The sequence below is a fragment of the Artibeus jamaicensis genome, unplaced genomic scaffold (genome assembly GCF_021234435.1).
Source record: "Artibeus jamaicensis isolate MK-2021 breed Jamaican fruit bat unplaced genomic scaffold, CSHL_Jam_final contig_64, whole genome shotgun sequence".
Lineage (NCBI taxonomy): Eukaryota > Metazoa > Chordata > Mammalia > Chiroptera > Phyllostomidae > Artibeus > Artibeus jamaicensis.
In genome coordinates, this window is record NW_026521911.1 from 16,392,549 (window position 1) to 16,464,637 (window position 72,089).

The 72,089-nt window shown below is 36.8% G+C and overlaps 1 protein-coding gene and 1 pseudogene across 1 annotated transcript; one reads left to right on the forward strand and one right to left on the reverse strand.

Moving 5' to 3' along the window:
- Positions 1-4,459: 4,459 nt before the first annotated feature.
- Positions 4,460-29,565, reverse strand: CHORDC1 (cysteine and histidine rich domain containing 1). The gene is made up of 11 exons (XM_037162004.2): positions 29,351-29,565; positions 25,842-25,891; positions 21,137-21,193; positions 19,801-19,958; positions 15,759-15,859; positions 15,098-15,156; positions 11,207-11,277; positions 9,945-10,050; positions 7,800-7,919; positions 7,295-7,357; positions 4,460-6,812 (listed from the first exon to the last, which is right to left on the reverse strand). Exons 1-11 carry the CDS (start codon positions 29,412-29,414, stop codon positions 6,666-6,668), a joined length of 996 nt encoding a protein of 331 aa, XP_037017899.1. The 5' UTR covers positions 29,415-29,565; the 3' UTR covers positions 4,460-6,665.
- A 10,823-nt stretch (positions 29,566-40,388) lies between these two features.
- LOC119061454 (ribonuclease P protein subunit p20-like) lies at positions 40,389-40,817 on the forward strand (annotated as a pseudogene).
- The last annotated feature ends 31,272 nt before the right edge of the window (positions 40,818-72,089 follow it).

The window sequence follows — 72,089 nt, forward strand, 5'->3', positions numbered from 1 at the left end:
TTTCCTCCTTGCAAAAGTCCCTTTCACCACCATAGGGATGTACCAAGTGAGATGGAACAGGGGGAGAATGGTGACCAGTACAGTGATTACTAGCTGTTGCCCATTTGCTAGAGAACTAAGGTGGAAGAGTATTAAACCTCTATACTTCTCCATGGCCCACTCCCTGGTGGACGTGCAATGGCCATGCCCGCTCCCACAGTGGATGGTCCACAGTAGCCTGAAATCAAAATTCAGATGTTTGCTTAAGGGCAAGAGAAAGAATGCTTGGGGGGCTGAGCAAACTAACACTTTTCTCCACAGGGCATTTCTCAGCTCCAGGCCTCCTGACACCCTAGTCTTTTTCTCCATGGACCTCTCCCCTATCCGGTATACTCCTACCCATTCTTTTTTCAGGACTCTTGTATCTATTCCTCTAGAAATCCACCCATGATACCTACCAAATAAGCTACCAAACTCTTCACAGTTTTATTTTTAGCATAGTTTTTTAATGGCCCATTGTATTCCTTGTTGAAAACTTTCTTAGAGGCAGAGGTCTGTGTGTTTGGTCAACTGAGCGCTGCAGAAGCAAAGACGCCTCAGTAACAATGGGTACACCTGACATCTGGATACTCGTTTCTAATACCATTTCCAATAAAACAGACCAGGGATCCTTGAAGAAGGGGCTAACTTCAGCCTTTTGAAAAAAAAAAAAAAAGTAACACTCCCCTCCCCCCAAAAAACACACCCCTCCCAACAAAATGGGTATGGCAAAGGAACACAGGAACCGAATGAAAGGCCACAGTAGACAAAACAGAAACAATTTGAGGCAAAATAAAGTAATACTGAATTATGACTTAAAAAGTAAAATATAGCCCATATTGATATAAATGATTAAAAAAATGGGGAAGTGAAATCTCCCAAGCACAGACATTTTAAATAATACCCTGCTCTCAAGAGGTGAACTGTAACTTCCCATTCTTTCTTTTAACTCACCTGAGGTTTTTTCATTGCCTCGCCACCTTTTTTAAAGAGACACATATACACACAGACATTGATCAGTTGCCTCTTGTACGCACCCCAATCAGAGGAATCAAACCTGCAGCCTACGCATGTGCCGACTGGAGATCAAACCCACAACCTTTCAGTCTATGGGATGACATTCCAATCAACTGAGCCACAGCAGCCAAGGTCCCACTCCTTTTTAGTGTGAGCTGCACATAGTGACTTCCTTCTATGGAAGGATGGAAAGAGGAGGACAAAGTAACTACAGCTATAAAACTGGTAAATACTACCTTATTAGCCAAGTAATCAAAATAAGTTGACAGTATGTATCCTTGATACTACCAATCAGAGTAACATTTTAGTTTGCTTTATTAAAACACCTAAGTTTAATCATAAGAAAACAACAGACAAATCCCATTTCAAGGACAGTCCACAAAACACGTGACATTCTTCAAAACTGTTTTGGTTTTGAAGAAAGGCTAAGAAACTGAAAACCAAGAAGAGCTCAACATAACCAAATGCAATATGGTACCCTAGAGCAGAAAAAAGACACCAGGTAAAAACTAAGAAAATCTGAATGAAGTATGGACTTTAGTTAATAGTATACCAATATTTGTTCATTAATTCTAACAAATGTATCATACTAATGTTAAGATGTTAATAGTAAGGGAAATTAAGTATGAAGTATATGGACACTGCTCTATCTTTATAGTTTTTCTTTAAATTCAAAAACTGTTCTAAAACACAGAGTTAATTTAAAGGAGATTAAGTTGATAAAAGTAAAAAAATGCAAGCCTAATTATAATTAGACTTTCATTCTGCTAATGTTTTTCAAACTTTATTGTATGTCACAATAAAACAAAATACTCTGCCCATTTTTGGCCCCCTCTCCCAGGTTCTGATTCAATAGATCTCATATTGGGGAAAAAATGAGCATTTCTAACAAATTCTGAGATACTGATACTGCTGATCCAGAAATGATTATTTTGATAATCACTGACCCGGCCCGGAAGATAAAAGCAAAAAATTCAAATGATCCTTTGCCACCTGCCCCTATGCTTACAGTCTCTCATTTTTCCTATGCAAGTATCTCTTATGTTGCAGACACTCTAAATTAACTCCTATTAATGACAAGAACAAAAAGTTTAATGCTACTTCATTACACATTTTATCTAACATGCAGATACGAATTCCTATCTATGAGTTATATACAAAATACACATCGCTATCAAAAACGGCAGCAGGGTCCGCCAGCGTGGCTCACTTGGTTGGCGTGTTGTCCTGAAAACGGAAAGCCTGCAGGTTCAATTCCTGGTCGGAGCACATGCCTAAGGTTATGAGTTCAATCTCTTTCTCTAAGAGAAAAAAAAAGTCTCAATTAAAAAAATTAGCAATGGGAACTTTTTTTAAACTGATGATTCTGAAACTTACTTCGAGAATGTTTAGATAGAGACTCTAAGAGTTGTCAAATAAAAAATGATGAATTTTTAATCCAGCTATTATAACTAAAACAATCCAGGCAAAAGGACTTCATACTTTATTTTACAGATTTATCTTCTAAAAAAAATGAGAAACTAAAAAATGTGTTCCTGGTGACCAGTGTTTTTCATGTCATGTACCAATTTTTATGGAACTTAATTCAACTGACGGACATCAGCAGCACAGAACAGAGGAGCACAGAGCACAAAGCCCAGATGCCCAAGTCTTAATTCTCTCCTCCACAACCCACCTGTTTTGACTCAGGTCCAGTTACTTACTAACCTGTGCCACATAAATCAGTTTCCTCTCCTGTTATGTGAATAATACAACCTACCTCACACGGATCAAGTTCATATTCACTGAAGTCCTTAGAATAGTAACTGGCCCATAACAAGTCCTGCATTTCTTGATATTTACAAAAAACAACCAATATGGCAAGTACTATATTAGAAAATGAGACTAAAATGACCAGAAACATAAAAGTTATATGCAGTGTGTAAGACACATTGACAAATTAATCACAGAGTAAACAAAATGTAAAGTATGAAACTGCAAACTGAAATAAGTGTTATGAAGGAATGAGTGTTTTAAAAAGCATTAATATACCTACCTAGCATCATTTTTGGAGGAGGAGTGGGGAAAGGTATACCTATTCCACGTTTAACCAGTACTTTTACATAAATTACCAGTCTTTGAAAAGATAATAGTCCTATCATCTAGAAATTATCACAGTCAACAATTAATGTCAAGTTAAATTATTTTGATACAATCTTTAAGCACCATAAAAATGTTTAAGGCTGTATGTTTTATTTCATTTGAGCAGACATTAAAGGTGGCCTAGTAACCTGGAAAACTAAAGTCATCAATAAAAAACATGCTGTTCTTGCAGAAATTCTTCACAACCAAGAACTATATAAAAACTTAACAGCAAACAATGAGTACACAGAGGGAAACTTTACAAGCCCAGTATGTTAGGGACCGTGCCACACATACAAAGCCCCAGGTACCTACCCTTACACAACGAGGCAATCCATGCCACAATTCCAGAGGAGTTGAACTTGTAAGATACCTGAACAGTACAAACCAATCAGGTTAAAAACCAACTTCCCAGCTACCCAACAAACCAATAATTAAATAAAGTAAACACTAAATAACAAAACCCGAATACAAGATGGACTTAGCTTACATTTTAAAACTGAGGACAAGGAATTATGATATAAGCAAAAAAAATCAATACAAGTACCAAGTGTGAGTGCTAGAGCAAAATAATTTGTAATGAAGCAAAAAAAAAAAAAAAAAAAGCCCTGTTGATGTTCTAAGAGGTAACTTGAAAATACCTAGCTGTTAATAAAAAAAAGTTAGATTATATACCCAAATGCCCTAAAACTGATACCAGACCTCATTGATGAGCTTTTAAAAATTTTATTGTGTATGCATGAAAAACACTTTCATGAAGAGAATGACTGATTTTGTTTAAAAGAAGCAAGAGGTGGCAGAGTAATAATCCAGAGTCACTTAAAATATTTGCAAGAACTTTTTAAGGTTCTCTTTAACCTTAGACAGTTGAAGAATTATCTAAAGAAAAAACAACAAAAATATGCATAATAAAATTAAAATCTATGGCATATAATACAAGTTCTAATAAAATAGATTACTATAGTTCTTTGCTAATATATGGTCAGAACAAGCAGCATTCTTTACCTATAAACATTTGTGACTGACAGACTGATTTCAATTTATATTTTTAACAGTTTATAAATTCCTGGCTTAAATTATGACCAAAACTAGGATAAGTCAAGAACTAACTACCCTTGAATAGTGTTCCTCTAAAGCCAGATGGTCAAAATTAATGTTCTTTTTTAGTTACTAGTATTATACCAACACTAACCTCTTAGGTTTTGTTAATGTTCTGTGATTATGTAAGATTTTAACTTAAGAGGAAGATTTGGATATAGAGGACTCTTGTACATTTTTTTTGCAACTCTTCCGTAAACTTACCTTAAAAAAAAAAAAAAAAAGAGGTTGAAAAGAAATAAAAGCTTAACTTCTTAGGACCTTACTTTATACTAGCAAATGTGCTACACCAGAAAACTAATGTTTCCCATGGTTAGTTTAGCTGTTAGATTAGCTACTAAGTATCTATAATAAACCTATCTTTGACTGTTTTGCTATAGTAATTACTCTGAATGCTGAGAACAAGTATCTTTGTAGAGAAACAGTAAGGTTAACTGGTTTTAAATTTTTGACAGGCTGATAAAAGTAAAAGTAAAATATATTTTGTCTAACTATAAAAGTGTCTCTTTATGTATGAGGTAAAAGAATAATTTAGATTTTTATTTGAGCAACAAATTCAGAGATTCATGGGAATAAGAAACAGAGAAGGATCACCAACATAACAAAACTAAATACAGTAAGTTGTATCCAAACACAGTAAAAAAAGTCAGAGTTTTGTAACTAACTCATAGATATATAATCTACTTGCTTTAAATAATAGTTCAATCGTACATAACATATTAAGGTACTGTTTGGGGGAAAATACCCTCAAAGAAGGAAACATTTAAAAAGGGTATATTAATCATTATCTCAAATCAAAACAAGTAGCAACCTCTCCCTATACAATAAAGACTGCATGTGTCCTAATGAACCCAGGCTTCTAAATTACAAAAGATAAATTTAAACACTTTAAATACAATTCACTATAAACTTACACACTCTGTTTGGTTCCAATTTTTACTGCCCCAAATTTCTTGCCATGGTATTTTGTGTCATGAAAGCCTGGTTGCCAGATTTTTTTACAACTTTATTTGTAACAGAGCTAATAAACCATTTAATAACTACATAACTACACCTAACAGTTATTTGCTAAGGGTAGTTTAGTAAGACATACTAATTCTTTAACTAAAATTGTACTTTTGCAAATTTTCCTTTATAAGAAGTCCATTAATCCCGAGGGGAAAATAAAAACACTCAAGGGGCTTGGGAAATAATCATTTTAATCTATGTAAGCATAATTCATGCCCAAATTTATTAAATTCTGCCAGTTTTTGCCTTCATAACATTTTTCATTGTTTTCATGAGCTCTGCACTACCTCAAAAAGTAACCTATCATTAAATGGTTTCAATTAGCATAAACAATTTAATTCTGTGATACCTGTTTAATACAGTACAATATATAATCAACATTGTATCACCTAGAATTGTCAAATTGTTCATGAAAGCCTAAAAAACCTATAAAACAATTAAGCTATTTTACTTAACATGTAATAGATAGTTGTCATAAAGCAAAGCTTAAATATTTAGCTTTCTGGATGTAATGTATTTCCGTAAGTCTTTTAATCTATAATTTTACAGATACAGTTTACCAAGGGAAACCAGATATCGATTTAGTTTCTCTTTATATTTAATTAAAGTTTTTAAGAGGGTGTAAGCTGTAATTCAGATACAATTTAGCCATAACACCATATCAAGACCTTGTAAATAATTAAAGAAGAGATACTTATTATTGCTTAGTCTTACAAAATGGTGAATTTTAACCAAATTGCTACCTCTACACTTTTATTTATAATGTTTCCTATACTATTAAATGGTACTGCTTGGCAAGTAATACAGGTGTTGATAAAATTTTCTTCAATTAGTTGCAAATTCTGATTTGTTAATTGATGCATATATTCCCATTTAAGTATTTATTACACTACCTCAGAAATAATCCTCTTATGGAAAGTAACTGTCCCAAGTGGAAAAAACATTGCAAAGCTTTATCTTTTCCTTCAAGATTTTCAAGTATTATAGGAACAAAAACACATGAAAAAATTAATTAAAAATTTGACATTTCATCTTGTTTTACTAATTATGAAATAATAGAAAGAGATGTGAACAAATGTTAATTTACATTTTGCTGCTTAACATAATATTTACTAAGAACTACTCTGTTTATGAGCTATTTTCTAGCTTCTTCAAGTATGGGACAGAACTACAGTTCTAATAGTGAGGAGAAATGAATAATCAATCTTAGGTAACTCAAGAGAAAAATGGGAAGTGCAAGATAAACTGACTTTGGCTTTTAAGAACCTACACTGTTGACCCTGAAATGCCAGATTCAACAACAGCAAAACCAAAGATTAAACCAAAGATTACAGCAGCAAGCCATCACTTCACCACATATTAAGAATTTTGAACAAGGCGGTAACTAGTTATTTCCTCTCAATTCATTCTGTTTTATCTTCTTTTTGTTTTTCCTGTTTTTTTGTTGCAGGCAGTTCAAGGCTTGCCCATTGCATAGGTTCAGCTTTTCTCATGGTGATCTCAATCTTTGTTGCAGTCATTGTCACATAACTTCGCTTTACATCAATCACCTGCAATATCAAAGAGAATTAAAGTAAACCACAGGGGTGGTTTAATTAGTCTTAGGGGAAAATACTGGTCTTATCTATGTTAATAATCAAAAATCTAAGACTCTACTGCTATTTTTTTAAAGATTTTATTTATTTACTTTTAGAAAGAGGTGGAGGGAGGGAGGAGAGAAACAGCAATGTATGGGAGACGTATCAGTTGGTTGCCTCTCACATGCCCCCAACCGGGGACTTGGCCAGCAACCCAGGCACGTGCCCTGACTGGGAGTCCAAATGGTCACCTTTTGCTTTGCAGGCCGGTGCTCAATCCACTGAACCACACCAGCCAGGGCTCTAATGTGATTTCTATTCCTGGATTCCAAGTTTTTGGTTAGAATAACCAGGTTATACACTTACCTTGCATCAACTACTACGGTACTACCCTTTATTATATGAATGGTATTTTAGATTATACAAAAAAATTCTGCAGGATCCATAATACTTACTCCCCACAATTTCACATTTTGATGAAATTCCTTTTCTCCTTCAAATACGATGTGCACATTTAACTGAAAAAAAATATATATAGAAAATTGGGTGACCAAATCCAAACTAAAGGTTTATTATATAAAATAATGAGTATAAAAATAAGAAGATATTCATTAAAAACCTTTTAAGCTATTTTAACAAAGTGCCAATATTGTATTTTTTTGAGAAAAACGGTAATAGAAAAAAAATAACGAAGTTTTACACTGAGAAAACTAAGTACCACATTATTTGATAAATCTTCTAAACTACCACAGTACCTGCAGAATGCTTCACATATAACTCTATATGTAGAAATTTCCATTTAAGATAGTTTATGTGAAAATAATTTCAAACTATTTTTTCACATAGGAAAGATTATAAGATTTTACCTTAAAATTAGCTCAAGTAAGAACAGTATTACATCGACATAAACAAAAAATGTAAAAAAGACAGTTTTTACTCAGGGCTACTCAGTGTACTTACCAACGTACTGTTTGCAGCTACCTGACTAAGTTCTGGACGTGAATTTTTAGCATACACTGAGATGGTGACTTCACCCCCAGTTTGATGCCAGTCATGTCTACATGGAACAACCTTTTTCCCCTGGAACATAAGACAAACTTTAGGAATTTATAAAGTGCTACATAACCTCTTATGAAGGAGAATCTGACCCATCTAAATGAGAAAAAATTACCACGTGCAACAGAGCCCTTAATTTTTATAAGGGCAAACTTCAAAAATTTAAATATGTCATGATACAAAAAAACATAATTTTATGATTTGAGAACATGAGAATACACTTATTCCTTCTATTTTTTTCCGTTTAGGGCCACAGTATTAATATACATTTAAAAAGGTAATTTAAGAACTCCTACAGTATTTGACTTGTATTCTACAAACTGGAATTTGGGGAAAAAATAATCAACTGCTTACAACTATTTGTTATTGAATAATTATTTTCTCATAACAACATACAGAAAAAGTAAGAATTTGTGGAAGTAGTCTCTTGATTACTAACTATTATGGAAATAATTACTATCTACCAGTAGTATATTACCATATCAGCAACTATTTTTTAAAAAGACAAACTGTTATTTGTTTTATATATGAGGGTAAATTAGTCATATAATGCAGGAAACTGTGAGGCACTATTATTGTAAAAAGTATTATTTACATTTTGGTACCATTATACTATCTGAATTTAAATTGCTTTTATCACTTACATTTTATTTTGTCCTTAGGCTACTGGCTTAGACACAATACTTGACAAATGCATGCATTAAAAAAATAAAAACATTTCACTGAAGGTTATATTCTAAAAACTTTTCCATAGAAAACAAATTTACTTTTTCAAACTAAACCTTTCAAACTTTTCGACTCTGAAGAAAATACTGGGAGATGGCACTTTTTGATAATTAAACATTCCTAGTTTTGAGGTAGATGAATAATTGTGAGTGATATACAGCTTGAGGCAAAGGTAGGTTTACAGTTGTTAGTACAGAAAACAATACAATAATAAATAACACAAGAATAAATCCTGTGTTTCATGTACTCACAACTGTAAAACTACTTCTGCCCCACACTGTATTTATAATTTCCAACCATAAGTTACTAAAAAGCAAAAACTATAGAATACTCAAATGTAGAAGAAATCAATCCCTACAGCAACTTGAAAACTTATAATTACCTTCTAAGTTCAGATACATGTACTAAAGAGGTTCATTATCTTGGGTTTAATTTGTGTGCCAAGGGAGCACACAAATCTGATTTCATATATTATAAAACACATCAGTAATAGCTACCAAACACTTATTTAGTGATAAACTGCTTGTCTTCCTACAATTTAATGGGATTATTTGCAGGACCCAAGTCTTTTTAAAAAGCTGTCCAGGGAAGGAGGAACTGATGCTTTCTTTTTTCTTTTCTTTTTTTCTTTTTGTTGATAAAATTCCCTGTAGCAAGCAGAGGCATTCAAAACAATTCCAACAAGTCTGCCATATTCCTCTCTGGCCACCAGATGAAGTGTTTGTGCATCTGTAAATAGTTGAATGAACTGCTAAGAGGCCAAGAGAGAATCAGAGATCTAAACGATCAATAATTCAAATGAGTAGAAAAGTGATTTCTGTTACACAAAAAGTGGGAAAAAACCACAGAATTACAGAAAAACATGCTCTAATTTCTGCAGGCCTAAGTATTTAGTAAAAATCCATATACTTGTATCAGTATACACAATGGCTATTTTTTTTTTAAGATTTTAGAGACGGGGGAAGGGAAGGAGAAAGAGAAGGAGACAAACATCAATGTGTGGTTGCCCTTTGCACGTCCCCCATACTGGGGACCCTGCCTGTAATCCAGGCACGTGCCCTGACTGGGAATTGAACCGGCGACCCTTTGGTTCACAGGCCAGTGCTTAACCCACTGAGCCATGCCAGCCAAGGCACAATAACTATTTTGATCAAAGGCTTGCTCTGGGAGCTTGAGTGAGATTAAGTGTAGTTTTTAGGCCCATCGAGACTCTACTGTGAGGGAGAGACTTTTTTTTTTTAATCTAAAGACAGCATAATCTTAAAATTTTAAAACAACTCAGATAAAAACACATGAAAGCATAATTTTGAAAAGGTTACTTACAGCATCCTTTGCAGTCCACATGTGTTTTCCTGTTGTACAACCCTCTTGGGCTAAGAATGTATTAAAGTCAGAAGTTTTTCTTCTACAACAGCTCCAGTATTTCATCCTTTAAATTATTACAGAAAAATTTCAGAAATAAAATCTCACAACCAATCAAGTCCACAAGTATCATAGTGACAAGTGTGATTTAAAAAAAATCAATAAATAACTTTTAATATCTTACAAATGTCTAAGTTACCTAACAGCTAAAATTATCAAAAGACTAATAATTTAAAAACCAGGATGCTTGGATTCCCAGTCAGGGCACATGCCTGGGTTGCAGGCCAGTTCCCAGCAGGGGCCAGTTCCCAGCAGGAGTCACATGAAAAGCAACCACGCATTGATATTTCTTTCCATCTCTCCTTCCCTTCCCTTCTAAAGATAAATAAATAAAATCTAAAATAAATAAAATAAATAAAAAATAAATAAAAACCAGGATTCCATTTATTATAGCAATTTTGGAGCTCCTGAATAAAGATGCTTAAAACCACCACAAAATTCCAAATCAGCTTTTCACTGAAAGCTCACATTCTCATGTCCTCATGAAGCTACCAAAAAAGTGGTATAACCAAAAATTTTCTATCCTTACATTTTAATAACCCAAATGTGAGAATATGCAAGCAAACTGAAAAATGTGTCTGCTCAACTGTGAAGGTCAATCCCAAAGTAGGTGAAACCCACCATTATATACTTTTAAAAAATTTAACACTGGTAGACAAAAATTACAGAACTTTGGGTTTGAATCCTGAAGATTACTGGAAACAGAACGGAAGATTTTAACACAGTACTGTGTTTCTATAAACTACAGGGTAATACAGAAGAGAGGCTCTCAACTGAGGGCTATAGAAAATTTGTATGGGTTTTCTTGGGTGCCACACAATGCTGCTGTCCTTTCTGCCCCAGTGTTAAAAATAGTGAGTGTCCTGCAATGCACAGACAGTCCTTCAAGCAAAAAAACCTATTCAGCCCAAATAAGAGTATCACACTGAAACACAACAAAGTAAGGAGAAACATGAGGTCTGAATCACAATGGCCACCTAACTGTGACACTGTTTCAGTTTCTCATGTGTAAAAAGGCAAAAATCACATTTCTAGGTTATTGTAAAAACTACACAACAATCTAAATAAAATCTCTAATTACAGTGCATGGCAAATAATATTTAAAAGCATATTAACTTTTCTAACCTCTACCAGACAGTTTGAATTAGTCATGTATAAGTTACCCTTCATGGAAAATAGGTACTCCAGAATGGTATACACAGACTTCTTCTAGGCTCTGCAGACCCTGGTATGTCTAAAAGAAAGATAAGAAAAAAACATTACTTTCCTATGTCAATGTCACATTTCACACATACTGGTAGTACTGGTGATCTCTATGAACTATGAAAATGCTCAAGAAATAACATTACCTAGAACAGTCATAAATTCACCCCAGGCCATTCCAATAAGAAATAAAAAATGGTTCCTTTTGGAATATGCTTAAGTTTCAGTTCCCTATGAAAAAGGCAAATAGAAAAGTAGGCAATAGGATGTATTAAGATGCTTTCAGACTTTTGGGTATGAGGTCACATCTAAGCATATTCAGGTATTTAAATTTACAGAACAATATTAAAACCAAGAGATCAGTAATCTCAACAGAAATACAGTTACAGTATGATTTATGTGCATAGAAAACTCTGTGTGGGCATTATGAATTAATATGGAAACTCTAATAAGCAATTCTGGAATTTCTAGAGTGATGAGTTCTTATCCCCACGAAGGGTAAAATGAGCTGCCGACCTATATATATATCCAGGATTTGTCTGGAAGATCCGGGCCCCATTGCTGCTGTAGGTGAAGGCTCTACAGATGAATTCACAAAAAGTTATATTAATAAAACATAGATGCAGCCAGTAGTATATTTTCTCTTTTTTTGGTGTTTATTGCAACCACCTACAGTACAGAAAATAAAAATTCTGTATATTTACTTTTTTTTGTAAATCCAAAGTATCGTGTGTGTGTATCTCCTAAAATATACCATAAGTACATGAAACTCAGTATGTTAGATTCTGAATTTATCACTGTTGCCCCCCAAACTTCCTACTTGTCTTTCCACCTTATTTGATGACACCACATCTACTCAATCTCCCTGTCTGTGCTCTACAATTTCTCCTCTTCCTCTGCCTATACCTTGTATATCACAAAACTGTCAGTTTGACTTAAAAATGTCTATCAGTTTAATCTGCTAACATTCCTCATGATCACCAGCAGATTTCAGGCAATAAAACTATACTAACAGATTCTGATTTATGACCTTGAAGTAAGCAAATTTCTTAAATAGGACTCAGAAAACAATGGAAAAGATGGACAAACTGGATATTACTAAAGAGCCTCTGTTTATCAAAAGCCATTATTAAAACAGTGAAAATGTATAGTGTCTCTAACAAAGAACTTCAGCCAAAAAAATATACATACACACACACACACACACACACACACACACACACACACATATATATAAATAAAGAATTCCAAAATTCAGTAAGAAAAAGCAAACTTAATAAATGAGTAGGTAGAAGATTTTGGACATTTTACAAAAGATGATATCCAAATGGCCAATAAAAATACAGAAGAGTATTCAATTTCACCATCTGGAAAGTTAAAACCACAGTGGGAACACTACACATCCACCAGAATGATTAAAATATAAAAGACTGATCTACCAAGTGTTACCCAGCTGTAGAACAAATGAAATCAGTAATAAATTGCTGGCAGGAGTGTAAATATAACCACTCTGAAAACCTATGTGGAAGTATCTGTTAAAACTGAACACATGCACACTCTCTATATAATCCAGCCATTCTACTTCTAGTCATATCTCTAACAGAAATGTATTCATCTGTCATGCCCAAAAGTCATGCCCAAAAATGTTCAGGTAGCATTAATACAAAAAATTTAAAGGGCAGTAGAAAGGGTAAATTGATTGTACATTCAAACAATGGCATATTTTAAAACAATAAAGATGAACAAGCTACAGCTACGTGTAACAAAGATAACTCTAATAAACATTTTCTTCAGCAAGGGTAACTACCCTATAAATCTATTTACACGAAGCTCAAAAACAGGCAAAACTAATCTATGCTGATAGAAAAAATGTGGTTACCTTTGTGACTGGGAATAATGAGAGGAGGCATGAGGAGGACATTACTTTGTGAAAATCCCTTGAGCTATAACTTATCTTTGTATGTTTTTAAACATTATAGTTCAGTGAAAAAGATTAAAAGTTGTCTTTAATGGCCTCCATAAGCTAAAGTCTAATTTAAAAATTTTTTTTTTTACTTAGTTATAGAGAGAGGGAAAGGGAGGCAGAAAGAGAGGGAAAGAATCACCAATCTGTTGGATCGGTTGGTTGCTTCCTGTATGCAGACCAAACCTGCACCCTAGGTATGTGTCCTGCTGGGTATTGAACCGGCCACCAAACTGTTGACCTTTCGTTTTTTGAGATGATGACCAACTGAGGCACACTGGTCATAATGGGCTAAAGTTTAACTTTTGAGCATTGTAAGAGCCTTTTAGGATCTGGCTCCTATTCACCTCTTTTAATCTTAACTTCACACTAACAAATTCTGTGCCATTATTAATTATTGTTTTCTGTATGCTACTTGTATCACATACCTCTGCTTGGGCTATCCTTTCCCTTTTTGTCCATTTACAGAATTGTCATATGGTTTCAAAATTCATCTGGGATACCTTCTCTCTGTGGATCTTCCTCCACTAACCTATCACTTGCACTGTCTCCCCTACCCCAAGAATTAATCATTCTCTTTTATCTACCTTTGTGAATACATTTATATTTCCATCCTTGAGTAAGGTGATCTCAAACTTAACCTGAAGGCAAGCTACAAACCTATTCCCCCCAACCCTATCTTTTTTCTCCCTTACTGTCACCAGTCACCTGATGTTGGAGTCACAACCCCCTTCCTTCACCTCCAGTTCATTAGCAAGTCCTACTAATACTCCAAATTATCATTCATTCTAGAACATATCTGCAATGTGCCAGGTACTGTTCTAAGCATTCAAAATACAGCAAAGAACAAAACAAAATCATTTCCTTATAAATCTTACATGAGGGAAGAAGAGAAAGTTAGATGGGATAATTATTAAAGTAAATATGCAAAATTAGTCATGTGTTATAAGATGCTAAGTGCTATGGAGAAAAAGGGAAGGAGTGGGTATTTTGGAAGATATGCAATTTTACATAGAGTAGGCAGGAAAAAGCCTCACTGAGATATTTGATTACATCCCACATTTAACCACTTCTCAAAAACATACCCTCCAATCTCAGTGCCTGGTCATTCACAATAGCATCCTAACTGGTTTTCCTTTTTCAAATTCTACTCCTGCTTCATTATATTTGCCACTTAGTAGCCAAAGACAATTTTAAAACCCTTCCTTAAAACAGATAATAGCTCCCCATTATAGTGAGAATAAAGCCCAAACACCTCATTGTTGCCTGTAAGGACCTCCATAATCTTGCCTACGTCTCCTTTTGCACTACTTAGGTAAACACTTCTGACCAAGCCTCACTGACCTCTTACATAATTCTTTGAAGAGATAAGCTCTAAAACCTCTACACACACTTCTCCCAAGTCTACTCCAAGGGCTATGTAGCTCACCCACTACTGTATTCAGATTTTTGATTTAGTGTCATCACGAAACATTTCCCTGACATTGTGACTTAAAGCTTCACTCTATTTCCTTGTCTTCATAACTACCTGAATTCATTTAAATTACCTGTTTGTTGTTTTTCTCCCCCAACTGTATCAGCTTCACAAGAATAGAGATTTCTGTTTTATTTAATACTATGTCCCTAGCCCCTAAAACAATGTCTCACACATCGTTAAGTTCTCAGTGAATGCTGACTATATTAGCATTATTTAACCCCAGGATTCTATGACGTATATTGCTCCTCAGAGACAGTCTCTTATCCATGTTCATAAGCCCTAGCTCATAGCACAGTGCCCAACACGTAATAGGCACAAAATGCATGTTAAATTGATTCACTAAATTGCACTCACTTTTTTCAAATTAAAATTTTACTTCTATGACTCAACACAGACTTTTACAACATATACCTTTGAACACCCTCCATTTTTACATGAAGTCCCAATTTTAATTTCATCACTGTCTTCATCTGAAACAAAAAATCAAATGAGAAACATTAAAATACAATATTTTAGTAGTGCCACTCTTAAAAAGTAACCTTTTCCATAAAACAAGTATTTACAAAGTAATTTAAATATAAAAAGCACTAACATTTTAAAATTAAATAATTTAAAGTTAAAATCATTTTAAGTAAGTTTTTTGTAACCTTTCAGGTAATGTATTTAGAAAGCTAGTAAGTCAATTATTGTGATTAGATTTTACCAATACCCCAAAAATGGCATGACACATTTCTATTCTAGAATACAATTTTATATCCAATATCTTAATCTTGTGAAAGGAAAATCAAGAAAGGGTAGTTTTTCCCCATGGTATCTAGAATAGGTCAGAGAATACTGAATAAATTTTATCTTGTGTACAATGAAACATTTATAATTATCAAAGAAAGCTAACTCACTGTTAAACCACATATCCATTCTGGTATTGCTAGCATTTAAAGAACAGAAATAAGTTCTTTCCTACAATATGCTACTTTTTCATTATAGATTTGGTCACATATACGGCTCTCATCTTTGTTAGATAAATGATTAATTGTACAGAAAAAAATTACAGCATAGAAAACAAAAATCTTACCTCTATTTTTTTCATTCCCCGATGACAGTTTAAGTTTATCAAGTGCTTGTTTAAGGGAAGCAGATACTTTTAATTCCAAATTTGTCATTGGTTCATCTGGGCTGGAGAATTTTGAAAGTTTATTACCATCACTGATGTACCAAAATATTTCTTTGTACTAAAAATAAATATACTTAAGAGTCTATTTATAGAAAGAAACCAAATGGTTTTGAATCAAGTTTTTCCTACTAAAAATATTTAACCTATCTAAAGTTTTAACATAAAAAGCTCTGATATTAAAATATTAAGTCTCAAATAATCATGCTATCACCAACATATTAAATTAATCAGTAAGGCTAATGGGAAGGAAATAAAGACTAGCAATCCAAGTTTGTCAAGATGAGTTAGCTCAAAGGGACCATGATGTACTTTTACAATCCATGCCTAAACAAAATGCTGAGCTTATAATAAACAAGCAATACATATCTACTAAGTGAATATATATTCCTGGTGAAGGTAATTAACTTTGTATGGACAATGGTATATGCATCTATAATAAAGTCAGATACAATTATATCACAAGGCAATTTCAGTAGAGTTAAGAAAAACAATTAACAGCATCCCCTAACATTTCACAATGCTACCAGTATGTATTGTATAATATGTTTAAGGCCATTTAATAAATAAGAATATTAATACAATAAGTATAGAAATCCCGGGGCATTTCCGGCCAAGATGGAGGTGTAGGCAGACACACTTTGCCCCCTTGCACAACCAAAAGGATAGTAACAAATTTAAAAACAAAAACAACCAGAACTGACAGAAAATTGAACTGCATGGAAATCCAACAACCAAGGAATTAAAGGAAAAAACATTCATCCAGACTGGTAGGAGGGGCGGAGACAGGCAGCCAGGACATCTTTAAACATTCTAACATCGAAATCATAGGGGTGCCGGAAGAAGAGGAGCAAGAAATGAAAAACTTATTTGAACAAAAAAATAAAGGAAAACTTCCCCAATCTGGTAAAGGAAATGGACTTCCAGGAAGTCCAGGAAGCTCAGAGAGTCCCAAAGAAGGGGGACCCAAGGAGGAATGTTGTAGACCACTCTGCCTAGTTTTAGGAATTGTATCTCTACCCCTTGTTGAGAGACGACCTCTGGAATGCCAGCTGCAGGAGACAAAGCCTGTCTCTGGTAGCAAACGCTGCCTCAGTTCCTCTCCCTGCCCCCAAAGCTTGGTCGGAAGTCAATGACGGGTGAGACCCCTCACAGTGGGGGGCAACCTAAGCCAGACTCCATCACTTGGGAGGCCTTCATGGAAGGACTCGGGGGGGCTGCAACGAACAGGGAGCAATGGACTCTCACCCCCGGGCTTTGACACAGCCCGAGTCCCCATGTTCTCTGGAAGAAGTGCTTCCTGGCTCTAATCCCCTTAAGCCTGAATACCTGATGGGAAGAGGTGCAGCTCCTTGCCTGGCCAGAGCGTGCCCTGGGGAAAAATCTGGCACCACAAAGACTTGCTGATAAACCTGTGAAATGTGCTCTGCTAAGAGTGCTTTCATTCATATGATAAGGGTCCGAGAGGAAATGAGTATGTCTCCCAAAGTTTCTGCAACTCTTCCTGACAAACACTCACTCAGACTGAAACGCTCAGACCTCTTTGAAATGTTATCTACTGTTTGATCCTTACCGCCCTGTATTCCTGTGTATTACAACCCAATAAAAGGCTATGGAAGAGGGCGCTTGGGGCCTTCTTCTCCTTGGAGAAACTGGCCGCTGTTGGCCTCTTTCTTGCCAGAGAAACTGGCCACAGCCCACTCCTCCATCCCCAAACAGATCCAGCATGTCTTGGCCATATTTACTCATTCACGCATGTCTGTGGCACCGAGGGGAACTTGAGAAAGAAGTTGCCCCCACAGAGGAACACATCAAGGCACACCATAATTACATTACCCAAGATTAAAGGTAAGGAGAGAATCTTAGAAGCAGCAAGAGAAAAGGAGAGAGTTATCTACAAAGGCATTCCCGTAACACTGTCAGCTGATTTCTCCAAAGAAACCTTACAAGCAAGAAGGGGCTGGAAAGAAATATTCCAAGTCATGAAAGGCAAGGACCTATACCCAAGATTGCTCTATCCAGCAAAACTTTCATTTAGAATGGAAGGGCAGATAAAGCACTTCTCAGATAAGGCCAAATTAAAGGAGTTCATCATCACCAAGCCCTTATTATATGAAATATTAGAAAAAGAAGATAAAAAATATGAAAATATGAACAGTAAAATGACAACAAACTCGTAGTTATTAACAACCACACCTAAAACAAAAAACAAAGACAAAACCAAGCAAACAACTAGAACAGAAATAGAATCACAGAAATAGAGATCACATGGAGGGTCATCAGCAGGGGAGGGGGAGAGGGGGGAAAAGGTGGAAAAGGTACAGAGAATAAGTAGCATAAATGGTAGGTAGAAAATAGACAGGGGGAGTGCAAGAACAGTATAGGAAATGTAGAAGCCCAAGAACTTATAGGTATGACCCATGGACATGAACTAAAGGGAGGGAATGGGGGTGGGAGGGGGTGTGCAGGGTGGAGAAGAATGAAGGGAGGAAAAATGGAACAACTGCAATAGCATAATCAGTAAAATATATTAAAAATAGAAATCCTAGGTTATTCATTCTACATCATTAAGGAAATAAAACTTCTGTCTGATACAGGAGGCCATTAACAAAGGACATAAAAAACCTATATCCTCATAATCTCTACAATACCACCAAATGAATTCAGGATATTTAATTTCTCTTACTTCCTCTTAAGTAAAACTAGTAGCAGTCTATTGTTTAAAGAAAACAGTACCTCATATCACCAATTATAGTATTAGAACTACACTGTAATACTCAGGAAGGAGTCATACCAGAATTCCTGTCTTTTTCTGATAATGATTTTTTGACTGGCAAATCAACCAGCAAGGCATTTGATAAAATCTCTCATGATTATTAATAATTTGAACATGGAATAAAATCATTCTAAGTAGTTTATTTATATAAACAAACATTAAAAATTCTCTTAGGATTCTTATCTTGGTCTGGAATTATTCAATATGCTGTAAATTAAGTAAGATCAATAAAGAAAAAAGTCTGGAAAACGGTAAGTCCACAGTATGAATAAAATATCTATAGGAGCCTTATTTGAGGCCCAAACACTGTTTTCTGGTTCCTGTATTTTGGTTCTAAAACAATTCCACACTCACATGTAATATGAAGACCTAATATAACGGTGGTACCCAATATGCATGTGTGGGAATGCCAAATTAAGAGTCTAGATGACCAAAATGTGAGTATGAAGAATCTGTATAATTTTATTGCAAACTGAACAAAAGGTATTTTAAAAGTATTTTAACAGATATACTATCTAAATTAAATACATAAAAAACCTGTCAGTAATAATAAGACTAATAGTCTTCAGTATCAGAAAGTAAAAGATGAATCACTGGGCTTGTTCTAAGTGGCAAAATATGAACAAGTAAAAAAGAGAATTTAGCTCAATACAAGGGAAAATTATATACTGATTTAGTAACAATATAATGGACCATTCTGAAATAAAAGGAAATTCTTTTTTTTACTAGATTTGAAAAGGAACTAAATATTCTGCCATCAAGAATGCCCTGGGAAATACTTAAGAAACAGCAGACAGAAACAAAGACTTCTAAGATTTTTTAACCCACACTGATTCCCTGACAAGGACAATTTCATTACAGAATTTCAATACGCCACAAAGAAAGACAAAAGCCAAGGCACAGGACTTATGTGTGGTTCCCCAACCCTTTGACAATTATGCAGACCTGCTCATTTGCACAGTGAGCAAGTCTGCAACGAAGTTTATTGTGTGCATGGCTTCAAGTTGAGGGGAAATAAAAATAAAAGATATATTTAAAGGAAAACCAAATAATAAAAAAGTTGGTGACCTGAACAATTGTTACAAACAGAATTATGCAACATCATAAAATACCAAGGACAAATGTTATTATTCAAATGTACCAAAAACATGCCAACTGTAAAAAGTGTACCTTGGCCTCTTTATTGCTTCTACTGGTTTAGGGGCTTGAATGATGTGCTCCTGAAATTTGGGCTTCAATTCAGATAGTTCTTTCTTCTCAGTAGTCTTGACTTCAGGTTTGACTGGCTCAGGCGGCTTTTCACTGTTATGTTTTCCTTTTGTACAGCCCTGTTAGTGAAAGGTATTAAGAGTTGTCCTCTCATCTATTTCACATGCTATGATAGAAATATAATCTTTAATTCTTTATTAATAAATCTTATTTTCTTCACTTTTATCTCATAGACTTATTTTAAAAACTATTAATACTCCAAACTTGCTGTATTTTTAAAGAGTTTATTTATTTGTTTTTAGAGAAGGGAGGGAAAAAGAGAGGGGAAAAAACATTTATATGTGATAGATATATTGATAGGTTGCCTCTTGCACACCCCCAACCAGGGATCTGGCCTGCAACCCAGGCATGTGCCTAGACTGGGGATCAAACCGGCAGGCAACCTTTTGGTTTACAGGCTGGCACACAAAGCACTGAGCCACACCTTCAGGGCATATTTGTTATATTTTTAAATAAGTTATTACGTCTAAATAATGCTTTTTTTAAAGCCTCTGAATAAAACTTTATAAATATCTACTTAACTCTATTAAATGTACAGCACAAACTTCTTGTTTATAGGATACAAATTCTAGAAAATGTACAAAGAGAATGCTATAAATTATTTACAAAATAGGGCCTCAATCTGATCCACAGTTCTGTACTACCTAGTTATATGACCTTAAGCAAGCTAATTAATCTTTTTAAACCTCCGTTTTCAGTAAATGGAGATAATGGCACCTAAGGTATTAAGAGGATTAAATAAGATCGACTACTTGGCACATCTGGCAGGTGGCAAACATTCAGTAAGTATCTTATCCACATTCTACTGAGTCACACATACATTTTAACATCTCTGAAATCATAAGATCAATGCCACATCACTCGATTAGCAGCTTAATTTTCTTTCTAAAATGTATTCAAAATAATTGTACAGTTCAATGGCATCTTAGATTTGGTAAAAATGTTTTGTTCCTAACTGAAAATGTATTTACTTTTTGCCTACCACCTTCCATCTTCTAGATGTTCTTTTAGAACTGCTAACATCAAGAATAAACCAAAATTGGCAACTAGAAATTTTAATCTCTAAAACAGATAAATTCCTATTTTAAAGAGTGTAGGAAGGAGATGAGCTCCATTTTAAAAGAAAAGTATGATCTGCAAATTAAGAGGGACTAGTCTAAAATCAGACTCCTCAAATTTGGAGCTTTCCAGAATATGTACTTTTAGGAGATAATTTAGAAAAAAAATTAATACTTACCACAATGCTTAAAAAATCAGAAAAATCAGTTGTTCTTCTCTTACAGCAAGACCAACCCTATGAAACATAATAAAAATACTGAAAATTGTATTTGCATGAAAACCACAACCCAGTGAAATATTCTACTTGTACTTATCTTCTTGAATCTGGAAGTGACTTGCACATATATGTATTCTACAGTTTTGAAATGGTGTAAAATGACTCATCTAACCAAATGAAATGTTTTTAGTCCTTGGTTTTATTAAAACAGTGTTAGAAGTGATATGTGTTATGATCTATTAAGAAAAGAAACACTTCTTTAAAAAGGGAAACAAAAACCCCATCTGTTTTTGAAAATAGTACTTGATTGCCCCAGCCAGTTGGCTCAGTTGGTTAGAGTGCCATCCCTGTGAACCAAAAGGTCATGGGTTCAATCCCCAGTCAGGGCACACATAGGGGGCAACCAATCTGTGTCTCTCTCTAAAATCAATTAAACATATCCTTAGGTGAGGATATTTTTAAAAAGCAATTAATTTTTAAAAGTCAGAGATAATTATAACAACTTAGTTTCTAAATATTGTAGCTGTTCCTCAACAAAAGTTCTATTTTTAGAACATAGATTAATTAATGTAGCAGCCTTAGTATTGCTAGATCTTTGAAGGTTAAATAATCTTTTCAGTCAGAAGCATAACAAAAATTGTTATATACTACGTAATTTCTGAACAAAACATCAACTAGCTTATCAAAAAATTCCTTTAAGCCCTGGCTGGTGTAGCTCAGTGGTTTGAACACGGGCCTCGAACCAAAGGATCGTGGTTCGATTCCCAGTCAGGGCACATTCCTGGGTTGCAGGCCAGTTCCCAGCAAGGGACGCATAAGAGGCAACCATACATTGATATTTCTCTCCCTCTCTCCTTTCCTTCCCCTCTAAAGATAAATAAATAAAATCTTTTAAAAAATGCCTTTAAATTTAATTCCACTGGAGTACAGAAAATAATAAAAAAAGGCAGCACTCTCAAGACTTCGGAAGTCTGAAATAAAGAGTCAGGGGCAGCTTCGCATGCAACCATCTGTACTTCACTGCTTTTCCTAATATACTGCTTGAAGAATTAGGTAGTGAGGTATTTTCACAATATACACATAAAGCTTTTCTTGAAGAAAATTTAAAGTATGCTATAATTCAAAATTCCCTTTATTTTGAAATTTAATTCTTTACTCTAATTTGAGACACAGAGTGGCATTTGGGACAGATAAATTTAAATATGTAAGGTTACTACTATTTCTTAAGAAGGATTGTCCTCTAAATATGCCTCTTCTCATTTAAATATTAAAATATTCTTTATTAATGCAGTGTTTAACTTCTTATTTGGTTAAATAGAAAACCGGCAACAGTAAACACTGTATTGATTTACATATTTTAAAATCCAGTGAGCTGTGAAATCCAATAGTCTTGGAAAGTCTAGGTCTTCAAGAAATGTTTATGGAGACAATAAAAAACAGGATTGGAGAAGAGAGAAATAGATACTTTGAAGTAAAATTATTAATATTAACTCATCGGAATAATTAACAGTAATGTAGTAAAAAAAAAAAAAGCGATGGACTGGCTGACTGGAAAGTTAAGTGATATAATTACTAGCAGCAGCAAAGATGAGAGGCAGGTTATTTCTGGACCAAGAATCCACTTTAGAAACTGGTGTGTGGTTGCCAATGACACAAATAAACGGAAACATGCTGCAGAAGCCACAAAGGTAACATTTAAGGCTAGGGATGAATTAACAAAAAGAGAGAAAATAGGAAGTCAAAGACTGAGAAACAAAGTACGACTATGGTTAAGATAGAAAAAAAACATCACAGAAAAAGAAAAAAATATATATAAAATAGGAAAAATAAACAGAATGGCAGTCCAGGGAAGATAAAAATTGCCCCACCCTTGGAAAAAAGTATATTTCCACAGAATCAGAGTTTCTATCTGCATAAGTTTTCAAAAAGGCTAAAAAGATATGAGAAGAAGTCAAGTCTCAACTTGCCCTATTGAATGTTTGGTCCATTTTCCTCACTGAGAACTAACTAGAATAGCATTAACGTGATGTTTGCTTATACACCTTTGTTTATGGTTGGCTACTTAACAGATAAATACCAGAAAATGCCCAAATACTTTCTGAAAGGTACTGTTAGAAATTCAAAGGGCACTGAGAATATAGTTAAACATTTAATAAAACTGTTAATGTTCCTATGTACAAGTAGCAGCAGCTAAATCCATGCTGCAACATTTTAAGATCTACAATGGGAAATGTACCATATTACCATAAATTGTAAAAAGTCAATAATCTCTCCATGAAAAACCTGGTCAAACAACATTCTGTTATTTCACTACCTCTCCAGAACACCCAAGTACACATGGGAAATAGGTGGCATCTCTTTCCTGCTTACTTTCACTCTGGACTTACATGTACATGGGAACTTCTGGGTAAGATGGAGGCCTCCTTGCCTCCTTCACTCTGCCTCCTTGCACAACCAAAAGAAGGACAACACATTTAAAAATAAAAAATAACCAGAACTGCCAGAAAACCAAACTATATAAAGTCTGACGACCAAGGAATGAAAGAAGAAACATTCATTAGGACTGGCAGGAGGAGCAGAGACAGGCAGCCATGGCAGAGAGGACATGCAGCAGGGTGGCTGGAGGACCCTGCGGGGGAAGGCAGGGTCTGGTGGTCCCACATCTGAGTGAGGATAAACTTGGAGGAACAACTGGAGAGTAAGATGGACCACGCAACCCAGGATTCCAGTGTGGGGAAATAAAGCCTCAAAACCTCTGGCTGTAAAGAGCTGTGGGGGTGGCAGAAACTCCCAGCCCCACAGTAAAGTTTGCTGGAGACACTCAGGGTCCCAGAATGTACACAAACCCTTCTACCCAGGAATCAGCACCAGAAGGGTCCAATTTGCCTGTGGGTAGCAAGGGAAGTGACTGAAAGCTGCACAAGAGCCAAGCAAGTGGCAATGTTCCCTTTCTGACCCCTCCCCCACATATAGTACTACAACACAGTGATGTGAGCGAGTTGCCTCGCCCTGGTGAATACCTACTGCTCCACCCCTTACAAAGTAACAGGTGAACTGAGACAAAAAAAATATGACAGAAATGAAAGACCAAAACTCCAAAAATAGAACTGTATAAAGAGATAGCCAACCTATCAGATGCAGCGTTCAAAACAATGTTAATCATGATGCTCACAGAAATGATAGAATATGGACACAAAAAGAGAGGAAAAAGTGAAGACCACGCAAAGTGAATTAAAGAAAAATATATAGGGAACCAAGAATAAGAGGGACGAAACTGGAACCCTAATCGACAATCTGCAGAAGTAAGAAATAAACATTCAACCAGAACAGAATAAAGAAACAAAAATTAGAAAAAATGAGGAGAAGTTTAGGAACTTCTGGGACAACTTTAATCATAGGGGTACCAGAAGGAGAAGAAGAAGAGCAAAAACAAGAAATTGAAAACTTATTTAACAAGTAATGAAGGAGAACTTCCCAAATCTGGCAAAGGAAATAGATTTCCAGGAAATCCAGATAGCTTAGAGAGTCCCAAAGAAGTTGGACTCAATGAAGTACACACCAAGGCACATCATAATTACATTAGCCAAGATTAAAGATAAGGAGAGAATCTTAAAAGCAGCAAGAGAAAAGGAGACAGTTACCTATAAAGGAGTTCCCATAAGACTATCAGCTGGTTTCTCCAAAGAAACATTACAGGCAAGGAGCTGGAAAGAACTATTTGAAGTCATGAAAGGCAAGGACCTACATCCAAGTTTCCTCCATCCAGCAAAGCTATCAGAATGGGAGGGCAGATAAAGTGCTTCCCAGTAAGGTCAAGTTAAAGGAGTTCATCATCACTAAGCCCTTATTACATGAATATGTTAGAGAGACTTATCTAAGAAAAAGAAGATCAAAATACAAATAGTAAAATGACAACAAACTCACAACTATGAACAACTGAACTTAAAAACAAAAATGAACTAAGCAAACAACTAGAACAGGAACGGAATCACAGAAATGGAGATCACATGGAGGGTTATCAGCGGGGAGAGGGAGAATTGGGAAAAATGTACAGGAAATAAGAAGCATAAATGTTAGGCACAAAATAGACAAGGGGAGGTTAAGAATAGTATAGGAAATGGAGAAGCCAAAGAAACTTGTATGTACTACCCATGGACATGAACTACTGGGAGGAGGGAGGGTGGGAAGGGTGTTAGTGGAGGGGGGGGTTGCTGGGAGGAGGGGAATAAAAGAGAGAAAAAAATGGGACAGCCATAATAGCATAATCAAAACATACTTAAAATAAAATAAACATACATGTATGTCCTGAGATTGGCACCATTTAGAGTTTATATCAATCTTCCCTAAAATTCAAAGTTGCTCTTACTAGACAGCAGCTGCGTGGCAGGTTGAGATTAGGATTCAAAACAACTGCTTTCATTTCTCCTCAAAATTAGTAAAGTGAAGAAATAAGAAGTACAGAAATTGAGGAGTTGGGATAGAAATAATATAATTTTATAACTGGAAAAGACCTATACCTGCATTTAGTGGAGTATCTGCTCAAATTAACTGAAAGTGGTCATTGAGAAAACAGAGAGTTACAAAAGATGAGAAAATAAAGATTCAGTATTATACCTTTGAATTTACATTACAAATATAAAGAGCCTGAAATATATCAAGTTCCTACCTTTAATGCATCATGAAAGACTGGAACACCTGGGTGGTAGGTGCAAGCATCTGGTCAAAAACAAGAAGAAACAATTATCAGTTTATAATAAAAAATAACATTATTTCCTTCAGGCAATAATATTTAACCTTCTTTCCAAATGCAGGTAATATTTTTCCTTAAAAATTCATTAATCCTAAAGTGTGATGCATGGTACACAGTGCTTAATATAACATTGTATTAAAATAGTAATAAAGTTCTGTTCAAGAGTATCATAGCTATAGATAAAAATAATACAGAATAGTTCAAGTGTAACAAGTTATGTTCTGTACTCCTGTTATTTGTAGTAAAAGGTATTTAGTACCAAAACTTCATTCTCCGAAGTTTTGACTGTCATCTTTCAATTGTTTTTAGAAAAATACTATCAAACTTAAATTGTCCTTATGTGTCTTTGTCCATAAGATTAAAGAGATTCCCTAAAAAGATATTTTATGAGAAAAGGTTCAAAATTTTGAAAGCTGATAAATCTGCCAGTTTAACTTTTGTGTTAATTCCTAGATACATACCTCATTAAAAAGAAGTTGTTTTACAGTCTATTTTCACTGATTGTTATTCTGATTTCCTTATACCCTTCTTCATTACATCACTAATTTTTACCTTATTCTTTTATAAAATGGGCTCATTAGACTTTGCAATAAAGAGTATTAAGTTTTAAAAAATTAGATTAATAGAACACTTTTTTCCTGGCTGAGGGAACCATAAGCTTAGAAAAAACAGGTCAGCTCCACACCTGTGTAATTTTCTTGTAAGGCTGCTTTGCTCAGCCTTCATGTCTGCTTAGATTTCAATAGTTACAACCTCAAATTCTGGTGCTGCTGTAAAATGATTAATTGCTAGTACTTAAGGAAATCTCCTATCCCAGTATTAACAGCCATTATGATTCCCTAACTTAGTAACCAGGTGTTACCCAGACACTGTGCTAGCAAATCAAACAAAGTTTCAAGTATTTACATGGCACAGTAAGTAAACCCACGGATTAGAAAGAAGCTATTAATTAAGGGTTAACAAAGGAGGTTCAAAATAGAAGTGAATATGCAAAGGGTTATGAAATTGAGAGGGGAATCAAAGTAGAGAACAGAGAAAGTATTTTTAAATACCAAATTTACAAAGAGTCATGGGGGTAAAATGCATAACGTAAAGCACAGTAAGAGGTATTATCATACTAACTGTCAGTTCTGGCAGAATGGCAGTAGCAATGAGTCAGGTTTTAGCCACACAACTAGTATGAACAAAATTGGAAAAACACTGCTTTCAAAAGTAAATAACCGACAGATGGTCAATGTCCTGTCTAGCTTTTTGCATCAGGTTTACCAGTTTTTCTCAAAGAAATATTTGATGGAGAAGAAGCTCCATGGTAGCTCCATGGAGCTCCATAGAAGCTCCATGGTACCACTACCATGGTAGTGGTTAAGAGCCAAGGGCTTTTAACACTGAATCTGACCCTTGCTCGAATCTGGTTCTGCCTCTTGGTAGCTGTTTCAATTTCCTCACATACTGCTCTGTGGATTCAATAAAGTACTGTTTGTGATGTGATGCAATTTGCAGAATATTGCTTAATATAAGCAAGCTATGGATCAGGTTTTCCTTAAACACTCATTTAGCTGTGTTTCAAACTAAAATGTGCTATCAGCTTAGAAGGGAGTCTCGTTATTTAGTCAATATATGTAGAACTTCTCCCATTACATAGAACTTTCACCTGAGTCAAGTTTGCCCTTGGCTCTTGTCTTCTCCCTATCTTCATTTTCTTAACTTTCCATTCTATCAATGAACTTATTGGAGTATTCATTCTTAGTCCCTAAAACAAGCCCCATTTTTCTAAAGCAAATCTACTTTGAGCAGCAACCTTATTGGCACTCTCAGGCAAATCTGTTACTACTGTCCATCACTCAATCCTTGAGACTGTCTACTCCTCCGCCGTTCCTGCGACCCACCCCCCATCTCTTTCCTAGGACTGCACCAACGACACACGCAGGGCTGACTTCCAAAACATGGAGGTATCTCCTCTTAATTTAGGCCGATATAGAACACCCTATAAACATACTGTCTGGTACAACAAAGCATCAGCCTTTCCTCTTTAATTGATACTAAGGTGGAATACGTGCAGACACTAAGTTTACTTTTTTACAGAGGCAATGGTTTCACTTTAAGTGACCTCACTAATTCACCTGGGCGCCAACATAAGTATTTCAGACATCTCAGAGGTCAGAAAGATTTTTAAAAGGTAAAGAATTTAATCTTCACAATGAGTAACCATGTTGCTACCTTGATGAACTCAGCTTCTCTGAATAAATACATACTTCGCAGGGTTGCTGTGACTGAGATAATGTAACAGTGTCTAATATCTGGCACATAGAAGATATACACTAAACAATAAACGAATTTGAGAAAGTGGTGTCATGTCCTGCAATAAGCAAAGAATCGACTTACTTTTTTGTCCGAGTCACCAATAAAAACTCACGTTCATTGATCCTTTCCTACTTTTCACGTAGTCTAGTCATTAACTTTCACTTTACGTCTGCAACTCTATACTTTGGGGTGGTGGAAACAATTCAATCCCCTTATCCATCAGATGGCATGTAATGAAAACACGAAGGCCACACGCCCTGGCCGGTTGGCTCGGCTGGCTGGAGCATCACAAGGAAAGGCTCCGGTTCCTTCCCGGTCAGAGCACACACCTAGGTTGCGGGTTTGAGGGAAGCAACCAATCGATCTTGACATCTCTCTCTTTCAGCAATGAAAACATATCCTCAGATGAATATAAAATAATAAAAAGAAGAAATAGGAAGGCCATAGCAAAAATACCCAGCACAAATGCCGCTCACTCCCCTCCCCCCCCGGGGGGCAGGTCTAATACAACTTAACAGCATAAAGATACAGAACGATTTTTCTAGCCAACCCCACTTTTTTAAAAAAGTAACTTTGTAACAGTGGGTCTTCCAGGCACCCGCACAGCAGGCTATCAGACAAATAAATTCCTATACAAACACGAGGCCACCCCTAAATGTTAAGAGTAAGCTGCCTACTGCCCAACCAGGCCATCTCCGTACGTCAGTCTGCGTCTTTCTTACACACTTACTTACACACACACTCATGGCGAATCACTCCCCAAGCGAGACCACTAGCACCTGGCTGACTTTTTGAGTCTCCAAATAGACCGAGGTGGGGAGAAAGATGTTCTAAATTCCGGGCGATTGAGAAAGAGCGGACGGCTGGGGGAACACGTGCGGCCACGGGGAAGCCGTCAGTGGGTTCGGCTGGCAGCAGAGAGAGAGGCGTCAGAGGCGGTTGCCGGGGCGCCCGGCCAGAGGCCCGGCGCACTAGGGAGACAGCAGCCGGGGTGGCCGGAAGGGCCCTGGCGGGGGCGGCGCAGCGAAGGCTCGCGGGGGGACCCCGGCCCACCGTCGGGCCCACGGGCGTCCCCCGGGATGCGGTGGAGAGAGGGGGGCAGGAGGTCAGCGCGTTTCTCTTACCTTCAGAATTGGTCTCGGGATCGAAGCGCTGACCGCAGCCTCGGTTGTAGCACAGTAGAGCCATTTTCCCCCACAGATACAACTCAGGCCCTAACACCGGGACGCTAGGCAGTGCGTTTACAGTTCTCCCCCCGAGATCAGTGTTCTGCAGTCTGGGCGGCAGCCTGCTTCCGGAAACGGCCGCTTTTGCGTCAGGAACCTTCGCGAATTATCCTGTCGCGCAGGCGCAGAAAGATGGGAAGAAGCGGGGGAGGAGTCAGGAGGCGGAGCAACTAGCGGGCCGTCACGCGTCTGACACCCGCTTGCTAGCGTCCAGAGGTCGGAGGTGGAGGTCAGGGGTTACAAGGAAAATCTCGGAGGTAGAAAACGGGGTCCCATTGGACCTCTTCTCTCCCCAGTTCGTCACTCTTTATCGGCTGTGGGTGTGTCTCGTGCAGATACTGCCCTCTTACTTTTGAAACTATTATCACGCTACTTTGTTGTTTATTCCCTAGATGTTTGAGAGTATCTGCAGATTCCTGCGGTTTTTCTGGAATCTTCTTGCTGCACCGTGGTTGCTTAGTGATGAGAGGAATGGTGGATGACTCCATGTGACTCTCCATTGGCATGATTCGGAAGCATTGAAGAAATGTTGGCATTTGTAGAGGTTGTAATAACTGAGGATCTAGGTCAAACCACTGTGAAAATACAAAGCACTTAGAGATCAGAATATCAGACAAAAGTATGGATCAAATAGACTGCAGGAAATGGTCGCTATTCCTCTAAGACCCTAGATTTTCTTAGGGCCTTAGGGTCACTAGAATGTTGCTATTATTTCATGTTGTCTTCATTTAATCAGTTTGTCAATATGAATTCTTCAACCCTAGAACCTGTAGTGAGAATTCATCAAGTACATTGTAAAAAGTATAGTAATATACTAAGAGGCACAGGCAAACGACACTAGCTCCGACCCATATATTTCCCAAACTTGGTGTATGTGAAAGCAAACGCTTTTACGTAACTTGTATACCAAACAATCTCAGAATAGTAATTGTAGTTTTTCAGTAGAAGTAGAAAGCTATACCATGTTGTAGTGATTGCAAGTGCGTTAATGACAGATTGGCTTACAAACCACCCACCCCAATAAAAAGACTGCATTTTTCCATGTTCCCCTCCTCTTTTTGTATTTAGATTAAATTTTATGTAGCCATTGCAATACAGGCATATACACTGTTTTATTTTTCTTCATTTAACCTGAGTATTTTTCTATTTTGTGTCATAATCATTATGAATGATGAAGTAGTATTCTGTTGAATAACTGAACTATATAACCATTCTTTAAGCTCACCAACTTGATTTAGATAGTTTCAATAATCAACTTGTATTTATTTTTTAATTTTTAGATTATCCTTCAGGATAATTATTCAGAAGTACAGTGCTGGAATAAAGGGCATAAGCCTTTGAAATTAAAGTTTTTGAAGATACATACTGACATTTATTTTTAAAAGATGATACCAATTTCAATTTCACCAGCCATGAATGTGAGGAATAAACCACTGGAGTTGGTCTTACCCAATTAGAAATGGAGAGATACAGAAATTTATAAAGTTTTGATTGTGACCAAATTCATTGTCTGAGTATCCTAACATCACTGTAACATTATAAGGATTATTACCAGATGGTTTTAATATTTATTGTTATTTTTGTCAACTTAGCTTTTAAAATCAGAAAATTATGCTTATAGTAGATAACTTGAAAAAGCAGAAATATAGTAACAAAACCCATATGATTCTACCACCCAACAGTAATGACTAAATCACTGAAATAACTGTGGTAAGTTCATTTCCAGTGGGTTTTTTCTGTTTTATTTTGTTTCTTTTTTTCCCCCCCACAGGCATTTATTGGATTACCAGTTACTAGGAATACAGGGACTGTGGTGGTAATGTACTTAATTTATATAAACTTTAATTTAGTTCTTGATCCTTCCCCCTACCCAACACGCACATGGAGTATGTACTGTTACGCATTATCTTTTTTAAATTATATTTTATTGGTTATGTTCTTACAGTTGTCACAAATTTCCCTCTTTGCCCCCCCTCTAAGAACCCTACTCCCTCAGGCAATAACCACCCCATCATTTGTGTCCATGGGTCATGAGTATAAGTTCTTAGGCTAGTCCATTTCCTGTGCAGTACTTTATATCCCAGTGGATAACTGTGACTACCACTGTGTACTTCTTAATCCTCTTGAAGTTTTCCCAGAGGCTCCTTACACTATCTTCTTTTCTTTTCTTTTTTTTTTTTTATTCTTTTTTCTTCCTGTTCTGGTTGGGTGTTGTTGTTTTTTTTCCTCCTTATATCCCAAATCACCGATTTGATTCTTGGCTTTATCCATTCTACCATTGATTCCTTGTAAATTGTTTTTCATTTTAGTTAGTGTATCCATCATTTTGCACTTTTTTTTATGCTTTCCATGTTCTTTTTTATGTTGAAGTTTTCTCTGAGTTTTTCTGTTCTTCCCTTAAGCTCATTGAGCATCCTTATAACCACTGTTTTGAACTCTGCATCTAGTAGCTTGCTTATCTCCAATTTGTTTAGTTCTTTTTGTTTGTCTTCTTTTTCATTTGGGCCATGTATTTTTTTTTTTGTCTTCTCATTTTGGCAGCCTCCCTGTGTTCATTTTCATGTATTAGGTAGAGCTGCTATGTCTCCCAGGATTGGTTGAGTGCTCTGATTATAGTAGGTATACTTTAGAGCCCAGTGGCACAGCCTCCCCTATCACCCAAGGTGGGTACTGGAGGTGTGCCCACCATGTGTACTGTGTACACCCTCCTATTGTAGTTAAGCCTTGATTGCTTTTGGTAGGGCATTGGGAGGTATTTACCTCATCTGATCAGCTGCAAGAACTGGCTGTGACCATTGGTCACCAACCACTGACCACTATGGAGAATCAGCTGTGCAAAGGCCCACTCCATAGAACAGGGGTTCTGTGGGGCCAAACTCCACTCACTCACTTCAGTGAGGCTCTGGTACCCACCGAGTCCACCCTTGTGTGAGTTGCTAATGGAGATGGTTTGGTGGTGGTGCTATCATGTGATCTGTAGTTGTCCACTGGATGTGCTGGCTCTAGGGCTCCCTAGGGGTGCAGTCCAAGATCAGCCACTGCCTGTGTTCTGTCTAGAGCTTACCTAGCATAAGCTACAATGAAGCCTGCAGATGGATGCTACCTGTGCTACGTTTGGAGGTGCCCAGGATAGGCCAAGCTGTGAACTGAGCCTACTACTGACTGCCACCCATAGTAGGTCTGGGACCACCTATCAAAAGGTACCAGGTACACAAAGGACAAATGCTGGTTGTCAGAGAGACTTTAAGAAAATCTGAAGCATGAGCCAAGATAAGCCATTTATGTGGAAAGCCCCTAAAAACAGCTTGGGTGGCCTTAAAGTTGGGGGAGGTGGAGCCTCAGGAAATCACCAGGGTATGGCAAACAGCATAAGCCATGTTGATGGAGTCTCATATATGGTGCCAGAGGGCTCATAAAAGAGACATTGGCCTCTGCCAGCACTTGTTTAGGAGAAAGCTGTCCCTTTAGCTCTCACCCTGATGCCATATACTTCAGCTTCTCCCCATTCATCTCTGCTGATTTCGCACTGCTGCCCCTGTGCTGGAGCTCAGAGGTAGTAAACCGAGCAAGACCATGAGTGGGCGCTTGAAGAGGAACTGCCTGGAAATCCAGAAGTTTGTCTTCCACAGCCTCATTCCTCATTGGTTTTTACAGCCAAAAATTACAGGGACTTATCTTTGGCACTGGAACCCTTGGCTGAGGGGCCTGTTGTGAGGCTGGGACCTCTCACTTCTGAGATGTCCCTCCTGATGTTTATCTGCCACACGTGGGTGGGGGACCACCTTATTCTGTGTCTCCATCCCTCTTACCAGTCTTGAGACTTACCAGTCTCACCAGTTTCTTCTTTAATTTCGTAGTTGTAGGACTTCTGTTCAGCTTAATTTCCAGTGGTCCTAAGTAATGGTTTTTCTCAATTTCTAATATCTTCTTTTACAAATAATATCACAAAGACATCGAGAAGTATGTACAAGAGTGTTCACAGAGTAGTATTATTTAATAAAAAGATAAAAAGTCTAAGTAAACCAAATATTAATGAAGGATGAAAAAGTATGCACAAATTGTGGTGTATCTATGCAAGGGGATACTATACAAAAATGGTAATGAACAAACTACAAATACAACAAAATGGGTGAATTTTACAAACATAATGTCAAGTGGGAAAAGCCAAAGGGAAAAAATACATGCCGTGTCATCGTCCATTTACATAAATAGAAGCAGGCATAAATAAACTATTATGTTTAAGAATGCATGCTCCTATGATAAAGCCATAAAGGAATATTAAGAAGTTATTGTCATAAATTACAAGATAATGGTTACTTTTCAGAAGGTTGGAGGAAAAGTGAATATTTTTGAACTACGGACATATTTCATTTCTTTAGTGGTCAATGTTCACTTTATAATGTTTCATAAAGCAATGCATATATTTTATGTGCTTTCCTGTCTTATTTTTCCCATATCAGAAAAATCTGAGGTCTATTTAAGTATTTAAAATTTCCAGTGGTAACACAACTTTTAAATATTATAGCATATTTTTTTTCATATAAAAATTAGCTGTAACCCCCCCCCCCCCCACACACACACACACATACCAGCCATGGCTAAGGCTGAGTGAGAGACCTTGGGACCATAAGCCACTGAGGAGACAAAGCTTATCTCTCTGGCAGGGGTGCCACTTCTGCTCCTTTTAATTCACTCTGCCTGGCCCCAGTACTTGGTCGATTAGCCAGTGACGGGTAAGATTCCTCAAGGCAGGATCAACCTAAGAAAGGCATGATCAAGTGGAGGCCCTCAGGGAAGGACTTGGGGGCTATAGAAAAAGAGGGCGATGGACCCTTGCCCCTCAGCTTTGACATAACCTGAGTCCTCTTTCTGTCTTCGGGAAGTCTCCTGATCTCTTGGCTACCTTACACCCTGCTCATCCTGAGCATGAAACAATGCTGGAGATGGGTGTGGCCCTGTGATAGAAAGGGCAGGTTTCCTGGGGAAAATCAGGCCTAAGAAAGAAAGCAGAAAATCCTGTGAAACCTGCTTTGTTTAGAATATTCTCAATTAAATGATAAGGGTCCAAGCTAGAAGTGAGTTTGTCCCTCAGAGTTTTATGGCTCTTTAGCTAACAGACCCTGACTCAGAATAAGCCCTATGTTATCTGTTGTTTGATCCTTACTGCCCAACAATGATTAATGAACTTTACCTGTATTCCTGTGCATATTGGAATCCAATAAAAGCTTGTCAAGTCAAGGGTCTGTGCGCTCTCCTTTTGAAAGAGTGGCTGTCCCGTCCCTTTTCCCCCACAGGACTCGGTAGTTTGTGTGAACTTGTCTCATCTCATCCATAACGCCAAGGACACTGCGGGCTGGTGTCCGCATCATTCATTGACTACAAAACTAACTTTGGAAGCTGGGTGGAAATAGGTAAATGACCAGTAAATGTATCATCATCTACCTGTTGTCCCAGGCCAGAGGCATGGCATAGCCAAGTCATAAGCAGTCGACTTTCACCCTTCTCCCTAATCTCTTGGGACAAGTCTTGAGTTCCATGTAGGATTAGTTATACACCTGACCTGTCCACCTATCTATAGCTAGAAGTCCAATCCGAGCCTTAAAAAATAATCTTATTTATTATAATTAGTCATGCCACATTGACCATATACATTTACCTCCATTTTCCCCTCAGATCACATTAAAATTGTGGTGAAAGAAATATGTATATAATCTCTATAAGGACAAATAAATTTGAATCGGTTGCTGCAATAGACAAATTATATCAGGAAGTTTTGTTTTGTTTAATTTTTTTTCCTTTTGGCATTTAGGAATGTTTGTGTTTTTGTTCAAGTGGTTCCCTGTATGATAGTAAAAACTTTAAATAATGGCCTCTTTCTTTTTCTTACTTAGGATTTTCTACTCAGTTTATCATATTTAACTGTCTTTGACTTTTCTATAAACCATCATTTTCCAGCATTTTTCATCTCATGGCACACATATACTAATTACTAAAATTCTGTGGCATACCAATAAAAATATATTTTTCCAATCTGACAAAAAATAAGTATATGTCTGATTTGTTCCCATTGGACAACTATTTTTGTGTTGGCCATTGTCATTGTTTTTATTTGACAGTCTAAGGGAAAATGTCAGTGTCCCTGACTAAATGGTCAGGTACTGCACATTTTACAGATTTTTGCAGCACACCAGTGTGCCTCTTGCAGTACACTGGTTGAACATCACTGCTATAATGCCCCGTCTGGTGTGGCTCAGGGGGTGGGCACCAGCTTATGGACCAAAAGGTCAGTGGTTGGACTCCCCGTGAGGGCACATGCCTGGGTTGTGGGCCAGGTCCCAAGTTGGGGGTGAGCAAGAGGCAACCACACATTGATGTTTCTCTCCCTCCCTTCCCCTCTCTCTAGAAATAAATATATAATTGTTTTTAAAAAAGAAAAAGAAAATCACCACTATATGCAGTTCATGAAATTATTATTCTTTTCTCCCTTTCTTCCTTCTCTCACTTTATTTTTCTTTGTCAGAAAATGTAGCATTTACATACTAGTCTTCTACCTTGATGACTAACTTTACTATTTATTAAATAAATGTATTATATACACTATATGTTGATATACAAATGAATATTCATCAGATAGATATATTTATTTACTTACAAAAATATATTAAAAATATTGATTGCTTACCATTAGTCTTGTGGCTGAAGTTTCCTCATTCATACAGTCTTACAGCTGAAGTTTGTCTTCTAGTAAAATTATCAGGAATTCTACTAGAATATTGATTATGAAAACAATATTCTCTGAGTTTTTATGCATTTAAAATAGCTTTTACTATTAACCTGAAACTTGAAGGAGGGCTTGAGTGGATATAAAATTCTTGTTTATACTTGCTTTCTAAACATTTTTTAAAAATACTACTTCATTATACCTATGTCTGTGTTGTTTTTATAAAGATTAGACATCTGATGTTTTATTAAATCCTATTGTAAATTCAATTAAAAATCTCTATGCTAAAATTAAAATTATTCATTTTTATTGTAACAATGTGAACACCAGCTTTCTTGGAGCACAATGCCATGATATTATTTTCTTACCAAATTAAGGAACTTAGGAACCAAAGATGTACTTGGAATTAGTGGTGGTACATGTATAATTGTATTTACTTAAGCTATGATGCTGTACTAATTAAAATAGAAGTCTGTGGAAATTTGAAAACATTTTTGTTACAACAATAAACCATCCTGGCTGCTGTGGCTCAGTGGACAGAGTGCTGGCCTGCAAACTGAAGGCTGTGGGTTCAATTCTCAGACAGGGCACATGCGTGGGTTGCAGGCCAAGTCCCCGGTTGGGGGCAAGAGTGAGGTAATCAATAGATGAGAAGCAACCAATTGATGTATCTCTTGATATTGATGTTTCTCTTCCTTTCTTTCTTCCCCCTTTCCACTCTTTATAAAAATATACAAGTAAAAATATTTTAAAAAATGACTAAAATGAATTTGGTGGAGGGGAGCCTATGTTGAATGAAAAAAAAATTATGAAAAAAAATGTTAAACCTTATTATGGCAGTACATGTTTTCTTTTAAGTTTCCTGCATTAATCAAACTTTTAGAAATGTCCTGAACTTATTTTATTACTCTGTAAAGCAGTGTAAATGTCCTACAAATAGTACTGTATATATTGTGATAGATTCTCCCAAAATTTAGTTCCTTTTTTCAAAACAAGCTGAACATCTTTAACCAAAATAGTTAATAAATTTATATTGCTTAACACTCTCCAGCTTTTGAAGTCCTTAGTGAATTGGAATTGTAAAAGTCAGATTACAAACAAGAATACATTAGAACTTATCCCTACTAAGCCAGGCAGAAAATAAATCATAGAGAAGGATTAGAGATAATAATTTTATATATTAAAAATATACATTTATGTTTACACTCTTTAGCACATACACACTGTTATTTGAAGAGTTCGGCTTTGGTAATGTTACTCATATTTGAATTTCCAGTATAGGCAGCAGTCTTAATGCAAGTAATTTATTAAATCCTCACATCAAAATTATGAAGTACATTTTCTTACAATAAATTTCTATTTATTTTTACTCTAAAATTTTTTCATTCTCATGTGGTGTCCTTGTTAGTTTTAACAGCATCACAAAAGAATCATACACATTTTGTTCCCTGCCTCATATTCTCTTGGGCCACCGTTTTATCCCAGTCACTGTGGATGAACCAAGAACATCTCATTTCATCTGCATCACATACCTTCTGCTCTCTACCCCCAGGCTTCTCTGGTGCCATTGTGTACAATGACTGATAGAGTCCCGTCAGCCATTCAGATGCTTACCAAACCTGAAAGTGGGAGGAGTAAAGAGCTTAGTTAGGTCCTTTAAAGTGTACATATGAGGGGTAAATGAAATGTCTTGTAGATTTGAAGAAATTAACCAAAGTTTTAAAATGTGTTGTTGACTCATTTATTTGTAGCTCACTTTAAAAATCTTATACAGAAACAATCACTAAGAGTTCCAGTTTCTATAAAATTTTATATGCATGTCCTAATTTTGGATTATTCTAGACTCCATTTTTCTATTTTTTTCTTTTTTCTTTTATCCTAACCTGAAGACATGCTCATTGATTTTAGAAAGAAGGGAAGAGAGGGAGGGGGAAAGAGAGGGAGAGAAACATCAAAGAGAGAGAGAGAGATCTATTGCTTGTCTCACACGTGCCCCAACTGGGACTAAACCTGCAACCCAGGGATGTGCCCTGACCAGGAGTCAAACCTGTGACTCTTCAGTTTACAGGATGACACTCCAACCTCCTTGAACCGCACTGGCCGGGACTTCAGACTACATTTTTTCTAAAAAGAAATCCCATTTATATCATCCTTCCTTCCAAACAAGAAACTTTCACAGTTTTTAAATTGTGGATAACAAAGAATGTTTTTAAAGACTATCAAGACATAGAAACTTACTTTATATGTCCAACTAAAATGTGAGATTCTTAAAAGCAGGTAGTTTGTTTCTTTATTTACCATTTATCCTGAAGTTTTAGAACAATGACTGACATTAGGTAGACATTCAATAAATATTTATTGAATACAATAAATGAATGAGTTTATATGTACTCAATAGAAAAATAGCTAAATGATGGAAAATTCACAATTAAATTATCACTGAAGTTTTCTTTGTGTAATTTGGAGCAAAATTGAACTGAAAAATTAAGTATAGAAGTTAATTTAGAGATATTTATATTACAACAAACAAAACAATATTAAACTCCAGAAAGAGTACTCCATGAAAATTGAAAAGAAAGTTTGCATGAAAGCAGCAGAATAATACTTTTAAATATTTAAGGGTTAAGTTGAAATTTATTTCTTTTTAAAAAGCAAAGAATTTGACTATGGATAATTATATACTCAGTCTTGCAAAGCTTAAACATTGCTATATAATGTAGATGTTTTTTAGCCACAAGGTGGTAGCAAAGATTTATTTTAGAATCACTGGACACCTTCAGTTAATTATACCAAATGATGTAGTACACCTTTAAAAGCCATAATGTGTAAGAATGTAGGAAATACTTATATACATATAAATTCCTTGGAGGTATCATTTCATCAGAAAGATTCTATCATTGGTGCCTAGAATTTCTATGGCTGTTTATACTTGCCTCCTCTCTTTCAGACTCTCCATTTCCACTGAATTTTGTACATTTCAGATTAACTACACATTACAAATCTGCTTAACTTCAATAATTCCCTAAACCAGACATAATTTAAAAAATATTCACTCAGCCAATTCAGTAACTATATATTCTATTTACAAGACACTCTGATAGGCACTAAGAATGGAAACATAAATACATGAGACTTTGCATTTTGGGAATTACAAACATGTAAAGATAAAGCTGCAACAAATCCCCAGAAAAAGTCTGATTTTAGGGCTGTTGAGCAAAAGAAGACTGGGGATGAGAGGTGAGCCTGACTATAGGCTTTGGGGTCTGGGATTCAGGAAAAACATCTGGACTTGAGAGAGGAGTTTGAGAATTATCAACATGAAAGTATAATGGAAGAGCATATAAATATAATGTGTGAATTTGTTATTGACTTTAATTTTTATACATAATTGCAAAAATATTTAAAAACCATAGAAATGATTAATGCAAAATTCACTCAGAATATCTTCATTGCCTGCTAACATTTTGGTATATATATTTTTCAGACTTATCTCACACATAAGCACAACTTACATGTTTATGCTCTATTATCTATCCGTATGTAGTAATAGAGCATAAATGGGGTCCTCATACACATCCTGTTTTTGTAAGTGCAGTTCACTTGATAAGAAGAGGGAGGTGGAGAGGTCAGTGAATGAGACTAAAAAAGAGAAGCCAGGAAGCTGTATAAGAATCAGGAGGATAGCCACTTATGGCAAGAATTGAATGACTTTTAGGAATGAAACAATAATTTGATGTTAAATTCTGCAGAGTGATTAAATGAGAAGAGCGATCAACTGGATTTGGCAATGAGCATTCTGGGTGGTCACATCTGCTCAAGGGACAAAGAGGGATAAGAAGCAGAGGAGCAGCGGCAGCTCCTGTGAGAGGATCCCTTTGAAAAGACAGGATTGTCTGCTCCTGCCAACTCCTGCTGGCCCAACCCGCACAACCACTCCTGCTCCCCTCATGCTGTACTGGAGCAGCCTGGATGCCTGCTGTCCCTAATGCCTCCACCCCTGGCACGTGACCTGGACGTCTGACTCATCTTAGGGCACAGGGTAGGCTGCAGTCAGGGGTTTAGAGCAGGTGCCCCTGGAGTACTCCCTGGACATGGATGCTGGACCATCTAGATGGAGGCTGCTGTAGTGGTATCGCTGGCTTCTGATCAATCAGCTTCCTCTAGGAAGTCCTTTTGTATTGAAAGAGACCACAAACAATGAGGAGGGCACACAGCATGGCAGAAAACTGAGAGCACTGCAGGGCCATGGAGACTGAGCTGGATCCGGTGGAGTATACCCTGCAGAAGTGGTTGCCCCACCACCTGGCCCAGAGGCTCAATGACATTTATGTTAACATGAAGACTGACTTTAAGGGCCAACTGGCCCATGGCCAGAAGCTGCTGGACAGGGGATCATGGGGTCAGAATGCACATATTGAGATCTCCATTCATGGGTTAGGCCTGGCCATCAACCGAGCAGTCTGCATTGCCCCACAGCTTTGGACAGGCAGCTTCGGGTCCTTGCAGGTGGCTGCCCATACCTCCACAGTGAAGCTTGTTGATAAGCTGGAACCAGAGACTGGTACACAAGAGCTACTGACCCACATCAGAAACAACTCAGCCATCCACATCCCAGTCTTCAGGGTCACAGACTTAATAAAATGAGTCTGGCTCACCTCATCCACCCACCCTCAGCTAGGCTCAGGTATGAGTCTCCTTGTACTGAGTACTAGAGCTATGGACCTCCTACTAGAGCTATATAAGGAAAAGCTTGCTGATTCATAGCCCAGAGGACTCTTAATTGAGAGGGGAAGAGTGTCTCTTGTTGGGTCCAAGCACTGGTTCTTCCTGAATCTTTGTGGTCTGTAACCAGCCATTGTCCTAGGCAATAAAAAGTATTGAATTGTGTTAGTGCCCACCCACCCCACTGCTATGGTCTCTTCCCTGTGTAAAGTCTGTGCGTACCTGAAAGGGAGAGTAGGAAACTTGACCAGTGTTTAGGTGTAGGAAGGGAACCCGAGTGCCTTCACAGAGAGTATAGATTGTAACTTGTCTCATAAACTTTAGTACAGTGCAGAAGCCCGACAACCCGATGTTTCCTTTAAAATTTCTCCTTCTCTCAGAGGTAGGCTGAATGGGTAAAGTGTACACTCTTGCCTGCTGAATGCAGCTGGGATAGTTTTATGCTCAGGAATATTGGGCTCTGGTAGAGGTTCTCAGGCACAGGAAAGGTGAGGGTTTAATAATGTATCGGACTCTGTGGTAGGAACTGACATATGGCTTCATTTGCTTCCTGGTCCTGTGGTCCAAATTGTGCCAAGCAGCCATGGTCCAGAGCCCCTGAAACCCTTCTGGATGGGCTGCTCTGGTGAGAAAGGAAAGACTCCCTCCTGAATTACTGGGTGCACGGATAACAAATGCTTTTTGTCTGGATATTTTTAGAAAGATCTGATCTTATGTTTTTCAACCAAGAGTCATCTAAAGCAATGTTTACCAAAGTGGGTGGTGATCCATTTGTGTGTCTTAAAATCATTTTCCTGGATCATAGACTTAAAAAGCATGTAAAGGAGTAAGACTTAGGGACAGTTTTAATGCCACTCTTTCAGTTATCTTGTGTTTATACATACACACTTGTACTAGGTTAAAAAAAAAAGAAAGAAAGATAGGATGGTAGCTCCATGGAAAGTCTGAATAGAGGAACAGGTTTTATTGATTGATTGATTTAAAGTAGAGAAGATTACAGCATGAATATAATTTGTGAGGAAAAAATGCCTGGTAGACATAGATCTAAGATAGCATAATCAATAAGATATATTTGAAATAAAATAAAATGTTAGAAAAGAATAAATAATAGAATAAAATCCCAGAAATGGTCAGACGTGGTAAAAAACTAGGTGAAGCATTTTGTTTTTGTATGGAGAGAATGTAGTTTTTGTTTTTTGTTTTTCCTTCTCCTCAGTTTAGAGGAAATCATGTGGAAATGAGCGTAAGTATAGTAAAGTGTTCAGGCTTAGCCGCAGAGAGTTCATATTCAAGGGTCTTCACAAGATGCTGTCAGCCCTTTGTTAATTCACTTCATGTGGCTTATATTGTACAAATTGAACTACTTTTTCTTGCTCCAGTATTTACCATGGTTCCATTATTCTTTGTTCACTGAATTCTCTTTTCTCCAATCTCTTCTTGTTTAAAGCTTATACATTCTTCAAGGTCCAGAACAAATTGCATCTCCTACCTGGAGCCCTTCTCAACAGATAATCTACTTCAAGTGCGTTTTTCATTACCTAAAATTTATAGGTTACCTAGTGAATGTTATCTCCAGAATAGAACCAGTTAGAAATATAGAGGGGAATAGGATGAGTGTTAAGTACAATGGTGGTTTAAAGGGGAACCTTCCAGTCCTTTCATGGTCTGACAACATCAGAGAATCTTAGAGATAGTAGAAAGATTTGTTTAACAACAAAAAAAGTAGTTTTAGAAAATATATTAAGTTCTTCTAAAATGTGATTCATTGCACTGCTTTTGAAAGCACATATTTTAATCTTATATTAAATGTGAATGTGTGTTAGATTTGATTTGTCAGTAAAAACTGTTTAGATTTTTTTGTTTCTGCTAAGTTTCCCACAGGCAATTCTAAACTTGTGTTAAATTATTTATATAACATGTTCCTTTTTACCAATATATGAGAAGAATAAAACTAAGAAGAAGAATAAAAGCAGTTGTATATTAACATACTAATCAAAAACATGTAATGAAAAAAACCAAGATTTGGATTAGGTAGACCTGACAAGGTATAATCTTGGGCATGTCACATGTTTTCTAACCTACAAGTAGGTTGTTAGGAGTATCAACTGAGATAGTTTCTGTAAAAATGTGTTGTGAATCAAAGACTTGCAAAAGTATTAGTGGAGTGGCTTTGGGAGCATTCCTGTAAAAGTATGTCATGGTTTTCATTTAAAAGCTTTATTATCATTACATTATACAATTGCAGGTTTTACAGATTGACAATTATAAATTTTACAGGTATTTATATTGACAACAATTTGGTTCTTACTACTAAGCACAAGTTTGGCAATTAGAAGTCCCTTAGCAAATGTTTATTAAATTAATAGTGAATAACTGGCTGTATCCTCAATGCTATCAAAATAACTAATTTTGCTTTTAAGCACCAGAGGTTTTTATTATGCTTTAAAAATATGCATATAGAATATTTTGTTCAGTTTTTAGCTAATAGGTAGTTAACTTTAGATTTTGATTCTAAGATCATTTTGCCTTTTGCTCATGCATATAGAATATTTTCATCAGAACTATTATAAAATGGATCATTTTTGTGTGAATATATTTGGATGAATAGCTGTGATTACATCAGTTTAATCTGTTGATTAATTTTCTCTGCACTGTTACGCATTCACAATTTTGCCATTTTAATGTTAAATTGACTGAAATTATTTTCTTTAATATAATTTTTTATTATAAAGGTTTAAACAAGATTTGATCCATTATTTTCTTGCCTAAATGAAATGAGACAAAGTATTGGGATTTTTAACAAGGTTTGGGAATTTCCCGCGTGACCATTATTTCTACCAGATCCAATGTGCTTGCATCAAAATTTATATGTCAGTGTTATTCTAGGAATTTTATCTATGTGCAGATTTACTTGTCTGGTAGTATTTCTACCAGCCATGTTCATTAAAGTTGTAAAGACTGGAAGCTTATATTTATTTGTTGATGATTCTAAAAATCTATATATAGAGTGATTGTCTTCAGATAGTTTAAGATTAAGCTACTTTCCAGGGCTGATTTCTTGTATGGATAAGCCAATTCTTCCTTATTTTGTCAATCAGTCTGTATCTTAGCACTATTTCTAATTCATTTTTTAATATATTTATAATGTACCTTTTTTTGTAAGTCTGCAAAAGGAGTGAGCTTAGTAGATAGCATTTAAGTAGACATTAAAACACATATTTGGTCAATTATTTTGTGGTTCTGAATAAAATATTCTTAGGATTCTCTCCATTTCTTTGAGTAGCTAAATTAATAAAATTATTTTATGGGAAATATTATAATAAAGTACAAGGTCTGGCAGAAGTAATGCCTGCTTGAGTGTGGTTTGTAAGGTAATAATATGGGTGTAATAATTTATAGTTTTAATTTGAACATTTCTCCTAAAACATTATATGGTGTGTTTGAGTGTGGTATTGTTAGGTTACAGAGTTACATGCTTAGGATTTTGTAACAAAAGATATTGTAATAAAAAAGTGGTGTTATTTGTGCCAGATCCTGTACTTATCAGTTGGTCATGAGATAATTTAATGAGGATTCTATAGTAATCGAAGCAGAATGTGTTGAGGACTAATGAGAAATAAGGTAATATTGTAATATAATAACAGAAATTTTAAAGAAATATAGTTTCGGGGAAAATGTTCTCATACTAAAATAACGCTGTGAAATATCCTCCCGTGGGAAGTGTGAGCACTTCAGTTGTTCAAAACCAGCCTGGAAACAGCATTAAAAAATATACCCCTGGGAGTAATTTTATACAGTGGTTGAGTCGATTAAGAGCCTAATAGGCCTTTCCCATATCTACTTGTTATGACAAGCAAAATAGCAACTTTCACATAGTACTTGCCATTGGAAAATACAAATTAAAAAATAACGTGGCCAGTGCAGGTAACATGATTCTTTTAATGAAATATAGTCACATTTTACTAACCTATCAAATAACAGGAGCAATGATTTTCAAAGAGTTTGAAGGGAAAGAAGGTTATGAAGTGTTGTCAGGATCCATTGCATATTTATTCACACATATTACTTCTCTGGGCAAATAATTCTAGAAGCAGAAAAGAGGAAAAGAAAGGGGGGGGTAATATAATAAAAAGGAAAAAATAAATTGGAGGGAAAACAGAAAACATACGCTAAGCACTCAAGGGGTATCAGGCTTTAATGGGACTGATTCAAGGAGTATTTATTCATACTAAAATAAAAAGAAACCCATAAGTTTCTGTTTTGAATGCGTTAAAGAAGTACACAGTTGCTTTCTCTCCTTCTTATGAATACACATCTTTTACTGTAGCAATATCATTTTTAAGATCTCATATAAACAATATTTTATTGGTTAAGATTTTGAATATCTTCATGATTTTTCTGTTCATTTTTTATCATTGAAAGTAAGTGAATATATTGAAAGGTAATGTAAACTACAACTCCAGATACATAATATGTATAGTATTGTATACTTATTTTAAAAAATGGAAGTCTAGGAATCTTTGAAAACAGCAAAAGCCAACTAAATAATGTCTAAATTATGTGCATGGTTATGCCTCAGTTTGTGCTATGTAGATATGATTTCTTAATTTTTAATATTTTTAATAATAGCAGAGAACATGGTATCATTCTCTTCTTTTACATTCATTACTACATATGACAACAAAACAATTCAGTGCTTACTCTGATCCAGGCTGTTTGCATTAAATAATCCTCACAGAGCTCTGGCTCATATGGCTCAGTGGATTGACTGCCAGCCTGTAGTTCGATTCCCAGTCAGGGTCATGCCTGGGTTGCAGGCTAGGTCTCCAGCTGGGGGCATGCAAGAGGCAACTACACATTTATGCTTCTCTTTCTCCCTCCCATCCCCTCATCTAAAAATAAATAAATTAAGTCTTAAAAAAATGAATAAGCAATCCTCACAGAAACTGAGATGGGTGCTTTACTATCCCAATTTTTCAAATTAGGAAAACAAGGCACAGAAGGGCTTATTAACTTGCCTAAATTATTAGCTGGTAGGTTGAAAAAATGTCATTCAAAGCCAGCCATTCTGAATCTGGAGCTCATGTTTGGGAGCTCTGTCCAAAGCATTTTAAAACAAGCTTATTCTATAGTATTTGTGAATTATAGAATTTATACAACAGAGCTGCACTACATTTTGCAGTATATTAATTAATATACTTGTATAATTAATTTGAAGACACTTTTAGGTAGAAATTAACCATTAGTATCTTCTCAGTAAGTGTTCTATTGTAGCCAAAGTCTTACTTTTGTTCCAAAGTGCCTAGTACAAAGTCATATATACTTCTGTGGTTACTTAATGTGTATTTGTTGAATAAATTATACATTAAAATTTCACAGAGAAAGTTGCTCAATAAAAGGGAATGGGAACAATATTTTAAAGCTACTTTTAGTCTATGGAGAATATTTAAAAAATGTAATTAAATTTACATTTGGGAATTATTGAAGATTCACATGTAGCCCTAAAAAAATAATACTGGGAGATCCCATGTAGCCTTTACCTGGTTTCTCCCTGTGGTGACATCTTGTAAAGCTATAGTACAAATACCATGATGAGGAAGTTGACATCGCTACAATCTATGTATCTTATTCAGATTTCCCTAGTTTACATGCATTCATTTGTGTATATGTGTGCATTTAACTGTATGCAATTTTGTCACAGGTCTCACTGCTATATGTAACTACCATCGCAGCCAAGACACAAAAGAGTTTCACTTCTATAAAGTTACCTATTGTACCCTTTAAAACCAAGCCCTCCCGGTCTGCTCCCTTCCTTAGTCCCTAATGACCACTGATTTGGTCTCAATCTTCATTTTTTTATCATTTCTAGAATGTTATATGAGCAGAATTTTATAGTATAAAGCCTTTTGGAATTGTCTTTTCACTCAGCATAATTCCCTGGAGACTTATCCAAGTTATTTCATACATAATTAATTCATTCTTTTTTATCGCAGACTTGTATTCCATGGTGTACGTGCTCCAGTTTGTTTAACCTTTCACCCCTGAAGGACACGTGGGTTGTTTCCAGTGTTTAGCCATTACAAACGAAGCTGTCATAAGCATCTGTTACGTGTTTTTGCATGAATGTAAGCAATTATTTCTCTGGGATAAATGTTCATGTGTGTAACTGTGAGTCATATAGTAGTTGCACATTTAGTTTTATGAAAAACCTCCAAAATGTTCCACAGTGGCTGTACTATTTTATATTTCCACCAGCAATGTATGACTGATCCAGTTTCTCTGCATACTTGCCAGCATTTGGTATTGTAACTGTTTTTACTTATTTATTTAAAAATATGTTTTACTGATTATGCTATTACAGGTATCATAATTATTTTTAATTTTAGCCCTTCTGATATGTATATAGTAATATTTCATTGTGATTGTAATTTTAACTGTACTAACAGCAAATCATGTTGAACATCGTTTCATGTACTATCAGTTTATCCTCTTTGGTGCTATGTAGATGGCAAAATTCATTTTTCATTTATGCATCCCCTTTGATAAAATGTCTATTCCTATTTTCTAATTATATTATTCTTTACTGTTGAATTTTGAGTGTTTTTTAATGTAATCCAGCTACTTATTTTTGTTCTTTATGTATTCTAGATACTAATTCTTTGTGTGGTTTGCAAATATTTTTTTTCCAGGTGACTCTTAAATCCCTTAAAAAAAGTCTTCTGTAGAAATGTTTTTCATTTGATGAGGTTTAATTTACCAGTTTTCTTTTGTGGATTGTGCTTTGGCTTCAAGTATAAGAATTCATCCTCTAGCCTTAGATCCTGAAGATTTTTTCCCCAAAATTTTTATAGCTTTAAATTTTATATTTAAGTTTATGATTCATTTTTAATTAATTTTTAAATTTCATATAACATATGAGGTCTAGTTTAAGGTTTTTTATGAAAAGGCTATCTTTCTTCCATTGAATCATTTTTTCATTTTTATATTAATAACAACCTATTAGACTAACTTGTATAGGTGTATTTATTCTTCATTTTGTTCCACTGATCCATGTAAAGATATTTGAAGATATATTTTATACTAAGAAAAGCAAAGAGAAAATCCTTCAGATGTCAGCAAATATTTTATTTAAAGGTTCAAATAGTAAATGTTTTCAGCTTTGTAGTTTCTGTTGCAACTATTCTGCTGTGCTGTCAGAAAAAGCAGCCATAAACAATACATACAATAAATAAATGTGTGTGGCTGCATTCTAATTAAACTTTATTTATAAAAATACACAGTAGGTTTGATTTGGCCTACAGGCTATGGTTTGCCAATTCCTCTTCTACAGAAGTGAGAAATGATTGAGGTAAAAGTCTAATTGTCCAGAAAGTATTGGATATTTGTAAAATAGTGCTAAATTCTTCTCTATACTACAGTGATTAACATGCTAATGTCCTTGTTTTCATCTTAATTAATATTTCTCACTTGAGTAATGTATAAAACCATTTTTAAAAGGAAAACACTCTTTTTTTTTTTTTAGGAAAACACTTGTAAATTTTTACTGTGGTATAATTAAGTAGAAGTATAACTTTATTTTGTTTATAGCTCTTATGTATTTATATAAGCAAAACTATGAAACAAGAAAAATAACAAAATTAATTTGATTAATGTTAGTTTGTAATAGATGAATTTCTTATTCAATATAAATAACTTTCCTCAGGTTGAAGATGATACTGACTCTTCAAAAGCGAAGACTACTTAGTTTGAAATAACTATGTGATGACTCAACTCTCCATAATTTTTTCCTGTTAAACGAGTCTTAATGCCTTGTTAGTTCACTACACTGTTATGATATTTGGCCATCATTTGGCAAAACTCATCGGTTATAGATAAATAGTTATTTTCTTAAACTTTGGCAATTAAAAGCTCTGTCTTGTTATACTCTTATAAACCCAAACTGTGTACTGAATTTGGAAAGCAGTTCTTAGGTTTAAGATGATCTTCAGATGAGCCAGAATATACTTATATTAAATATTATATATATTAAATCATAAAGTTTAAAAAATCTTGTAGACAATAACCTCTGTTTATATGTACACAAAACATCATTTAGGAAATGTTGATCTTGCATCTTTCTATTTAAAAGCTGGGAGCGCAAACTTTTGTGAAAAGAATGTTTGCCTAAAATATCTATAGACTTCTGAAAAAATGAGAATATGTAATTTACAGGTATTTGCTTTGGTATAATTAATTTATTCTGAAAGACTCATATGGAGTCATTGTCAATAAGTTGATCTGAATTCTAGTTAGTATTATAGTTTTCTTCTGAGATGTAGCATGAGCCCTTTCTTATTATTATTAACAGCTATTCCCTGAATACCTACTGCATGCTATTATTGTAAGTGAAAATAAAATTAATGTTGGCTCCTGCCCTTGAGCATTTTTGAACCAGTTTAAGAAATAAACCATTAACATTAGATTATAATATCTGTAACTAACATTTATTGAAAGCGTACTATTGCTCTGACCAGTGTGGCTCACTTGGTTGTGTGTCATCCCACAAAGCAAAGGGTCACTGGTTCAATTCCTGGTCTGTGGGTTTAGTCCCTGGTAGGGGGTTTTAGGAGAGGCATCCGATCAATGTTTCTCTCTCACACAGATATTTCTCTTCCTTCCCCCCACCCCCGTCTTAAAAAAAAAAACACCTTACTATTTTCCAGGTCCTATATTTATAGGATCTTTACATGTATTAAATCATTTTTCATACAAATAACCTTATAAGGTAGGTACTATTTTTTCACTCTTTTACAGAATTAACTAAATGACAGAATTTAAGTAACTTCCCAAGATGCCACAGCTAATAAAACTAGTTTGAATTGGCATTCACACCAGGCACTCTGACTCAATAGCCAGTGCCTTTAATCCTTGCTCAGTATTGTTTTCTCCAGAAGGGAAGTGATGCCCTTCAGGTTGGTTGATCATGGACAAGCTTTGAGTGGACTGACTCTACAGATTGTATTTGATCATCTTGTACCCCATAGCAGTCCGGTCAATAGAGTAACACAGTCATTTTTAAAAGTTGTATAATGGGGGAAATTATTTGATTATTTATGATGGTCATATTTAAAAAATATATTTAGGGAAAGCGTCTACCAGCTAAACACTTCCTTCAGAATGACTGCCCTGTTTTTGACTTCCCTTTAGTTAGAATGGTAAAGACATTGCATTTATTTATTTATTTGTTTGTTTATTTATTTATTTATATTTTATTGATTGTGGTATTACAGTTGTTCTGATTTTCCCCCTTTATCCCCCTCTACCCAACACCCCCTACTCCCTCAAGCAATCCCTACAGCATTGTTCATGGGGTTATGCATATAGGTTCTTTGGCTACTCCATTTCCTACACTGTACTTTACATTCCCATGGCTATTCTGTAACTACCTATTTTGTATTTCTTAATCCCCTCACCTCTTCACCAGTTCTCCCTGTCCCTGCTCCTATCTGTCAACCTTCTGGTAATTAACTTCTTTTCTCTTTAAAGAGTCTCTCTTTCTCTTTAGCCTTTGGCCTTTTAATAATGGTATGTTTTCCAGTGGGCTTCTCTGCATCCATCATAACTGGGACTCTCTGAGCTTCCTGGATCTGCATGTCTATTTCCTTTACCAAATTAGGAAAGTATTCTTTCACTGTTTGTTCAGGTAGATTTCCAATTTTTTGCTCTTTCTCTTCTCCTTCCATAACTCTATGAAGTGAATGTTAGACTTCTTAAGTTTGTCCCAGAGCCTATTTATACTATCCTAATTTTTTGGATTCTTTTTTCTTCTTGTTGTTTTGATTGGTTGTTTTTGCTTATGTTCCAAATCATTGATTTGATTCTTAGATTCATTCATTCTACTGTTGTTTCTCTGTAAGTTGTTGTTTATTTCAATTAGTATACCTTTGTTTCTGACTGGGTTTATTTTATGTTGCTGAGGTCCTCACTAAGTTCCTTGAGCATCCTCATAACCAGTGATTTGAACTCTGCATCTGATTGCTTATCTCCATTTCGTTTAGCTCTTTTTCTGAAGTTTTAATCTGTGTTTTCATTTGGGCTATATTTCTTTGTCTTCTTGTTTTGGTCACCTCCCTGTGTTTATTTCTATGTATTAGGTAGAGCTCTTTGACTCTGTGTCTTGGTAGTATGGACTAATGTAGTAGGTGTCCTATAGGGTCCACTGGCACAGCCTCCCCATTACTCAAGCTGGGTATTCAAGGTGCACCCTTTGTGTGGGCTGAGTACACCCACCTCCTTTAGTTGAGCCTTGGTCGCTATTGGTAGATCAATGGAAGGATTTACCCAGACCAATCAGGTGCAAAAACTGGCTATGGCCACTCGCCACCAACCTTTGCCCTCTGTGGAGGATCAGCTATGCAGAAGCAGTATAGTGGTGCTCCAACATGGTCTGTAGGTATCCACTGGGTACACTGGACCTGAGGTTTCCCAGGTGGTGTAGGCCAAGGTCATCCCCAATTTGTGTTTTGCCTGGGGCACCCTGCCTGAGCTCAAAGCAATCAGAGATGGCTGCTACTTGTTCTGGGCTTGGAGATTCTCAGGAAAAGCCAAGTTGTTGACTATAATCTGGCTGCTGCTAAAGCTCCCTGAGGCCAGCTATTGCTTATTTGATAGCAGTTAGGAGCCAAGACCAGACATTCTTATAGAAAAGCAGCTTAGGTGAGCCCATAAGTTGGGTGAGGTAGAGCATCTGTGGATCTCTAAGGTGAGTCACACAGTGTTACCAAGCTGATGGAGTCTCAGATATGGCACCAGCCTATTGGCTCTGTGGGGGAAGGGCTTAGCAAACGGACAATGGCTTCTGCTTGCCCTTATGCCAGACACTTCAGTCTCCCTTTGTATACCACTGGTGCCCTTCAAGCTGCCACCTTGGTTCTGGAGCTCAGAGGGAGTGAATTTCAGCAGGTGAATCCATGTGTGGGTTCCCCAAGAGGAACTGCTTGGGGCTCCAGTAGCCTCCTTCACTGACTCAATACCTGCTGGTTTTTGCAGCCAGAAGTTGTGAAGAAATATTTTCCTGCCACTGGAATCCTGGCCTGAGGGGCCTGGTGTGGGGCTGGGACTCCTCTCTCCTGAGATATCCCTCCCAGATTTTTATCTATGCGTGTGTGTGGCCAACCCGTTCTGTGTCCTCACTCCTCCTCCCAGTCTGGATGGATGTGGTTTCTTTAATTCCATAGTTGTCAGACTTCCATTCAACTCAATTTCTGACTTTCCTGAGTGATGGTTGTTCTGTATTTTAGTTGTAATTTTGATGTGGCTGTGAGAAGAGGCAAGCCATGTCTGCTATGTTGCCATCCTGACCAGAAGCCTAACTTTCATTCTCAATGGCAATGCATTTAATATGAGGATTTTATATCCTGAATCTGGCCATGTTTTTATATTTTGACACACATTTCAAAATATAAAAAGAATCAGGAGTACAATGCAGTGTTATCAAATAAGCCTACTATAGTTGGAAATCATTTGGTTTATATTGGTATATTTTAAAGGGTGTTTCTGGATTTAAGATAATTTTGATCATTGACACTTTTACATTGTTAAAATGTTGGTCTGATCAGGGGTTAGAGTATTATTTTTTAAATATTTCAATAAAAATATTAAAAGGACTTAAATTTGAAATAAACATTTTCAATAAATGCACTATTACTATTGAGTAAAAATTCCAAATACAAAATTTAGCTAACTCCTTTTAGTGATGGTTTGATAATTTGAACTTTTTCTTCCTCTAAGTCTCAGCCATTTAATGAACAATAGCAAATCACTTATAATTTTATAATTGCTTGTCCCTATTTAACTAAACCATAGAAACCAAATGTTAATACAGTATCTCAATTGCTCTAGTAAAAGTTTTATAGTCTTATTTTTGTCTCTTTTTAATAGTTAATGTAACAATGAAGGTATTACACAAGTGTGATTTGCTTGGTTGTGATTCTCAGGAAAAAATAGCATAGATTCTATTCTTTTAAAAATGCCTTATTTTGGTAATTTTTAAACCAAAAATATATCTTGACAATGAACATACATAATGGTGTAAACTAGAGTTCATTGTAAAGAAGATTACTGGTTCTTGGAGATATGGAGGATTTGGTTTCAGACCATTGTAATAAAGTAGGTATTGCAATGAAAAAAACAATACAATTCAAAATAAAGGCATCCTGAGGTCAGTAGGAATAATTAGAGTAATGAAATTAGAGGAGAAATAGAATAAGTTTCAATAAAATGTGAACATTTATTATCTAATTTATATACATAATATATATCACATATATTATATATGTATGTATAAATATTTGCCACCTTAAGCTATATATCAAAATTTTAATTATACATCTAGATAATAAGTAGGTATATGACATAAAATTATTTCCATTTGCATAGCTTAAGCCAGCAATTGTTCAAATGCTTACTGATTCTCTGAAGTTTTATTAATTAATTTAATAAATTTAGAAAAATTTAGTGACATTTTTATTTGATTCAGAAAGGCATAGGCTCCACATTGTGACATTTTTTAATTGAGGTAAATGGTACTAACCAATGTTAAATTTGCAGCCTCAGTGTCAAAACTTTGGTGAAGCATTAAGGTACCATGTGATACATATTTATCTAGTTGTCAATTCATCTAGGTTATTTGTGAATTGGTAACCAAACAGAAGATTAAATTTTAATTTAATTTGGAACTGTAATTGCAGCCCAAAGTTCATAAAATTATTATATTGGGATGCAACATTGAAATGATAAGTATTAGGTGCAGAAGAGCTACCTATAGATCTGAAAGGTGAAAATTTATTATAAATTAAGCCTATCTTTGTTGCTGGACCATTATCTACACATTTTAAAGCATCAACTAAGTGATTTACCTAATTAGAGGAAAAAATACACAAGAAGATGAGGGTGAGTTTCATTTTGTCTTCGAGATGTTTGAAAAGGATTTTTGGTCACACTCTAGGCAATGTAATTAAAGACAGGAGAAATTTCCAAATCTCCTGGAACAGATCACAGAATTTTTAAAGCTATGTAAGGTTGGTGTGATGATTCATACATCATGAAAATCTAAATATCAGATACTGAGCATATAAATTTCAAAGTCTTGCAGCTGAATTCGGAAAGAAACTGTTACCTTCCAGGGATACATAAATCCTACAGGAAAAAAAGGAAACCTGGAATTTAACTTGATATTCTTTGATATGCCAGAAATTATATAGTCAAGACTAAATGTGCTAAAGTATAGAATGTAAAAAGCAGTATTTATCTGTTATGTAACTGCATATGCCTGGAAGTGATTCAGGAGAAGCTCTGGATTCTAAATTTTTAAGGACATTCCTATTTTCTCCAGGGAAAGGAAGTCTTATTACATAGCTAACATGCAAAGGCCTCTAGCCTATAAATAGGGTGTCTAACTTGTCTCCTAAATCCAGATGGTAATTCCACCAGTGGCAGCAAGAATGAGAACAAGAGCTAAACGGTGAGAAGAAGAAGATAATGAAAGTGAAGGTGAAATGAATAGATGGACTCCAATACTTGAGAACCTAACAGAAAAGCCAGCAAAAAAAAGAGGCTGAAAGAAGGTAGAAGGGAGAAGAAAGGAAAATTGATGGAATATCGTGCCATGAAGCAAAGCAAAAGTAGTGTTTCAAGGAGGGGGAAATCAACTGTTAAATGCTGCTGAGATACTGAGTTCATTGAATTTAGTTCCGAGAGCTAACTGAAACTTAAGGAAAGTGGTTTTCGTGGAGTAGTGAGGCAGAAGACAGTTAGATTGCTCTGAGAAGTTAATGGCACAAAAATGTGGAGGCTAAAATTAAATAACTTTTCTGATAAGTGTAAATGTGTGGAAGATAGGAACTGAAGAAACACTGGGGGCTGAAAGTTTTTAAAAAAAAACTAGATGAAAGAACTTAAAGATAAAGTTATAGGAGAGAAAGTAGTTCACTGCAGTTCAAACTACAGGTTATGACTTCTTTAATATAGTAACATTAATTTCATGAGTGATGACCAACATTTAAAAAAGATTAAAAAATAATGCATTATGCATAATATGGTAATATATTATCTTATGAAATTTTGTTTAGGTATGTATAAATTGTCTACTGCAATTCATAGTAACATACATTTTGGAAGGCAGCTATACTAACCACTGTACCGCCAATGCTGTGATATATTTTGTATATCTACACATGATACTTATATATAGTATATTATATATGATGTTTACATGTAGTACCTATGTATAATATGTATATATCAGGTTGCAATGTAATATATATTTCTTGTTGTGGGAAATAGTGATAAGAGAAAGATTACTCTGAAAACTAGAGGATTACATATTAGCATACATTCTGGAGTATGTGGAAGGGACTGGGACTCATATGTACAGGAATTGGCCTTCAAGAGGTTGGAGATCCCTGACTAGTGTGGCTCAATAGGTTGGGCATCATCTTACAAACCAAAAGGTTACTGGTTTGATTCCCAGTCAGGGCCCAAGCTTGGGTTGCGCACCAGGTGCCCTGTTGGGGGCTTACCAGAGGCAACTGATCTGTTTTCTCTTGCACATCAATGTGTCTGTCCCTCTTCCTCCATTTCTTTCTCTTTAAAAATAAATAAATGACATCCTATAAAAAGAGGTTGGAGAAACATACACTTTTTAAAAATCACTAATTCAGAAGGATACAATGGTACAGACACATATTACTGACTGCTTTGGTAGCAGAAAGTTACAAAAAGTCCTGTTTGATGGCTGTAATCACTTTAGTTAAGAACAATGCAATTACTGGCTGAGAGTAGAGAGTATAGAGAAGATATCGTGGTTTGTAAAGAACAGGGGAAATCTGAAATATTTGTTACCAAAATTAGGTCAAGATGGCTTGAAGTATATGTGTTCAGGTTGTGGGTTGTTGACATGGTTTATAGGAAGGCCAACCCACTTACAAGTGCTCTGCTGTGCCAGCCTAGATGTAGGTGCAGGCAATGAGCATTGTCGGATTCAGGAGTATTTTTAAGTTGGAGGCTTGGAAAGAACAAATGGATAAGGGAGGTGAGTGTACTGGTATCAAAATAACTGAAGTAAAAGATTTTAGAATTCATCAAAAGTATAAGAAATTTAACATTTTGAAAGAGAGCAGAGAGGCTCAAAGAGATCGGAAGAACAGTGAAAGTTGGGTTTCCTGAACAGGCAAATGGGAATTTTTATGAGTGAAATGAGTGATTTGAAAGTTGAAAATTTTTTGGTGATAACTTATAAAGAATTGTCAAAGATAAAATATATCATTGATGACAAGAAGGTATATTCCTTCCAAGAAGGAAGCCATAAGTATGATAATGAATATATTGTCCATCAGATTTTCTGAGATGATGGCAGGTATCAAGGAGAAAATGAATACCTTGATATAGGTATCAAAATCTCTAGTGAATGAGATGGACTAGCCAGAATATTGGTAGATGACAACAAGGAATAGGAGTTTTTAAAAGTGGCTGGTAAAGCTTTTGTGGAGCAAGGGAACAATGAGAACTCAAGCCCTACTTCTAACCCATGAGCTACCAAAGAAGATATTGCCTAACAGCACCAGCTCTGGATTCAGACTTCCCGGATTCCATTGCTGGCTTCACCCCTCTGTGTCTCTGTGACCTTGAGAAAGCTATTTAATCTCTCTATGCCTCAGTTGCACATCTGTAAAATATGGATAAAAGGATCGACCTTGTAGGATTGCTGTGATAATTCAATGAAATAAATTCATGTATAGTATAGGTATAGTGATTGTATATAGGAAATGTATAATGTTTGCTATTATGATTGGCTATTATTTCCTAGAGTATTAAATAAACAACTTCTACTTGAGAGAGCTATGGAATGTTCCTTAGTAATAATCTATTATTAAGTTAAAGAAATGTTCGAATAAGCTGATAGGGTTGTAGGGATTTGCTGGTTTTGTAGGGAGAGTTCCAAATTTGATTTTGGAGGGAAAGGAAGTATGAGTAGGATGACAGGTCAGGGGACAGACATACTGAGATTGGCAGAGATGAGAACAGAGCTAGGGATAGTTAAAGAGCTTCTATATTCACAGTGACACTGCCACATGGCCCACTGATCACAAAAACTACACAGAAGCTGGGGTAGACAGATAGGATGTGAGGCATACAATGAACTTATTTCCAATAGTTTTTTGAGGGATGAAGGCTATTTTGGACTTACAGAATTCATGCATAGGTGATCTGGAAAAGAGGTTCTGCAGGTGTGGGTTGGGTAACATATTTTCTTTCCTGCTGGTGTCAACAGCTACAATGAGAACAACTGTGACTGGCAGCTGAGTGAATAAACACAAGCCACATTGTCTCACATGGAAGTAAGAGAGCATGCACACTGGACCTAATTCCCGTATACACCTAGTTGGTATAGTCACCCCTCAACATCGGTATTGTTTTTCTGTTCCCATCAAGGTCATAGTCATTCTAAACAACTACATACTCGTTTAATTAACTTTTGTTTACTACAATTTGAAGTTAATGAAGGCAGTGACTCTATCTCTTTTGTTTACTGTAGCAATTCCAGAGTCTAGACAGTCACCATTATTTGTTAAATGGAGAAGATCCTTTATTGCTTTCAATCCAGGGGACCCATATAATTTTCAGCATGAAAAACCCCAGTCTAATATACAGAGTTACTTTGTCTTATAAAAATATCATATTGCTATAAAGTGCCTTGAATACATTCACCATTTTGAATTTGTCTTTGTTGTGATACAAGAAATGGAGTCATAATTCATGATGAGTCACTAAGCACCAACTAATGGCTTTGTTATGCAATAGTATAAATAATTATGTTCTGTTTACACTTAGAACTATTTCTGTGAAACTTCACACTTTTTTTATTAAGTCTTCAGTGAAGCAGAACATTTGGTTCATCCACAATGCTGCACTTGAAAAGAGGCAGAGGAAGCCTGACAACTTACTGATGCGCACCTCACTGCATTGGCCTCTGCTCTGTAACAGCCCCCTTGACTTTCTCTCATAACCCCCTCAATGAATTGGAATTAGTTTCAGACTGGAAAGATCCAGTAGCTTCATGAACAATTCAGAATCTATGGCATTTATTTTTTTCTGGGAGCAAAATGTCAAGGGAATCCTTTACACTATGAAAGTGAAGAGACACTTCAGAAAGCACAATTTTCTGAAAATAATAAAGTTGCACCTTCATCTAGACATTTGCTTTGATAGTTCTAGGGATTGTAGCTGCTTTTTTACTAGCAAAGGTCATATTTAGCATTTTTAAACTAAGTATCTGATGAGATTCTTCTTTGTGATCCACAGTTTGTAAAAGAACTATAATGAATATTAAAAATTCCTATCTTTTGTCTTATAGTCTGCTCCTTTTTGTTATGTTGGAGTTCCTTATGACTTGATTTGGGACCTGTTAGGTTCTCTGTCTGCACTCACTCAGTGCCTGTTTATATAAACAAAACACACATACATATGCATGCATTGTTTCATACCTCTCTTCTAAGATTCAGATTCATATACCCAAAAGGGCCAAAGTCATCTGAAATCTAACACATATCTTTGTCTTTTCCTCACATTGTTTGGCACCACCATGCATTCATTCTGTCTTCTAAAGCAGAAGTTGAGCCCTGGCTGGTATGGCTCAATGCCAGCCCGTGAACAAGAGTTGCTGGTTCAACTCCCATTCAGGGCACATGCCTAGTTTGCAGTCTGGGTACCCAGTTCAGGGCATGCAGGAGACAAGTGATTTCTCTCACACCTCGGTGTTTCTATCTCTATTTCTCCCTCCCATTGTCTTTCTCTAAAAATTAAACAAAACATTTAATTTTTTTTAAATAAAAAAGTTGACTTCCACCAAGATGGAGGCGTAGGTGGAGACACTGTGCCTTCTTGCATAACCAAGTTTAATGACAACAAAGTTTTAGAAAAACAAATATGCAGCCATAACACAAAAAATTAAACTACTGAAGTCCGACAACAAGGAACCCATCGGCTAGACCAGTAAGAGGGGCGGAGCCAGCAGCTGGCGGAGCGGGATTATGCAGGAAAACTTGGCCAGCCAGACTGACCCAGATGCTTGGTCAGAGGTTGGCGAATCCCCAGGTGTGGGGTTGAGATGGACGGACCCAGTGAGGGCACAAGGTGGCAGGCTGATGGCGGTCACACATTCGTGCGCAGATAAGCCAGCGAAGGAGTGAGCAGTGAGACAGACCGCGAAGGCCCCAGCCCTGAGAAGCAGCAGAGGGGACCACTAGTGCCCCTCTCTGACCCCACCCCCACATACAGTGTCACAACCCAGGGAACTGGGTGGCCCCACCCTGGTGAACACCTAAGGCTCTGCTCCTCATACTTAACAGGTGTGAACAGACCAAATATGGCTCAAGAAGAACTCAAAGTCCCAGAGACCATAATTCTAAGCAATGAAGAAATAGCCAAACTTTCAGATGCACAATTCAAAACACTGGTGATCAGGATGCTCAAAGAATTGGTAGATTTTAGTGACAAATTAGAGGAACATATGAAGGCTAAACTCATTGAAATGAAGGGAAATGCACAGGAAACCAATAGTGATGGAAAGGAAACTGGGACTCAAATCAAGGGAATGGACCAGAAGGAAGAAAAAAATGACCAAACAGAAAAATATGAGGAAATAAGAATTCAAAAAAAATGAGGAGAGGCTTAGGAACCTTCAGGACATCTTTAAACATTCCAACATCTGAATTATAGGGGTACCAGAAGGGGAAGAAGAACAGCCATGAGTGGAAAGCTTATTTGAACAAATAATACAGGAGAACTTCCCCAATCTGGCAATGGAAATAGACTTCCAGGAAATCCAGGAAGCTCAGAGAGTCCCAAAGAAGTTGGACCCAAGAAGGAACACACCAAGGCACATCATAATTACATTAGCCAAGATTAAAATGAAGGAGAGAATCCTAGAAGCAGCAAGAGATAAGGGGACTGTCACCTACAAAGGACTTCCCATCAGATTGTCAGTGGATTTCTCAAAAGAAACCTTACAGGCAAGAAGGGGCTGGAAAGAAGTATTCCAAGTCATGAGATCCAAAGACCTACATCCAAGATTGCTCTATCCAGCAAAGCTTTCATTTAGAATGGAAGGGAAGATAAAGCCCTTCTCAGATAAGATCAAATTCAAGAAATTCATAATCACCAAGCCCTTATTATATGAAATGTTAAAGGGATTTATCTAAGAAAAAGAAGATAAAAAAGATGAACAGTGAAAGGACAGCAAACTCACAGTTATTAACAACCACACCTAAAACAAAAGGAAACTAAGAGGACAGCTAAATCAGGAGAAGAACCATAGAAATGAAGATCTCATGGATAGTTAGCAACAGAGGAGTGGGAGGAGGAGTAGGGGGGAGAATGTACAGAAAATAAGAAGCATAGATGGTAGGTAGAAAATAGATAGGGAGAGGGCAAGAATAGTATGGGAAATATAGAATCTAAAGAACTTGAGACACATGGTCATAAACTAAAGGGGGGATGGTAGGGGAGAGGGTGTTCAGGGTGAAGGGGAATGAAGGGGGAAATAGAACAACTATAATGGCATAATCAATAAAATTTTTTAAAAAAGAATAGAGGTTGTAAAAAAATAAAATAAAATAAAGAAGTTGAAGAATTTGTTCTTCATTATTTCGATCAATTCTATTAGGAAGTCCAGCCAAATCTATTTTAAAGATATGTTTGCAACATACCCACTACTCTCTATTACCTTTCACTTATCAAAATCAAGTCACTATCATCCCTTTATAGATTATTTCAAGTGTATCCTAATTGCATTGGTTTCAGTTTTAGTCAAGCTCATCTTCCCAGGGAAAGAGCATTTTCCTTCCCAATTATTTGCTCTAGTAAAAGTCTAAAGTAGGGCTCATGAGCCTGGCCCAAGACATATGAACATCCTGGAACCAAGTACTGGACCAGATGGAAACATTGCTCTTATTTGTCAAGAATTGTTATATGGAATTCTGCTGTCACCCCCACCCAAAGTACAAGGACAGAAAAAAGGAAAAGATCATTCCCCAAAGCAACATCAAGGCAATGTTTCCAAGAGAAGAGAAAATAGATGTTGAGAAGGCAAAGACAATGGGTGCTGCCACTTCTAAGATTCCCCTACAATACACTCACCATACATCAGAGTATGCTTATTCAAAAAAATGCAAATTATATCACTTAAAACTCTGTTCATGGTTCATATTGCAATTAGAATACATTTCAAACACCTTTTAATGGTTTCAAGGCCATGCAATACCTGCAACCAGCTCACTATTCAGTTTCATTTCATGCCACTTTCTTCCTTACCCTCTGTATGCTTAAAGTTCTTTTTACAGCAAAATTCTTTTCCCACTTTAGTGCATTTGCACTCATTGTACTCTCTGCCTGGAGGTATTTTTGGTCTATTCTTGTTAACCTATTTCTTCCTATTCTTTATGTCTCTCTTAAAATACCACTTCCTCAGAGAGACTTTCTCTGCCTACTCACAGATGCATTCTTAATTTTCTGATGTAAGGTCTATTTTATTCTTTTTTTTTTTAAGATTTTATTTATTTATCTTTAGAGGGGAAGGGAAGGAGAGAGGGAGAGAAACATCAATGTATGGTTGCCTTTCATGCGTCCCCTGCTGGGAATTGGCCTGCAAGGAACTGGTCTGCAACCCAGGCATGTGCCCTGACTGGGAATCGAACCGCGATTGTCTGGTTCGCAGGCCCGTGCTCAATCCACTGAGCTACACCAGCCAGGGCTAGGTCTATTTTATTCTTGCTTATTCTTCTCAGAAGCTATCTTCCCCAATAAGGTCTATGAGAAGAGGGGCTATATTACTTTTTTTCATCACAAGCCCAGAATTTACAACAATTTTGGGGGTCAGTATAATCTGAGTCACCAATGCCTTATAAGCTACTTCTGTCATTGCTCATTTTTGGTATTTTATTTCTTAAAATTATATGTTATTGATTATACTCTTAGAGTTGTCCTCATTTTTCCCCCTTGGATCCCTCCCCTCAGCACATCCCACTCCCTCAGGCAATCACCCCACCATTGTTCATGTTCATGTGTCATGCACATAGTTCTTTGGCTACTCCAATTCCTACACTGTACTTTACATCCCCATGTATATTCTGTAACTACCTATTTGGACCTCTTAGTCTCCTCACCTCTTCTCCAATTCCCCCACACCACCCTCCTATCTGACAACCATCAAAATACTCTCTGTATGCATGATTTTGTCTTTGTTTTTGTGTGCTTAGTTCATTTTTTAGATTCAATTTTGATACATTTGTATTTTTGCCATTTTAGTGTTCATAGTTTTGATCTTTAAAAAAAAGAAGTCCCTTTAATATTTTATATAATAATGGTTTGGTGAAGATTAACTCCTTAGTTTTTTCTTGTCTGGGAAGCTCTTTATCTGCCTTTCAATTCTAAATAATAGCTTTACTGGGTAGAGTAATCTTGGATGTAGGTCCCTGCTTTTCATGACTGAATATATTTTGCCAGTCCCTGGTAGCCTGCAAATTTTCTTTTTAGAAATCAGAGGCATCCAGCCAAGATGGAGGAACAGGAAGACACACTTTGCCTTCTCACACAACCAAAAGAAAAACAACAAAGAGTTAAAAGAAAAAAAAAAGAACTGCCAGAAAATCAAACTGTACGGAAGTCTGACAACCAAGGAGTTAAAGAAGAATCACTCATCCAGACTGATAGGAGGGGTGGATGGAGATGGTCAACTGTGGTGAAGAGCACACAAGGCAAGGTGATGGCTGAAGGACTGGGTGGCTGATGTAGCTGGCTGTCCCACATTTACATGGTGAAGGTAAACCAAGAGGGACAACTGGGGAGTGAGACAGGAACAAACCTAGGGTTCTAGCACAGGAATAGAAAGCCTCAAAACATCTGGCTGTAAAAACTTGTGAGGGTGAGGGTGGTGGGAGAAACTCTCAACCTCACAGGAGTTTGTTGGGCAGACCCACAGGGTCCTAGAGTGTACACAAATCCACTTAACCCAGAATCAACACCAGAAAGGTTCAATTTGCTTGTGGGAAGTGGGGGAAGTTACTGAAAACTGGCAGAGAGCCAAGCAAGCAGTATTGCTCCCTCTCAGACCCCTCCCCAACACATGGCACCACAATGCAGTGATGTGGGTCACCCTGCCCTGGTGAATACCTGAGGCTCTGCACCTTACAATGTAACAGGTACACCTAAGGAAAGAAATATGGCCCAAATGAAACAACAGATCAAAACTCCAGAAATAGAACTAAGTGACAAGGACATAGCAAACCAATCAGATGCAGAGTTCAAAACACTGGTGATCAGGATGCTCACAGAAATGGTTGAGTATGGTCACAAAATAGAGGAAAAAGTGAAGGCTATGAAAAGTGAAATGAAGAAAAACATACAAAGAACCAACAGCGAAGAGGAGGAAACAAGGACTCAAATCAATTATTTGGAACGGAAGGAAGGAATAAATATTCAACCAGAACAGAATGAAGAAACAAGAATTCAAAAAAAAAAAATGAGGCAGCTTAGGAACCTTTTGGACAACTTTAAACTTTCCAACGTCTGAATCATAGGGGTGCCAGAAAGAGAGGAGAAGGAACAATGGAAAATTAATTTGAACAAATAATGAAGGAGAACTTCCCCAATCTGGCAAAGGAAATAGACTTCCAGGAAATCCAGGTAGCTCAGAAAGTCCCTAAGAAGTTGGACCCAGGAAACACACACTAAGGTGCATCATAATTACATTACCCAATTTTAAAGGTAAGGAGAGAGTCCTAGAAGCAGCAAGAGAAAAGGAGACAGTTATCTACAAAGGAGTTCCCATAAGACTATCAGCTGATTTCTCAAAAGAAACATTACAGGCAAAAAGGGGCTAGAAAGAAGTATTTGAAATCATGAAAGGCAAAAACTTGATTCCAAGATTACTCTAGCAAGCAAAGCTATCATTTAGAATGGAAGGGCATCTGTTTCCCAGATAAGGTCAAGTTAAAGGAGTTCATCATCACCAAGCTCTTATTATATGAAATGTTAAAGGAACTTATCTAAGAAAAAGAAGAAATTCAAAATTATGAACAGTAAAATGACAACAAACTCACAACTATCAACAACTGAACCTAAAAAAACAAAATAAAAACAAACTAAGCAAACGACTAGAACAGGAACAGAACATCAGCCAGAAGTTGTGAGGACTTATCATCCTGGCACTGGAACCCTGGGGTGGGGGTCCTGGTGTGGGGCTGGGACTCCTCTCTCCTGAGATGTCCCTCCTGAATTTTTATCCACCACACATGTCTGTGGGACAGGCCTGGACTGCATCTGCACCCCTCCAACAGTGTAGATGGATGATGGATGTGGTCTCTTTTTTTTTTTTTCTTAAAGATTTTATTTATTTATTTTTAGAGAGAGGAGAAGGGAGGGAGAAAGAGAGGAAGAAAAACCTCAATGTATGGTTGCCTCTTGTGTGCCCCCCAGTTGGGGACCTGGCCCAAAACCCAGGCATTTTCCCTGACTGGAAATCAAATCATCTACCCTTTGGTTTACAGGCCAGTGCTCAATCCACTGAGCCACACCTGTCAGGCCTGGGCATGGTTTCATAATTCCATAGTTTTCAGACTTCCATTCAACTCCATTTATGATGGTTCTGAGTAATGGTTGTTCTATATACTAATTGTAATTTTTAAATATATTTTATTGATTATGCTATTGCAGGTGTCCCATTTCCCCCCTTAATTCCCCTCCACCCTGCACACCCCTTCACACCCACATTCCCCCACTTTAGTTCATGTCCATGTGTCTAAGTTCTTAAGCTTCTATATTTTCCATACTATTCTTGCCCTCCCCCCTATCTATTTTCTACCTATGGTCCATGCTACTTATTCTCTGTACCTTTTTCCCCTCTCTCCTCCTCCCACTCTCCTGTTGCTAACCCTCCATGTGATCTCTATTTCTGTGGTTCTGTTCCTGTTCTAGTTGTTTGCTTAGTTTGCTTTTGTTTTAGGTGTGGTTCTTAATAACTGTGAGTTTGGTATTCTTTCACTGTTCATATTTTTTATCTTCTTTTTCTTAGATAAGTCTCTTCAACATTTCATGTAATAAGGGCTTGGTGATGATGAACTCCTTTAACTTGACCTTATCTGGGAAGCACTTTATCTGCCCTTCCATTCTAAATGAAAGCTTTGCTGGATAGAGCAATCTCGGATGTAGGTCCTTGCATTTCATGACTTGGAATAGCTCTTTCCAGCCCCTTCTTGCCTGTAAGGTTTCTTTTGCAAAATCACTTAGTATCTTATGAGAACTCCTTTGTAGGGATCTGTTTCCTTTTCTCGTACTGTTTTTAAGATTCTCTCCTCATCTTTAATCTTGGGTAATGTAATTATGATGTGCCTCAGTGCGTGCTTCCTTGGGTCCAACTTCTTTGGGACTCTCTGAGTGTCCTAATTCCTGGAAGTCCATTTCTTTTGCCAGATTGAGGAAGTTCTCCTTCATTATTTGTTCAAGTAAGTTTTCCACTTGTTGCTCTTCCTCTTCTCCTTCTGATATCCCTATAATTAGGATGTTGGAATGTTTAAAGATGTCCTGGAGGTTCCTAAGCCTCTCCTCATTTTTTTGAACTGTTGTTTCTTCATTCTTTTCTGATTGGATGTTTCTTTCTTCCTTCTGGTCCACTTCATTGATTTTAGTCCCAGTTGTCTTCCCATCACTATTGGTTCCCTGTGCATTTTCCTTTATTTCACTTAGTGTAGCCTTCATTTTTTCATCTAATTTGTGACCAAAATCAACCAATTCTGTGAGCATCCTGATCACCAGTGCTTTGAACTGTGCATTTGATACGTTGGCTATCTCTTGGTCACTTAGATGTATTGGCTCCGGGGTTTTGATCTGTTCTTCCATTTGAACCATTTTGGGGGGAGGAGACTGGTTGTGCCTGTTACGTAGTGAGGGGCGGAGCCTTAGGTGTTCACCAGGGCAGGGTAACCCCAGTCACTGGGTTGTGGTGCTGTATGTGGGGGCGGGGTCAGAGAGGGAACAATGGCACTTGCTCTGCTCTCTGTTGGATTTCAGTCCCTTCTGCCACTTCCCACAAGCAAATTGGGCCCTTCTGGTGATGGTTCCTGGGTGGGTGGGCTTGTGTACATTCTAGGACCCTGTGGGTCTCTCCAACAAACTCTCCTGTGAGGCTGGTAGTCTCTCCTGGCACCTCACCCCACAAGTGTTTTTAATCCGTGCTTTTGGGCTCTATTTCCCTGTGCTGGGGCCCTGGGTTGCACAGTCTGTCTTGCTACTCCTTTTTTCCTGGTTTATCTGCATGTGAAAGTATGACTGAAGTCAGCTATCCACCTTGCATGCCTCACTGTGTCTGCCCATTGCCACCCTATGCCTAGGGTCTGCCAAATGCCACCTGTGTGCCTGGGTCACCAGCCACCGCTTTTTCTTGCCACGACCTCTCTCCACTGGCTGCCGACTCCACCCCTCTTACTGGTCTGCATGAATGGTTGTCAGACTTCCATACTTTTAAATTTTCTGTCAGTTCTGGTTGTTTTTTTGTTTCTAAATTTTTGTTATCCTTAATTTTGGTTGTTCGAGGAGGCACAGTGTGTGTACCTATGCCTCCCCATCTTGGCCGGAAGTCCCTAATTGTAATTTTGACGTGGTTGTGGAAAGAGACAAGCCATGTCTGTGCATGCTGCCACTTTGACCAGATGCTCGGTATTTTTTTACTTATCACTGGATATCTGCAGTACTGCATCAGCTGCTGTAACAGCTAATTGCTTTTACTATTAATGCCTTCTAATGCTTCTTTTTTTATCAGCATTAACAAGGTTCTTTTGTCTGTCTCTTAAATAAAATCATTTTTTCCTGCCTTTAAAACATACATTTTTGTGCATTATTGTACATTTTAAATAAATTACAGAATTATACAATGGCACAAAAATAATGAATGGCACAGGCTCCTCTACAGAAACTTATAACCACAGAAGGGTCTGTTAGAGAGTGCCCAGCATTCCATTAAAGAGACACTTCAATAATTCCTTTTGTCCATTTCAAAGTCTTTTACGAAAATCTCCTGATATATGGTATTTATTTCTGCAGAAAAATTATACTATTTTCTTCAAGAATGGAACTCAGAAGCTTGGAGGGGAAAGAGAACCTGTTCTCTGGCCCCAGAGAACAGCCTATTGCTATCATTCTGGCTCCAGGAGCTAATAACATTGCTCATACATTCATTATAAAAGATACATGTTTTGAAAATTCTTATTACTCTTATCTCTCCCTCCCTGCATATTACATTACAATCTCTTCCTGCAATGGCATAGATATATTTTTATCCATTCTTAAATCAATATATCCTCTAGTTATTGTGTCGTGTGAGCTTTATTTTCTCAGTTTTCTTATTTTTTCTTTTTTGGTCAAAATTATCTTTACCATTACTACATTGAGTTGTGGTAACACAATCAGCAGGTACAAAAAGATACTGATATTGAACTTAAAGAAAACTCCTCTGGTAAAGTGGTGGGAAGCTGAAAGTAATAAAGACAAACACAGAGTCAGGGTTTTTCAAAAGTGAGTTCAAATGTTAGTTCTGCCGTAATCTGTGACTGGAGTTGACTTGCCCTATCTAAGCCTGTTTTCTCATCTGTCATTGGATTTGAGATCATTTGTGTTACCACTGCAATATTCTGAGCCTTTTTAAAACAGATGTGTCCCTTTTTGGCCATGTGGGACCACACTGGTCTAGACTAAGGAGAGAAGACCACATGTTTGAGGTGCTTTGAGGATCTGGACTTGGCTCAGTAAGCTTCACTGGGTTTGCTCAGCCTGGGCCCAGAGCCAGACCACTTGACACAGGCTGGTAACACCACACCCAAAGCTTAGGTAGCAGGGAACAGGATGATGGAGAAGGATCGGCACATATTGTGGAGTGAGGAAGCCAATGAAAATAGAACTCTTCCATTCTGCTTCTAATTTAAACCAGGTCTGCCCAAATGAAAAAGATCTGAACTCTTTTGCAACCTGTTCTCCCCACCTATTTTTTAAAATTTGTTTTTGTTTCAACAAACCTTTAAGTAATGTGACACCCTTTCTATAGATGGTGCCTCTAGGCTCATCCCAACACGCCTGAGGACTTTCATCTCCCTGAGAGCCTTTCTCTCCCAAAACTAAATGCAAGCTCTCCAGGGCTCTGCTTTGTTCTTCTAGTCTGAGGTTCCCTCTCCCTGTCCCCAGGGCCCCGAATGCTCAATATGCTTATGGTAGATGCTGTTAAACAGTGAATAATCTTCCCACCTGGACAGAATGGCCATGGGTGTCAGGAGGGAAGAGGGTATGAATACTGATGACAGACCCTGGAGTCAAGGTGATACTCCTTGCCACATTCCTGTTTGCTCTTTAGAGATGGGTTAAGCTGTTTATTTTTTTCTTTTCTTTTAAAAACCAGGAGATAAAAAATTCTATTGCAGTATTAGACTGATAAGAGATTATCCTAAATTCCTACCTGGTCTCCAGCAGAGCAGATATTTGAACAAAACTGACACCTAACCACAGCAACAGGTGATCACAGACTTCTGTGGTTTTATGTTCCTATTTCTGGTTTAGAACTATGAAGGGATTACATGTAACTCCACTGTTTCTGCTCAAAAGTAGTGCTGTAAATAGTTTATGTTAAAAAAATTTCTTACAGCCCTTACATTCTTTATGATCACACTTGTGTTTTCCTCATGACTGGTCGTTGCATGTCGCTCCCAGCTGGGTCCCTTGTGCTCTCTGACTGCAATTGCATTAAACTTGGAATCATAGGGGAGCAAAGAGAAACCATTAGGAGCCCCCATTTGTCTCCGGGTAGGAGAAAATTAAGTTGCCCCATCCACTCACTTGTTTCTGGAGAAAGAAGTGGACTCCTTGTTATATGATTGTTTTGATCCTTGAGTGCTGGTTAGAAGAGATGAGTCAAAGATTGAAAGGAGTTTTCATGGCCAGCAACTCTCTATTAGCCATTTTGGCAAGATCTAGGACCTAATGCTCTCTTGGTACCCTGGATGAAACATGGGGCCAAAATCAGTAGTGCTAGGACTCTTTGGGGTCAGATGTCTTCAATACCACAGTCCTGTACTTTGCCCTGCTTGCTTCTAAAAGTGAAGAAGTTGCTTCTCTAGGAGCCTGAGGCAAACAGAAGTCACAGCCCTGAGTGAGCTGAGCTCCCAGGCACTGCATTATGCTAGGCCTCAGAATTCTAAGCACTAATGCTTCCTCTCTAAATCTTGCTCAAAACGGTCAGCTGCTTAATCTCCCTCTAGCCTGCAAACCTCCAATATTTGCAAGTGAGGGTGGAGAAGGCACTAAGTGGGCAAAATGAAGTTCAACTCTCCTGGGTGGAATTTTATTGCTAATTCTTCTCCTGATTTCTGCGCACATTCGGTGTGCCCAGAAATCAGGAGATTTCTAACATCTTCCCTGCCTCCCTCTTTGCTCACCACCCATCTGCATCTGACAAAACAAACAAACGAACAAACAAACAAACAAACAAGCATCTCACATCCCTGCCTCAAAGCTCTATCTCTTCTTTCAGTGACCTTACGTGTTCTCCCTCCCTCTTTTTGTTGAGAGTGTATAGAGTTTGTGAACAGAAGACTTACCTAGGAATTAAGAATGTGCATAAAAGTGGCATAATAAAAATGCATAAAATCGAACCTTTCACATTCAATTTCTTGGATTCTCTTTGCATAATCTTAGGAGAATGGGAGACATATATCCCAGAGGTTGATATTTGAGAAAAATAAACTTTTGGCTGATGTTCACCAAAGCAGTTGTTTGTTTTTTCCCCTAAAAGATCCCAAGTAATTTAACATTTTTAATATTTGATACTATGTGTTGGTTTTAGTTTTGTTTTGTTTTACAGATAGCACTGAGTTATGAAGGAGTGTAAGATCTAAGGCGAAGCAAGACAGGAACTTTTGGGTAAGTTAAGATCCTGCCCCAAACATTACAACCCTTACTGTTGGAGCTTACACTGGAATTCAGGTTTCCCAGCCAACTGCTCTTCTCAGGACACTATGTTGAAGAATAGTAGGTGGGAATCTGTGTTACAAAGTGCAGAAATACAGGTAGAGAAAAGTGATCCAAAGAGTATCTATATAACAATAAACACTAAAATTTAAATGAACATTAAATTTCCAAAAGAAATATTTTACGAATTCTGACCATTTGAAGAGAGGTCATTCATAATTTGTCTTTGTAGGACTGGAAGAAGATGATAGAAACATTTCTACATGAACAAGTTTTGTGGATGAAGCTGTCTGCCTGTCTCTCCATTAGGCTAGAAGCTTTCCTCCTTTTCTGCCTGGAAATCACACATCGAAAGACATAGCTCTGAATAATTCAAATATGATAATGTTTTCCTATTTGCCAATCAGTTGACTTGTTTAATAGTATTTTAAAAAATATACCTATTTAGTGAGCCACACATATTTTCAATATTGAACATTTTTGTAATATCTGACAAAAATGGAAATTGAAGGCATTTGTACATTTAAACTATTGACAGCAAATTTTTATAAAAATGTAGCATTTGTTTGGGTGGGTAGAAATAGATAAATGCAAGAGAAAATGATGTGAACCATAAACTCACTGACAAATCATGAAATATAATTGTTTCATGTCAGTGCACATTACCTAGAATATGATTTTTGATTTCTTAAAGCATAATATTGTACATAACTATAAAAGGAAACAGTGAATAAAAGCAAAGTACTGAATGCTCTGTAAATAAAATTTTCATAATCTATAATGATGAATACAAGAATATTTGCTGAGACTAGAGTACTGGCATTTTTTTAAGTGGTTAAGAGAGTATCTTTTAGTGGAAAATAACTGCTTTACAGTATGTCACTGGGCTTATTATTATGCTGGTTTATTTTCCCTCCAGTACTTTACATGCTGTTTGAATTTCACTTCACATTCAGTAATGTATTCAAAACATACTTTTAGGCTGTTTTCACTTTTGTACTTAATCTCATTTTTATGGGTATAGCATTTGTTGACAGAAGCAGGGAAATGTGGTATGTCACCAAACCGTCACTTTGTCAGTGTTGGGTGGAATCGCTCACACTGCAGAGAATGGCATTTTTCAGGTGGCCCTTCAGGTAACTGAAGTCTCTAATCAAGGACAGCATCTTTTATTCACAAAAGATCACATCCTCCAAAATCTTCCTACTCAGTCTTGACTACATGGTCAACTTTCAATGAAGTTCTTTCAAGAATCCCTGGTTTTCCAATTCTTTAAAACATTTTCCAGTGTCCAATGTCATGAAATTGACCTGAGTCCAATTCTATTTTATTTTGGCCTATGTGAGTCCAGCTTTACTTCTCTTACCAAGTATAGAAAAGTCTAAAGAAATCAAAGGAAAACTGTAATGTATCGAGTTCCTATTATTTGACTGGCATTGGGTTAATATTTAACTTATATTTTCAACCAATTCTCCCTGCATGATAGCTATGATATTCACCTCTTTCTCTTTTCTATTACCTCTACTCAAATGAAAAGCCCCAGTTAGACTTCCAGTCAAGATGGCAGAGTAAGTAAATGCTGTGCCCATGTGCTCCCATAACCGTATCAAAATTATAACTAAATTATCGAACAAATTGAGATCCATGTGAAGACTAGCTGAACTGAAGTCTTATCACTAATAATACAAAGAAGCTACAAAAAGACCAGTAGGAGGGATTGAAACTGGGAAGGGGCAGGACCCACACTCACCGTGTGCTGATTAAGAATTGGGAGAAATGTGTTGGCTGCGGTGTGTTCCATGCTGAAAACTGAGGGGTTCCAGCCCCACACTGAACTTCCCAGCCTGGGGCACTTGTGCCAGGAAGAGGAGTCCCCATAACATTTGGCTGTGAAAACCAGCAGTGATTGTATGTGAATGAGATGGTGTCAGTAAGTCCCAGGCATTCCTCTTGGTCACAAAATCACTTGCTCTGGGATCCAGTATGGGGCAGCAGCTTGAACAGTGCCAGGGACATACATGGAGAAACTGAATTAACTAGTTTCAGGTGGAGGGCTGGAAGGGGCAGGGGGCAGGGCAGCTCTGTCCAGGGATGAAATTGCTTGCAGATGCTGGCCGATGCCAAATCTGAGCTCTTCATTAACCTGGCTAATAC

Bases quoted from the DNA above. Each gene is read 5' to 3' on its own strand.
- CHORDC1 (XM_037162004.2), bottom strand. From the start codon at position 29,414: ATGGCTCTACTGTGCTACAACCGAGGCTGCGGTCAGCGCTTCGATCCC. The intron at 21,194-25,841 runs GTAGGAACTTGA...TATGTTTCATAG, and splicing joins TCTTTCATGATGCATTAAAG to GGTTGGTCTTGCTGTAAGAG. The intron at 11,278-15,097 runs GTATATGTTGTA...TCTTTCTTTTAG, and splicing joins AAAATGGAGGGTGTTCAAAG to ACATACCAGGGTCTGCAGAG.